Genomic DNA, 72,089 nt, shown 5'->3' on the forward strand with positions numbered 1-72,089 from the left:
CGTGGGGTCCAGGATCTCGCGAATTGGTTTTCTGTTTTCTAAATAGAAAATGATGATTATATGAGGGAGGGGGCACTTCTTCATAAGCAACAGTCATAACCCGAGAATTTGTATTCCTTATAGCTCGTAACCTTTCTCATGTCAAATGACGAGGAGCTGTATATTATTTGAACTTTACAGAACGTGGGTAACAACCCGTCCACAGACTAGGTCCATTCCATCCAGTGGTCGACCCCAAGGACGCATTCATCAATTTTAATTAACATGCTGTTCATTCAAAATAGGAGTTTTTTCGAATAAATTAATATTTTTATATATTAGCATAGTGTGCTTATTTAGGCACTGGTTAGGTTAGGTATTTAGGTTCTATTGGCGATTATTTGTATTTTTAGTACGTGTGTAAAGCATTTCCATCCGTCCGCGACTCAAGTTCATTCCATTAAGCGGTCGACCCCATATACGCATTCATAATTTTTTACATACTATTCATTGAAAACGGAAATTTTCTGAAATATAAATTAATATTATAATTTATGAGCATAGTGTGCATATATATATTCATAGGTTAGGTGTTTAGGTTCTGTTGGCGATTTATTTGTATTTGTAGTACGTGGGTGAAGCATTTACAGCGTTGTATTTCGAACAAAATTCGTTAGTGAACCACTTATTCCGGAAGCGTTCGAGCGAAGTGTTCGAATAAAAATCACACATATATATATATATATATATATATATATATGTCGTACCTAGTAGCCAGAACGCACTTCTCAGCCTACTATGCATGGCCCGATTTGCCTAATAAGCCAAGTTTTCCTGAAGTAATATATTTTCTCTAATTTTTTTCTTATGAAATGATAATCTACCCATTTCATTCTATATGAGGTCAATTTTTTTTTATTGGAGTTAAAATTAACGTAGATATATGACCGAACCTAACCAACCCTACCTAACCTAACCTAACCTATCTTTATAGGTTAGGTTAAGTTAGGTAGCCGAAAAAGTTAGGTTAGGTAAGGTTAGGTAGGTTAGGTAGTCGAAAAACAAATAATTCATGAAAACTTGGCTTATTAGGCAAATCGGGCCTTGTATAGTAGGCTGAGAAGTGCGTTCTGGCTACTAGGTACGACATATATATATATATATATATATATATATATATATATATATATATTTATAATTAAATCAGTTGAATCATGCATGGAGCAGCGTCATGCCGAGGCCAATTAGCGTAATAGGTGGAGGGGCTTACCTGATGACTACCTGTATAGTAGAACCCTCCCACACATTATAATCAGCGCCCGCAGCATACTGCCTCATGCTCGGCTGGTCGGTATTGCCTTGCTAGCCATAATTCTGCCATGATAATAATCATCAGAATTGTCTGGCTATCAATATCATCAGAAATGCCCTCATTGTAATCATCAGTATCATCAGCTTAACTTTAGATGGGATGGCGAAAAACTTAAATTGGTTAAGCTGTGTCCTCTTTGCAAAGAACGTCGCTTTTCACTCGTATGCGTTACATACGGCCAAAAATTGTCGTACTAGAAAATGGAAGCTGCTGGCGAAAGTGACGTACTGTTCCGTTTTCTGTTTTGGGGCCTCTGGTAGGTTAGGAGAAGACATTTTAAATTGACCGTTTTCCTGACGTTGGGAAATCTTAGGAGGACGGACTGGTGTTACAGCCAGTAATCTAGCCTTCAGGTCTCGCTTCATGCAGGTCAGCGTTCAATCCCCGACCGTCCACAAGTGGTTGGGCACCATTCCTTTCCCCCCTCCCCCGTCCCATCCCTAATCCTTATCCCGACCCCTTCCCAGTGCTATATAGCCGTAATGGCTTGGCGCTTTCCCCTGATAATTCCCTCCCTCCCTCCCTAATCCCTCCCTTTCGTAACCATCATCTTGCAGGGGGCCCATCATCTTGCAGGGGGCCCATCATCTTGCAGGGGGCCCATCATCTTGCAGGGGGCCCATCATCTTGCAGGGGGCCCATCATCTTGCAGGGGGCCCATCATCTTGCAGGGGGCCCATCATCTTGCAGGGGGCCCATCATCTTGCAGGGGGCCCATCATCTCGCGCGTCTCGCAGCCTCCCAGAGTGTGCCACAGTGGTGACTCTGGCCTTCCAATACCCCCGAGTGTGGCCCCTGTGTTAGTATGTGAGAGCGTCCTGCACAATATGGGAGCATCGTGCAGCTTCCTGCAACATTCCTCATCTTACCAGACGTAACTCGGGTTCCCTCCTCCTCCTCCTTCTCCTTCTCCTCCTTCTCCTCCTCCTTCTCCTTCTCCTCCTCCTCCTCCTCCTCCTTCTCCACCTCCTCTTCCTTCACCCTCCCTTCTTCAAGCAGCACCTTACAGCTTTCACAGCCTCGCCAGTAATGCTACAGCATCGTTCGTCAATTCTTACGCCTCATAGCATTTTTTGACATTGTCCAGAGTCCTTGGGTGTTCTGCAGAGTCCTTGGGTGTTCTGCAGAGTCCTTGGGTGTTCTGCAGAGTCCTTGGGTGTTCTGCAAAGTCCTTGGGTGTTCTGCAGAGTCCTTTTACCCAGAGTCTCTTCTACTTACTTCACTATTCATTTCATTCCTTTCGTTTTCTCTTATACGTTTGTGGCAGTGATATGTGTTCTAGAGTTCTCTCTAGGGTTTCGGGTAGCTGGTCAAGTTACGGCGCCTTGTAGTCTTAGCACCTAGGTAGTCAAGTACCTAGGTTACAAGGTGTTGAACGAGAGAGGTTGCCTTAGGATCTCTGGGAGTGCTCTAGAATAGTTAGCAAACTGGGGACGGGATAACGGACTAGAGAGAGCTGTTTCCCCCGGCCTCGTTAGTTAACTGGGGGGTGGAATAATGGACAAGATAGAGCTATTTCCCCCCACCCCCCGTTACAGGGACACTAAAAAGCCCCGAAATCATCTCAAGATAACATCTCAAGATAGCGTCACGGCAGGTTATCTTATCTTGAGGTTATCTTGAGATGATTACGGGACTTAAGGTCCCCGCGGCCCGGTCCTCGACCGTGCCTCTTTTTTGTTACACACCCCTATGAAGTAGCTCGTAGCGGCTGTCTAACTCCTAGGTACCTATTTACTGCTAGGTGAACAGGAGCATCAGGGTGAAAGAAACTCTGCCCATTTGTTTTCGCCTTCACCGGGGATAAAACCCGGAACCTTAGGACTACGAATCCCGGGCGCTGTCCACTCAGCTGTCAGGCCCCCTTATAAAACAACAAACACACACTAAACCCCACACTTAGATAATACGAGGGAAAATACGGTCTGCCTTTCTTACAAGACGTGAGGCGTGGACCAGGTGACTTCCTGAGGTGCTGCAGTAGGCATCACAGAGGGACCACTAAGGAGGTACTGCTTGTTGCCCAGACCACACACTAGAAAGTGAACGGACGACAACGTTTCAGTCCGTCCTGAACCATTCTCAAGTCGATTGTGGACCATTCTCAAGTCGATTGTGGACCATTCTCAAGTCGATTATGGACCATTCTCAAGTCGATTGTGGACCATTCTCAAGTCGATTGTGGACCATTCTCAAGTCGAAATAAGCAGAGGTACTGCTTATTTTTTCTACTGCTGAGGGGACTAGTGAAGAATGCGGGCGGGGGGGGGGGGTGACCGGAGCGTCATATGGTCGAAAGCGATTCAGTTTGCACCCTCTGGACCAGGACTCAGTAAGCATAAACACAACACCTAGGAAACCTCTACATCATTGCTCAGTCATGGCGGCTTTGTTTACATTTATAAGCTTACAGCGTTCGAGCTTCGAACTTCGAAGCAGCACAACTTCCGAATGCTGCTCCGAAGCAACAAACTACTTAATAAATGTCAATAAAGACGCCATGGTTGAATAAAGATGCACAGGTTTCGTTGGCGGTTGCTTGAATGCTTGATGAGTCGTGGCCCAGGTCTCGTGCTGCTGCTCAACAAGGGACAGCAACGGTATTCATCGTTACCTCCGAGTTTGATGAGTGAGCGAGTAAACGATCCATTATTACTTAATAACCTCTCACGCTACTTAAAATAAATTACACGCAACTGAAAATTGCTCAGCATCAATGGGAGCTGGTTGCTGAGCACCAGACTGAGCAAGATAATGTGGAAGTTGGAGCTGGTTGCTGAGCACCAGACTGAGCAAGACAATGTGGAAGTTGGAGCTGGTTGCTGAGCACCAGACTGAGTAAGACAATGTGGAAGTTGGAGCTGGTTGCTGAGCACTAGACTGAGCAAGACAATGTGGAAGTTGGAGCTGGTTGCTGAGCACCAGACTGAGCAAGACAATGTGGAAGTTGGAGCTGGTTGCTGAGCACCAGACTGAGCAAGACAATGTGGAAGTTGGAGCTGGTTGCTGAGCACCAGACTGAGCAAGACAATGTGGAAGTTGGAGCTGGTTGCTGAGCACCAGACTGAGCAGGACAATGTGGAAGTTAGCACTGGTTGCTGAGCACCAGACTGAGCAAGACAATGTGGAAGTCAGTATGCTCACATCCCAGGTTCCTGCCACACGGCGACGGGTCCTGTGCGGCACAAACGTCTCCGTCAGTCACAGCCTGGTCATTATACTTCGATAAATTCCATTCTGAGTCACTGATCACATCCTTCCTCTTCCCATTTCTCTTCTTCTTGCTTTTGATCCCTTCGGTCGCATTCTCATTTTGTTTCTTAATTTTCTCCTTTCGTTATCTCATTCTACTCCAGACTCAAGATAACAGAATTACACCCATGGTGTAATGGGTGTAATTTAATCGTTAAAATCGTTAAAAATGATAATGTTAAAATGTTTAAAACACATTTTAACGATACAAAAATCCAATATGTATTTATTTAAACAAAAAAACTTTGAACCTACCTCAGCTCAGTTTAAATTCCGGCGGACGGAAACTTGTCTACGACCGGTTTATAGACATCCAGAACACGTACCATACTAGAGTTAAACAAGGGATGCTGTCGTTGGGGCGGTCCTGGCAGAGGGGAAACTATCGCTGCGGGTCCGGCTTGTGCCATGAACCCTCTGTAATAGCCGCAAGCGATTTTGTATTTTGTATTTTTTTCGTAAGTACAGATTCGTGTAAGCGACTTGTGACAAGCATTTGCATGCATAGAACTTTTCCCTTCCCATGTCTTATGTTAAGTCTTTACCCTACTATAGTTTTCTCTGTAGCGCGATCAGCCGGTTGCTGCTGGGTGAACATAGGCGATACACCCTGGCAAAGTAGGGACACACACCCCGGCACAGTAGGGACACACCTTGGCACAGTAGGGACACACCTTGGCACAGTAGGAAGTAACATCCCAAAGTGGGTGACTGGAGGCTGGAGGACGCCTCCAAACTACTAATACCCGCCCACACTCTTGCCTACGACCCACCCATCTTCCTCATCTCCCATCACAACACGGTGATGCCTCCTCGTCCTGTCCTACAGCGTCGGGGGAGATGGTCTCGTCTCCATCCAGACGTGATATCCTTCGCTGTGGGATTTTTTGTCGGTTCTTCATCTCTGGACAGAGTTTATGTAGTTGGAGAGGAAGCCTCGGACCTGGCTTCCACACCACATTACACCCGCAAGATAACCAAGTAGAGGACCCTTCACCAACAGCTGGCCTCCCCCGCCTCTCTCTCTCTCTCTCTCTCTCTCTCTCTCTCTCTCTCTCTCTCTCTCTCTCTCTCTCTCTCTCTCTCTCTCTCTCTCTCTCTCTCTCTCTCTCTCTCTCTCTCTCTCTCTCTCTTTTCCTTCCTTCCTGTCTTCCCATAACTGAGAGAGCGGGCGCCGGTTCCCAAGATGAAGTGAGCAGCTTCTTGTGTAGTATCTTGATGTATAGAGCCGATTACAGGGAGTTTACAGGCCGTGAGAGCGTTGTGCAGGAGGCGAGGTAAAATGTGGGATGGAGCCCCTAGGCATCAGGGTCGGGTGGGGCTCCAGCTGCCTCCAACACCCGCCAAGTGGAGAGCGAATATTTTTAATGTGGATTATCTGGCCATAGAGAGTTTGGTCGGGTTTCCATCAGGTGCAGTGGAAGACCTCAGAGATCCTCTGGCGATGATGATGAAGTGTTATTTTCTTGTGCTTGGTGGGTATGTAATCGTCGAGCGGTATTCAGTTTTTGGCGCCCCCAGACAAATGTTCTCTTGAAGATATTGGTCAGCCTGAATTAACCTTTCCCCCTCTAGTAAGGTGATTCTAATTACTGATCTGACGCTTAAGGAATGTCCCTCACATTCTTAAGTACTCACTTAGGGTGTCTGTGGACGAGCTCAGCTCAAAACCCCTCATCTTCCGACCGTTCGTAGCTTAAAGCCTTATGCACATTCCCCACTTTCTTATTATATATGTCTGATATCTCTCCTCTCTGATATCTCTCCGCTCTGATATCTCTCCGCTCTGATATCTCTCCGCTCTGATATCTCTCCGCTCTGATATCTCTCCGCTCTGATATCTCTCCGCTCTGATATCTCTCCGCTCTGATATCTCTCCGCTCTGATATCTCTCCGCTCTGATATCTCTCCGCTCTGATATCTCTCCGCTCTGATATCTCTCCGCTCTGATATCTCTCCGCTCTGATATCTCTCCGCTCTGATATCTCTCCGCTCTGATATCTCTCCGCTCTGATATCTCTCCGCTCTGATATCTCTCCGCTCTCACTGTAACATTCTTCTTCCTTCCAAAGAGGTACTCTTTCACGCGCCTTAAGATTCTTTACGATTTATCAACCAGCTTCGCAAACTAGGAGGTGGAACCTCTTATGCGAAACTGTGTCAGATACTTCCCGACAGTGAATGAATATGCAATCCTCATATTTTTCTTTTACTAGGTTACCTGGAACATACCTGGGGAGGGTTTCGGGAGTTCTTCTACGCCCCGAGCCCGGCCTGAGGCCAGGTTGATATTTCTCAATATATTGTATAACTCCAATAAGGTTGTCAAGGATTATTTCACTCTTAAATTCGTGGTGTTTTTAGACACCATTCAGGTACTTTGAGACAACATTCAGGTACTTTGAGACAACATTCAGGTACTTTGAGACAACATTCAGGTACTTTGAGACAACATTTAGGTACTTTGAGACAACATTCAGGTGCTTTGAGACAACATTCAGGTACTTTGAGACAACATTCAGGTGCTTTGAGACAACATTCAGGTACTTTGAGACAACATTCAGGTACTTTGAGACAACATTCAGGTACTTTGAGACAACATTCAGGTACTTTGAGACAACATTCAGGTACTTTCAGACAACATTCAGGTGCTTTGAGACAACATTCAGGTACTTTGAGACAACATTCAGGTACTTTGAGACAACATTCAGGTACTTTGAGACAACATTCAGGTACTGAGTGTGCTGCTGGCCTGCCTTTGCTCAGTTCCACCAGTAACATGCAGGAGACGCATGTTAGTGATACTGGTCTGAAGTTTGGTGGGACTTGTCTTCCTTCTTCACTGTATTTACCTGCGTTTATCCGAGGGCCACCATCGTCTAGGGGCCAGATTCACGAAGCAGTTAGAAAAGTACTTATGAACGTGTACATCTTTCCTCAATCTTTAACGGCTTTGGTAACAATTATTAAGCAGTTTACAAGCATGAAAACTTGCCAATCAACTGTTGTTGTTGGTATAAACAGCCTCCTGGTGCTTCAGAGCTCATTAACTGTTTAATAAATGTAAACAAAGCTGCCAAAGATTGAATAAACATGTACAGGTGCTTGCGTAACTGCTTCGTGAATCTGGCCCCTGGTTGCCTCGATGGGGATAGGAAGCCGGTGGCTTGTCAAAGGCCCGCCCATTTTTACTGATGGTGCCACGTGAAAGCTCTTAGGGTTTCCAGAGAGGTATTAAGTACAATAACAAGAAGAATACGCAGTGCTCCTTTAGTATTGAAGGAGATGTTTCGTCTGGTCCCTCTGCTCCTGCCACACCGGTTCCTGTTTTCTTTCTTCTCCGGGGGTCACTATTACAATGTCTTTCCTGCGGGGGCGTCAAGTCCTTGTCTTTAGTGATATTTCAAGTTCCAGCTTGAATATTTCATGTAAGATTTTGTTGAGTAGTTTTTCTTGTGCTTACTTATCATTCTCCTTATATATATATATATATATATATATATATATATATATATATATATATATATATATATATATATATATATATATATATATATACATATACACATATATATATATACACACATATATATACATATATATATACCTATATATATACATATATATATATACCTATATATATACATATATATATACCTATATATATACATATATATATACATATATATATACATATATATATACACATATATATACATATATATATATATATATATATATATATATATATATATATATATATATATATATATATATATATATATATATACATATATTGGCCTACTGTACAAGGCCCGATTTGCCTAATAAGCCGAGTGATTTTCTTTATTTTCCCCCAAAAAATTCCAATTTGTTCAGTTTAAATATTATTATTATTATATTATATTAGGAACATAATTTATTGACTTAGTAATGTTAATTTAGGTTAGGTTAAGATAGGTTAGGTTAGGTACGTTAGGTAAGGTTCGGTCATTTATCTACGTTAATTTTAAGTCAAATTAAAAAAATAACTAGTACATAATGAAATGGATACCTTTATCATTTCATAAGAAAAAATTTAGAAAAATATATAAATTCAGGAAAACTTGGTTTATTAGGCTAATCGGGCCTTGCATAGTAGGCCGAGTACCGCATTCTGGCTAATAGGTACAACATTATATATATATATATATATATATATATATATATATATATATATATATATATATATATATATATAGAATAATAATAATAATAATAATACACACACGTTAGGTTGGCAGTAGAACCAAAATAATTGGAGAACTCAGCTGCTTGAGTATTGAGCAACTTCACATCTTGGGCGTCATGGTGGAGACTAAATTACTCTCTATTGTTGGCCAGAGCCGCCTGCTGCTGACAGTGTGGAGTGTGTCAACACCCCCTGCTGCCTCCCCCTCCCTCACCCCCTTACCTCAACCCCTTCCCTCACCCCCTTCCCTCACCCCCTTCCCTCACCCCCTTACCTCAACCCCTTCCCTCACCCCCTTCCCTCACCCCCTTCCCTCACCCCCTTCCCTCACCCCCTTCCCTCACCCCCTTCCCTCACCCCCTTCCCTCACCCCCTTCCCTCACCCCCTTACCTCAACCCCCTCCCTCACCCCCTTCCCTTCCTACACCTCCCTCACCCACTGCCGCCTCCCCTTCTTTCTTCTTCACCCACTGATCACCCTTTTCTCTATACCTCCCGATTCCCCCAACCCCCTCCTGTCACTTCTCTCCCCCTCTTCTTCCTCCCCCCCCCCTCCCACTCCTTTCTTCCTTCTGTCACACCTCTTTCCCTCTACCTACTTCCGTTCCCTCCCCTTACCTGCCGTCACCCTCTCTTCCTTCAACTTCCTTCACTCCATCACAGCCAGGGAGCTGTTGCATCCAAATTAATAACAACTTGTCATCTGATATCTGAATTGGTCTTTGATGAGGAAGTTGATGGTTCCCTGAGCCTCCAATAGAGAACTTTAAGGCATTTTGCCTTAAAAAATTTCCTCAATTTCCGATTTTAAATATTATTTAAATGTTTACTCGGATGTGAATTATAGAAATGACTTAAGGCAAACTATCTCCATTGACCATCGTTATTTAATATTCTGTCAGTGTGGAGAAAGGACAATTTTGAGCACATTATAATAGAAGAAGACTTTGTTTAAACATATATTTTTAATGTAAGGAAACTTCAGTCTTTCAGTAACTCAGGTTTTTTTCAATGCAATAAATTACTCAGTATTCATATCGAATTATATCCTGGCTGAAGCTGCAGTTGCGTCCACTGTCCCTTACAGCCTCAGAGTATCATACACATGTATGATGACAGTTGAGAGGCGAGACCAAAGAGCCAGAGTTCAACCCCCGCAAGCACAAATAGGTGAGTACAAATCGGTGAGTCCATGTTATGGGATGACTCCGCTGGATACATGCTCATGACACTCTCTCTCTCTCTCTCTCTCTCTCTCTCTCTCTCTCTCTCTCTCTCTCTCTCTCTCTCTCTCTCTCTCTCTCTCTCTCTCTCTCTCTCTCTCAGTCTGTCTCGCCACCACCGCACACCACACAATGTTTACCCAAAACAATCCCTGACCCCCCGCTGCCCGACCATACCCGGTCCTGTTCCCTTCAGCGCCAATATCTCGCATTGTCTTGTTATCATTTCCCAGAATAACAGGAAAAAATACTGTATAAAGATTTCGCTTCAATCGAGACTTCATTATTGTACAGGTAGCAAATTAAATACACACACACACACACATACACAGATACACACACATCGGGGCGTCGGTGGCTGTGTGGATAACAAACTGGACACGTAATCCTGTGGCCCGGGTTCGATTCCCGCCGCCGGCGAGAAACAATGGGCAGAGTTTCTTTCACCCTGATGCCCCTGTTACCTAGCAGTAAATAGGTACCTAGGAGCTAGACAGCTGTTACGGGCTGTTTTCTGGGGGGTGAAAAAAATAGTAGTTAGTAACAGTTGATTGACAGTTGAGAGGCCGAAAGAGCAGAGCTCAACCCCCGCAAGCACAACTAGGTGAATACAACTAGGTGAACACATACACACACAAACACACCAGATGCCCCTGTTCACATAGCAGTAAGTAGATAGGTACCTGGGAGTTAGACAGCTGTAAGGACTGCTGCATGGGGATGTGTGTGTGTGTGTGTGTGTGTGTGTGTGTGTGTGTGTGTGTGTGTGTGTGTGTGTGTGTGTGAGAGAGAGAGAAATTTGTAGTAGATATGACGGAGAAAAAATAGATCGGGAGTCAGAGATGAATTGCGAGGGATGAGGTACGACAAGAGACTGAAGAAACTAAATCTGACGACGCTAGATTAAGGAGAGTTTGGGCCGGCCGACCACGGCGACGGATGGTGGGTCTCGCAGCGTTTCTCCGGTGGACATTTCCGATCCCTTCGAGGGTTTTCAGGACCCGTTGTCTCTTGGCACGCATTCCCGTCACGACGATCTCCCGGTCTTGAAGGGGAAGCCCGAGGGTATCTTTCTGGAAAGTAAACATCATAGTAAGGCTAATAGATTGGAGGCGAAACGTCGCCTGCGTCCTGCGGTGTCCTGCGGGTGTCTCCACGCCCTCCACTCACCCCCGGTCGGACGAGTTTTACGTACGATGATGAACGTACCTTACGGTACTTACGTACCGTAAGGTACGTTCATCATCGCCTTTGATGCCGATAAGCCCGCTGATCGGAGTGTTTTTGGAAATAGTAGGGCACGCAGTCTTTTCTATCAAGCCGTTCCCGAGTTCTTGAAGATCAAGGTGCATGATTTCAGGCCGAATAAACGTAGGAACTAGATCGCTCGTGGACCACGCTTCCTCCGGGGACTTGATGCTTTCGGACGTTACTAATATATGTGGTTACAAGGTTCGTTGTTAAACGCCTCTGGGTGACCATTTGGTACGATGTGTGGTCCGGCATGTTGTTGACGTTAGTGCGGACGACATCAAGGCGCAACTGCAGGATGCTGACATTCCTATCTTTAGTGTCAAGAAAAATATACGTAGAAATGATGTCGACCTAATAGTACCTCCTCCATTACCACTTGATAAACCCCTGATATAACTGTTGATAAACCCCCGTTTCATTACCACTGTTGATAAGTCCCCATTTTAATAAGATATATTACATTTTTTTTTTTTTACGGGGTATAGGCCCCTAAAGCATGGTATTTTTACTTGTCAACTTACGCCATAAATGAGAAGTATTCGTCCCAAGCTCTACTTACTTCCTAACTTCCACAGTAAAGGAGAAGTATTGGTGTCGGGCGGGATTACTCGCCAGGATGCGTGTGTAAATGTTGTGTCCTGTGCGTTAGGAAGCCTCAGCTGAGCATTGTCCAGGCCAAGTGACGCTCTTATGAGTGAAAGTTCTGGGAATATGAAGCGGAATTCTAACTGTGCGTGGTAACTGTTGTTTGCTGAGGGTGTTTGGGTGCGGGTTTGTTAGTCTGCAGGTTTGTTAGTCGGAGAGTCTGTTAGTCTGCGGGTTGGTTAGTCTATAATTTGTGGGCGCGCTAATGTGAGAGTCAGTAATCTTGCCTAATATTCGATGAGATAAAAGGAATAAACTCTCATATTAAGATGTTTAAGAACCCTCATTTTTGCCCCTTGAGACCAAGAATGTGGAGACAGTTACTCCAGTGTGTAAAGAATGTTGGCTTGATGTTAGCGTTCCAGCCACGTCTTAGGAGGAGGAGGAGGAGCGTCTTGGAATGTCAGTCTGGAGCATAATTCTTGCATTCTTTACCTTCAATAAACGTAAAGTTGGGAAGTCCAACGGCCAGCAGTATGTCGCGTCCCTCCTCTCCTCTCCCTATGGTCCCCTTTACTGATTCCACTCACCTGGGCTATGGGAGACTCGAACCGCCGGCCCCATGCGTGTGAAGCCGAAGCTCTACTTCCGTTGTTGTTGTTGTTTTTAGATTCAGCTACTCGGAACAAAAGTTCCAAGTAGCACGGGCTATGGTGAGCCCGTTGTGAACTTACCTGGCACAGGAACAGGGAGGGTGTAACTCTTGCTCTACTTCCCTTTACTGACGTTTATCACCCAACAGTGTACATCACCTCTCCCCCCCCCCCTCCAATCTCTCCCTGCTCCCAATCTCTCCCTGCCCCCAATATCTCCCTGCCCCCAATCTCTCCCTGCCCCCAATCTCTCCCTGCCCCCAATCTCTCCCTGCCCCCAATCTCTCCCTGCCCCCAATCTCTCCCTGCCCCAATCTCTCCCTGCCCCCAATATCTCCCTGCCCCCAATCTCTCCCTGCCCCCAATCTCTCCCTGCCCCCAATCTCTCCCTGCCCCCAATCTCTCCCTACCTACCTCACTTATATCACCTGATGTAGTTTTTTTTTTTTGTTCAACCCATCCTCCTGTTTAGATAGTAGTTTTTGTAACTATATGCACCATAGTACAAATATTGACATACTAAGCAATTAGATCTTAGAACTTTGTACTGCCATTTTATAAGAGTCCAAAATAATGAAACTAAAAAAACAAACTTAAATATAGCACATATATGTACTATATTAGTCCTCAGATAGTGTGCATTAGGCCTAGGAAGGCTTGGTTAGTTTAGTTTACTTTGTCTTTGCAACATAAGTTGAAAACTCTTTTTCCGGATTGTTCAAATTCAATAGTACCGATTTCTACTTTCTAATTGCTTTTGTACGTCGGTATATGTACTATGGACCTCATCCTTCTAATAAGTACTTTCAAAACAGGAGAATGGGCTGGCAAATTAAGATAATGTTCTTTGATCAGAATGGGAAGGGGGATCGAGATTGCACTAAGTATAGGATAGGTATGATCACTGACTATCTAATGTTCGTGCGAGGATTGACGCTGATTCCAGATTGTAACACGACACACGACCGCTCTGGCGTTTGTGTACAGAGAAAGAGAGAGAGAGAGAGAGAGAGAGAGAGAGAGAGAGAGAGAGAGAGAGAGAGAGAGAGAGAGAGGGAGAGAGACAGAGACAGAGACAGACAGAGACAGACAGACAGACAGAGACAGACAGACAGACAGAGACAGACAGACAGAGACAGACAGAGACAGACAGAGACAGACAGACAGAGACAGACAGACAGAGACAGACAGACAGAGACAGACAGACAGACAGACAGAGACAGACAGACAGAGACAGACAGACAGAGACAGACAGACAGAGACAGACAGACAGACAGACAGACAGGCAGGCGTCCCGCGGGGCCTCTGGTTGGCCCTTGGAGCCATGTCGCTTCTTTTAGGATTATTTTCTCCCGGTTGACAGCAATTAGTTTGAGATAAAGTTTATTTATAGGATTAAGCTAATAGTGATTTGAAGATGATTAAGTATTTATATATAATTAGATATTCCTTTATGAAGGGAATGTGACTTCACGGAGTCGACGTGACTTTGCTGTTTCAACGATCTATTGTGGGCAGCCGCCGGTAGCTGGCGTTCTTATGATGAACCCATGTGGTTAGGCTATTTATAGTACTGGTAAGGGACACACGTGGTCTATTGTCCATGAGGCCTATGTGCTATACCCACATGCATGATTAATATTGATATTGATAAGACTGATACAGCCCGCTTATCTTGCCAGCTGGCGTGGCAAGCCAGATGGATAATACATTCTTGGGCTTCAACAGCAAGATGGTCTTTAATTTGTTATTTGTTTGGGCCAGCAGAAGGGAATAGCCAAGTGCAGAATTGATCACGTTGGGTTTGTCCTGGAGAAGTGGGTTAGGCGCCTGACAGCTGGGTGGACAGCGCTTCGGATTCGTAGTCCTGAGGTTCCGGGTTCGATCCCCGGTGGAGGCGGAGACAAATGGGCAAAATGTTTCTTTCACCCAGATGCCCCCTGTTACCTAGCAGTAAATAGGTACCTGGGAGTTAGATAGCTGCTACGGGCTGCTTCCTGGGGGTGGAGGCCTGGTCGAGGACCGGGCCGCGGGGACACTAAAGCCCCAAAATCATCTCAAGATAAGGAGGGTGGAGGGCGGAGGAAACTAGGGGAAGTAGGGGTGGGATTTCAGGTCAGGGGTCAATCAGTGAGTGCAGGAGCTCAGGTCAGGGGTCACTCAGGAGCTCAGAGGTCAATGTATCTCGACCGCGAAAACGACAGAGACTTCAAGCATTCTTACTGACTTCCGCGATCACCAAATAAAGCATCTTTCGGAAAATAGTGCCTGTTACCCCTCGTGTGGTCGGAACAATAGTGGAATTACTCCTTTTTGGGGGGAGGAGGGGGGGGGGTGAAGAGGCCCACGATGGGGTGGAATTATCCCCTTGGGTGGGGGGGGGGAAGAAGTTCTAAGCCATAATACAATAGAGTTATCTCTCGATACCACCCATTTTCTTTGAATTTGTTGCAATATCAATCTATGTAACTGCAAATCGTTGCTTCGTTAAATGATTGCATCATTGTTTCTTGATGGGAGGTTGTGTGTCATTGTTCTTGCATCATACCTGCCGGAGGGTGTGGGAGGACCTACGACACACCTGCCGGAGGGTGTGGGCGGACCTACATCATACCTGCCGGAGGGTGTGGGCGGACCTACATCATACCTGCCGGAGGGTGTGGGAGGACCTACATCATACCTGCTGGAGGGTGTGGGAGGACCTACGACACACCTGCCGGAGGGTGTGGGAGGACCTACACCACACCTGCCGGAGGGTGTGGGAGGACCTACACCATACCTGCCGGAGGGTGTGGGAGGACCTACACCACACCTGCCGGAGGGTGTGGGAGGACCTACACCACACCTGCCGGAGGGTGTGGGAGGACCTACACCATACCTGACGTAGGACCGGAGGTTTCCTATTTCCTTCCTGGTGTAGGACAGGGAGACACCCTGCACGCCTGATGTAGGACAGGGGGACACCCTGCACGCCAGGGTGTAGGACAGAGGGACACCCTGCACGCCTGATGTAGGACAGAGGGACACCCTGCACGCCTGGTGTAGGACAGGGAGACACCCTGCACGCCTGGTGTAGGACAGGGAGACACCCTGCACGCCTGGTGTAGGACAGGGGGACACCCTGCACGCCTGGTGTAGGACAGGGGGACACCCTGCACGCCTGGTGTAGGACAGGGGGACACCCTGCACGCCTGGTGTAGGACAAGGGGACACCCTGCACGCCAGGGTGTAGGACAGGGGGACACCCTGCACGCCAGGGTGTAGGACAGAGGGACACCCTGCACGCCTGGTGTAGGACAGAGGGACACTCTGCACGCCTGGTGTAGGACAGGGGGACACCCTGCTCGCCAGGGTGTAGGACAGAGGGACACCCTGCACGCCTGGTGTAGGACAGGGGGACACCCTGCACGCCTGGTGTAGGACAGGGGGACACCCTGCACGCCAGGGTGTAGGACAGGGGTACACCCTGCACGCCTGGTGTAGGACAGGGGGACACCCTGCACGCCAGGGTGTAGGACAGGGGGACACCCTGCACGCCTGGTGTAGGACAGGGGGACACCCTGCACGCCTGGTGTAGGACAGGGGGGGGACACCCTGCACGCCTGGTGTAGGACAGGGAGACACCCTGCACGTCAGGGTGTTCAGTAAGACACATTATCTAAGATCACCGCAAAGATTGCAAGAGTGCCATCCACCTTAATATTCAGATCATGCACCAATTTGCACCAATTAAACAAACTAAAAACATCACAGCGCTGCATAAAAACGTATCCACAAGAAAAAAACCTCCTCCCTCATAAATATTCCCGGCGGTGTCTAGGGAGAATATCAAGTATTAATGCCAGACTAGTGAGGACCACACACACACCTGCACACACACACACCTGCACGGATATTAACTGGCCACGTGCTGGTGTGGACGCGGGTTCTAAGGGCGATGTGGCCCACGTGCTGGTGTGGACGCGGGTTCTAAGGGCGATGTGGCCCACGTGCTGGTGTGGACGCGGGTTCTAAGGGTGATGTGGCCCACGTGCTGGTGTGGACGCGGGTTCTAAGGGCGATGTGGCCCACGAGCTGGCGAGGACGCGGGTTCTAAGGGCGATGTGGTCCACGTGCTGGTGTGGACGCGGGTTCTAAGGGCGATGTGGCCCACGAGCTGGCGAGGACGCGGGTTCTAAGGGCGATGTGGTCCACGTGCTGGTGTGGACGCGGGTTCTAAGGGCGATGTGGCCCACGTGCTGGTGTGGACGCGGGTTCTAAGGGTGATGTGGTCCACGTGCTGTTGTGGACGTGATACTCAGAGTGACTTGATGTCTGGGGATCAGCCATGTGTCTAGACACACGCCCCCTCATCCTGTCACTCTGATGTGTCTAGACAACAGACACGATCGACACGGGGTTAGGGAGGGAAAGACCAGATACACCAGGGCTTGTAGAGCGCGAGATACAGACAGGCTTGTGGTCAGTGTCACAATAAACACGGGCTTCAGGACACAGACACGGGCTTCAGGACACAGACACGGGCTGGCGACGCGACACATCGAACACATACAGACTAGGAACAGCAATACGAACAAGCCCGCTATAAGCCCCAATGGTGCTTTTTATAGAATTAATCTCGGGTATGTTGGCAGCGTGCGTGCTGTCCGGTAATTAAAATCTCATTAGGTGACCGACGCCACCCAGCGGGCTTCGGAGGACCTCTGTAATACAAAAAAAAATTACTGCAGCGCATCAGTGGCTCTTGGTTTCGCCTTCAGCAATAGGTTAAAAAGGCAATTGTAATGCGATTTTTCGCTTATGTTTGTTCTCTTAATCAAGGACTATAATTTGTATATGGAGAGAGGGAGACAGAATGGGAGTAGAAATTAACTGATATGAAATGCGGAAATTTAAAACTAAATTGTTCGAATTTTTTCATTGGCTTGTTAACCCGGAAATTAACTAATACAGGTCACTTTCGTAAGTTTTTTGTTGTTCCAAATTAATTGTTGGTATACGTCAACAATTAGCTAATGGGAGCATTTCCTTTTTTTTTTTTATATATTTTATTTCCGTGCTTTTTGTTTGCTAAGTTCTGAATAACAGTAGTTCATTCCACATTGGCCCTGGACAATTGCCAATGCGTGCCAGCAACGTAGGTCAGACAAAGGTTCCCGCAAGGCAACGTCGACAACATTGCCTGCATGTTGGTCCTCGTTTACAACTTGTGAATTGGTGGGAGATATCTTACTGAAGCACTTAGGTTTCACTGAAGCAAATAGTCAGATATTCTTGTAGTTTCTTCTTCCGACTAAATTCCCTAAATAATTCAGAGAGAATTAGTTGGAGAGTAATTCATAACCCGTGGGTTCGTTCCCCAATAATATGGGGAATAATAACTCTCAAACAGACCCACTACAAATATTAGTTAACAATTTCCAGGGAATTCTTAAACAAATTTTCATGTGAATACAGTTTCCAGGACATATAAAGCACGTCTTCTAGCACTGGAAGCCCCTCATGTTGGGGATTTCCTGTTAGCTGTCCCAAATTGTTATCTGGACACACGTTTCGACCATCAGTCCCTCAGTATTGGTCTTGCCCTTTGCCTTGCTGCCCCTGTCACCCCGAGCACAGGTGTATCCACGGTAATACCCCAGCAGACCAACAGGACCTCGGTGATCACGTCTCTGGTCGAGGCAGCCACTGACACCGTTTAGAGAAGTTTGGCGACAGTAGAGTATCCAGTACAATGGAAACCCTAAAAGTGGGAGACCTAACGGAAATCAGAAACGTCTTGATAGGATCCTCCTGTGAACGTGAAGGAAGAGTGAACAGGTTGTCTTGCACTCTTGCCAGTTGTCAATTCCCTAGCTGTCATGAGCGTGTGTCTGGGAACACCCAGCGCATAGATTCGAATCCTCATCACAGCTCCTGTGGAGTTATTATTATTATTATTATTATTATTATTATCATCTATAAAGGAAATGCCTGCAGACCTCCCACCTCGGAGGAGCTGGAGGTGGTTTATGGACAGTAATTTCCACTTATGTATATTGTAAACTGCCACAAATGTATAATATATAAATATATAATAATCAGTAGCACTGGTGGGGGCTCGAACCTCTGCTTGTGCCATATAAAGTATTCTTCTGCCAACCAAAAGTGTAACAGTGTATTTCGTAATTCCTAAACACTGTAGCAATAATGTTATCAAATATTAAATTCCAATGATCAAAACGTTGGCCAATAGCATTTCCTATCTGGTAACGTGTTGACCGAAGTATATTATTCACTAAATAATTGTTTTACTTCTCGACTACATACGTTAAATTCAACACCCAGAAAAATATGCTCACCCTTTCCCAACGTGATCAATACTTTTTTCTTCCATGAGAAGAGGAATCGTTAAATCCAGAGTTGAGTAGAAAACGCAAATTGAAATGGACTGGAGGTAATAAGTTGACGTTGGCTAGGCAGTAGACGGATATTGGGGGATCAATTTTGTAGAGAACTGCTACACAGGGATTGCTTTCATGCCACCAGTCTATCTGTGGGTATTGTGTGTCCTACACATGTCTATCCTTTGGACACGGGTGTCCTGGAGCTGTCTGTCCATGGAGGAAGCGTGTGCTGCCTCTGTGCTTGCTCGGAGAAGGGTCTCTGTGCTTGTCTGTCAGTCAAGTGAGAAGCAGCAAGGGATTACACCCTCGAGTGTACTTAGGGACGCATGCCAGTATCTTCCGAGGATGTTTATACTGCCACCCTCCCACGGAGGTGTGCCGTACCCTCCCACGGGGGGTGCCGTACCCTCCCACGGGGGGTGCCATACCCTCCCACGGAGGTGTGCCATACCCTCCCACGGGGGGTGCCATACCCTTCCACGGGAGAGCGTGCCCCACCGTCCAAGACAGCCAGACAACGGTAATATAACATTAAACCCAATTTCATGGAAGTTACCTCGATTCATAACTTCAAGAGTAAGTTTTAAAGAGTATTTGAGCGCCAGTAAATATATAAATTACCAGTTCCATTGGCCGAAAAGACGGAACCCAAGAGCTATATCTCGCCCCCATGTCAGTACAGTTAAGTATATACACAGATACAGGTTCGTGCTCCCTCTATTGAGTCTCCTCTCTAAGAGCCTCTTATAATATTTAATGCTACGTAATAAATTATATTACATATGTTTTAAAGAGTACATGGAAACTAAGAGGCAGACAGACAGAGGCAGAGGCAGACAGACAGAGAGAGGCAGACAGAGAGAGAGAGAGAGCAAAAGTTCCTCATTAACTCTACACATGAGTCAAAGGCTTTCACAGCACTGCCTTTGTCATAGTGTCTGCGATAATTGCCGTTCATACTCTCTTTTACATTGCAAAAATATGCAGTTTCTAGTCTGCCTCGCGCCAGAGTCGGGAGCTGCTGGCTGGCCTCACCACGTTAAATATTGCCTCTGGACCTTTGTCTCTGTTGATTGTCTCAGAGTCTCACCGGACTCACTCTGCAAGCTTGTAGGACGGAGAGAGAGAGAGAGAGAGGGAGGGAGAGGGAGGGAGAGAGAGAGAGAGAGAGAGAGAGAGAGAGAGAGAGAGAGAGAGAGAGAGAGAGAGAGAGAGAGAGAGAGAATGAGAGTTTTGTTAAAAATATTTCCTGACTTACAACGTCGCATTTTCGGCGACTGTACCCCGGTATTCAGACAAAGGACTTCCAGTAGATGTTGTATACTGGGACCTCTCTAAAGATTTTCATAAGGCATTACGTGAATGGCAAGGAAATTACATTCGCGTGGAATAAATGGTGGACTGGATAACAAATGATTAAAGCAAAGGGTCGTTCTAAATGGAAATTAATCTAACTGGAAAAATTTAGTGAGTGGGGGGATGTCCCATTTTGGGGGACAATCCTTTTTTGTCAAATGCATCAATGACATAGGTGAGAATATTGCAAGCCACATCATCAAAATTGCATATGACACTTAGATCTTTGATAAAGCAGGAAGTGAAAATTATATTGAAGTCTTACAGGGAAATCTAAACGAGCTCTACAAGTTGTTGGAAGACTTACAGATGCTCTTTAACGTGCCATACCCTCCCACGGGGACGGGAGGGTGACCTGAAAAATGACCTGACCTGACCTGAAAAATACATGACCTTGCATGTGGGGCATAGCAAAGCTGGATAAATTCATCAGGTATGGTGGGAAGTGACCTTTGACTAGCTGCCGGCTTCCTGTCTTTGTTGAGGCCACTAGAAAGATGCTGACCCTCAGGTAAATCCAGACTTTATTTTTTGTTTACGTAGTAACCACGACAAAAACGTTCCTACGACTTTGTGGTTACATTGTGCGTTTTCTGGGCCAGCCTGTGATTGACAGAAACGTTTGTTTGTTGCAAACGTTACCACAAACGTCTGTTGTTATCTATATTTTCCACGTAAATGTACCCAGATAACACGGTAACTTGCACGGCCACTTGAAGAGGCTATTGAGACGTTTCTACTCTTGACGTGTAAATAAAATGAGCTTGAGCAATATTTTCTTCACAGAGGACCATTGACAGTAATTGGGTGCCACCTGGCGCCACTGACCAGGACTTCCATAGAACTATGGCTTCGCTACCTCCCACTGACCTCATATACAGTTTAAGTGTGGGTACGAGGCTTCATGGAGGGTTCAAGTGTGGGTATGAGGCTTCACGGAGGGTTCAAGTGTGGGTACGAGGCTTCACGGAGGGTTCAAGTGTGGGTAAGAGACTTCATGGAGGGTTCAAGTGTGTGTGCGAGGCTTAATTGAGGGTTCAAGTGTGGGTACGAGTCTTCATGGAGGGTTAAAGTGTAGGATTCATAGAAGATTCAAGTTTATTCGGACTGTGAGTCCTCAGTATTATCTCTGAACGTTCATTGGTCATTTCCCAACAAACTCAGAACAAAAGTATATTTTATAAAAGTATGTTTTATAATCGTTTTTCCACAAAAGTATGTGTTATAGTTTTTAACGATATTAACCCATTAACAACGTCCAAATATCAGTGTGTTAGCGTTGTGTTTTCAAGGAATTAATACCAATAAGATGCATTCACAGACACACTAATTTGATGTTCTAACATATTTCAGCTCTGAAATTCAGTCATATGATAATATAAAGGTTTTTTTGTAACGTTGTTCAGCCCTGGTTAATAGGCAGCATTTTACGATTCGCTGGGCCAGGCGTCGGACCCAAATTTGGGGAGAGATTTTCTCTGGCTTTGGCAGCTAAAAAAGCTTTTCATATTCTCCGTGTTGAGTTGCGACTCAATATCCCGCGTCAAAGATTTTTTGGAAGGTCAAATTAAAGTCAAGATTTACTTAATGGGTATATTACTGTGAGCTTGTGAGTGGGTGTTGGCGTGCGGGCGGGCGGATGTGTACTCACCTATATGTACTCACCTATATGTGCTTGCAGGATCGAGCATTGACTCTTGGATCCCGCCTTTCGAGCATCGGTTGTTTACAGCAATGACTCCTGTCCCATTTCCCTATCATACCTGGTTTTAAAATTATGAATAGTATTTGCTTCCACAACCTGTTCCTGAAGTGCATTCCATTTCCCCACTACTCTCACGCTAAAAGAAAACTTCCTTACATCTCTGTGACTCATCTGAGTTTCAAGCTTCCATCCATGTCCTCTCGTTCTGTTACTATTCCGTGTGAACATTTCGTCTATGTCCACTCTGTCAATTCCTCTGAGTATCTTATACGTTCCTATCATGTCCCCCCTCTCCCTTCTTCTTTCTAGTGTCGTAAGGCACAGTTCCCTCAGGCGCTCTTCATACCCCATCCCTCGTAGCTCTGGGACGAGTCTCGTTGCAAACCTCTGAACCTTTTCCAGTTTCATTATATGCTTCTTCAGATGGGGACTCCATGATGAGGCGGCATACTCTAAGACTGGCCTTACGTAGGCAGTGTAAAAGTGTGTGTGCGTGTGTGTGTGTGTGTGTGTGTGTGTGTGTGTGTGTGTGTGTGTGCGTGTGTGTGTGTGTGTGTGTGTGTGTGTGTGTGTGTGTGGATTTGTTAGTGTGTGGAGGAGATAGACGCGTGTGTGTGGATAGATAGACGCGTGTGTGTGGATATGTTAGTGCGTGGATAGATAGACGCGTGTGTGTGGATAGATAGACGCGTGTGTGTGGATATGTTAGTGTGTGGATAGATAGACGCTTGTGTGTGGATATGTTAGTGTGTGGATAGATAGACGCGTGTGTGTGGATATGTTAGTGTGTGGATAGATAGACGCGTGTGTGTGGATATGTTAGTGTGTGGATAGATAGACGCGTGTGTGTGGATATGTTAGTGTGTGGATAGATAGACGCGTGTGTGTGGATAGATAGACGCGTGTGTGTGGATATGTTAGTGTGTGGATAGATAGACGCATGTGTGTGGATATGTTAGTGTGTGGATAGATAGACGCGCGCGTGTGTGTGTGTGTGTGTGTGTGTGTGTGTGTGTGTGTGTGTGTGTGTGTGGACTTGGGTGCGAAGATGGATGTTTTGGTATAAGTATTTCTGTCCAACCACTTGAACTGTCGGGAATTAAACGCCGAACTCCACGAAGCTAGACCGTAGCTCTACCGTCCAGTCCAAGCGGTTGGGCACTATTCCTTTCCTCCCTTTGTATCCCAAATGCATATCCTCAGCTTTCCCAAATGCTATACAGTGGTAATAGTGTGTCGTTCTCTCCTGATAATTGTCCTTCGCTTGTAAGTGAAGACTTTCCTTCGCTGGACTTATCTCGGTGTCTATATTAAGTCCGACATTGTAGATGTTCCATAATGCTTCTCATTGGTCTCTCAAGTTCCCTGCAAGTCTCTGAAGTTCCTTTCAAGTCTCTCAAGTTCCCTGCAATTCTCTGAAGTTCCTTGCAAGTCTCTCAAGTTCCCTGCCAGTCTCTCAAGTTTCCTTGCAAGTCTCTCAAGTTCCCTGCAAGTCTCTCAAGTTCCCTGCCAGTCTCTCAAGTTCCCTGCCAGTCTCTCAAGTTCCCTGCAAGTCTCTCAAGTTCCCTGCCAGTCTCTCAAGTTCTCTGCAAGTCTCTCAAGTTCTCTGCAAGTCTCTCAAGTTCTCTGCAAGTCTCTCAAGTTCTCTGCAAGTCTCTCAAGTTCTCTGCAAGTCTCTCAAGTTCCCTGTAAGGAAAACTTGTCAATCTAGTTTTCAGAGGTTATGTCTTCATGTTTTCTTGTATATAGCGACCATACTTCTGTGAGTCATGACCCTATCCATGGAGGACAGAAGAAAATGTATATATGCTAATTAGCCTTGTAAATGTCTGGCCACGTCTGTGGTAGGAAAGAAATCCTCTTTGCGGATTGTGAAAAAAAAATCCTCTTTGCGAAAATGAGCTGAAAAATTACAGCTGTCCGTCGTATCTTACTCGTCCGGTGGTTTTCGTCTTGAGTCATGTAGCCTCGTAGCCTGGTGGATAGTGCGCAGGACTCGTAATTCTGTGGCGCGGGTTCGATTCCCGCACGAGGCAGAAACAAATGGGCAAAGTTTCTTTCACCCTGAATACCCCTGTTACCTAGCAGTAAATAGGTACCTGGGAGTTAGTCAGCTGTCACGGGCTGCTTCCTGGGGGTGGAGGCCTGGTCGAGGACCGGGCCGCGGGGACACTAAAAAAGCCCCGAAATCATCTCAAGATAACCTCAAGTCATGATAATTTCGATCAGAGCTTAGGTATGGCTACAGCCTGCAGGAACAGTGCAGTACCTAGGGTGGTCAGATACAAGGGTGAATACCTTTCGGGTACTTTCATTTGGTACTTCACACACACACACATCTCCTTGTTTGCCATTAATTCTCCCTTTTTTTTTTTTTGCTCTCAAATTATATGTCACTCACAAATGTATTTTTTCTGATGTTGCTGAGCAGAAACTCGGGATTCATCTTTTGAATTCTTAGCAGTATTAACTTATTTCTTCACATTCTCCTATATTCCTGTTTATCTGATTCGCATTTGACTGCTGTCGTTATTATTCTTATCTATTTTGCTATGTATTTATTAGCCTTTCGCTATTCTCCCCTCAATGCGCTGCTTTTCAAACCATTGGTTCGTGTTGTGTTCTTGTCCTCCAAACATGGGAACGAGACGTAAGAATACCTTACAGTTTTGTGTATTTTCTGGATGTGGATTCTATTATATAATGGGCCATTTTGATTTTGAACTCTCTGTTACGAACCTATAAATATTTGAACTATTCATTTCCCTGATAATAATGGCTCACTAATCTTAAGTAATACCAGACATTTGTAAGAATGATTGGATTAATATTTGTTTACTTAAAGTAGTATGGGCATAATTAGTTGTCTAATTAATCTGGCCCCACTGGGCTCAGATTAAATATATTGACAAATAAATATGAATATTGATAAACGCAAGAGGCCTACACGAGGCTGCTCCTATTCATATCCACCTGAATATTTCATATCCACCTGAATATTTCATATCCACCTGAATATTTCGTATCCACCTGAATATTTCGTATCCACCTGAATATTTCATATCCACCTGAATATTTCGTATCCACCTGAATATTTCGTATCCACCTGAATATTTCATATCCACCTGAATATTTCGTATCCACCTGAATATTTCGTATCCACCTGAATATTTCGTATCCACCTGAATTTTTCGTATCCACCTGAATATTTCATATCCACCTGAATATTTCGTATCCACCTGAATATGAAATATCCACCTGAATAATTACCATTCGTAGATAAGTCTAACCCACACTTCAAACAATGAAACTCTCTCATGTCTACTTTGACTGAGGGAGGGCAACTTTTCCCCAGCTTAACCCTTCTCCACATTGGTATGGAAATTAGTGCAATGTTGCACGCATAGCTAGCTCATTACCTTTCCCGGTGGGCCCTCATTAGTGTTGGATGGCCCCGGATTGCTCTCATAATTACGAATGCAAATGTCACTGGAGCAATTAAGGTTAGATAGAGAAGCCGTAGTGTACCAGTTGATCACACAGCTCTGGGAAGCCGTGAGGTTTAGGGTGAAATAGTTAGGGGGGCGGATAATACTGTGTGTGGAGAAGGGGGGGGAGGAGTGGAGACGGGGGGGAGGAAGGTGTGGAGACGGAGGAAAGCTAACCTAGCCAGTGATGGGTGGAGGTACTGTGTGTGTGTGGAGGTAACTTGTAATGGGTGGAGGGAGAGTGGGTGGAGGAGGCAGCAGTGATGGGTGGCTTCCCTCGCCTTACTGACACAGACAAGTTAGTGAACAAAATGGAACTGGAGGAAGAGAGTGAGGAAGAGAGTGAGGAAGAGAGTGAGGAAGAGAGTGAGGAAGAGAGAGAGAATAACTATTTCTATTTCAATTTCAATTTCAACCATCACAACCGAGTCCCCGGACACAAACTCGTCATGGGTGTTCACCCTCACTATGCTGACTCTCATCTACTTGTTATTTGCTTTGGTTGATCTTCAGCTTTTAACTCCCGCCTCTCAACCTTCATTCCAATAGTATATAACCCTGAGTATCTCGTATGTCGTGGTCATCTTTCTAGATGACCATCTTTGAACGAAATGCTATGCGTATTAGTGGTTTTAGGTATTGTATGTACTAGCTCTATATATTAATCCATTATGTTTGTAAATCAATTATGTACTTTTCCTGAATAAAAAGTTATTTATTATATTTATTTATTTATTATTAGATTAAAAAATTAACATACATAGTGTATGGATTATGAATAACCTCGAATAATGTATGAGGTCCTTAGCTTCGCTAGCATCGTCTGTGTTGCTGTTCTTCAATATGTTTGTCCCAAGGGGAAGGCGAAGTGTTTTTTTGCATCCCTCGATAATCCTTTTCTGTGAATTCATTTTAAGTTCCCACATGGTACCCCGTGTTCGGCTAACTTTCCTAGAAGAACGGCCACTCACGCCAAAACGACCATCCCTGGCAGAGCGGACGCCTGCGACAGAGGTGCCGCCACTGGCAGAGCGGACGCTTGCGACAGAGGTGCCGCCCCTGGCAGAGCGGACGCCTGCGACAGAAGTGCCGCCCCTGGCAGAGCGGACGCCTGCGACAGAGGTGCCGCCCCTGGCAGAGCGGACGCCTGCGACAGAGGTGCCGCCACTGGCAGAGCGGACGCCTGCGACAGAGGTGCCGCCACTGGCAAAACAGTTCCCCACTACAAAGGGGGACCACCCCTGGCAAAGCGGACGACTCAGGCAAGGCATCGATTTTCACTTACACTCATATAACTCCCTTGTCAGTAAATTGGGAAGAGCCGAGCGAAGTGGCGCTCCTAAGTGAAGTCTCTGCCGTCTTCTGTAATCAGTCAAAATGTGTGTCAGAAGTTGGGAGTTATTGCTGTAATTGGCGCTGTCCAATTATACCACTTTGAAAGTGGGTTCCCTGATTTTCTTGGTTATGCCCGTGTGTGCACACGTGATAACTAACTGCTAGTAGTTTTATGCCTCTTAATACAGGCTTTTATAGTAGTAAAGTACTTTTTATTGTTTATATATAGCATTGTCTGGGTGAGTGTGTTTGTGAGGGAGTTTACATGTGCACAAGTGGGTGTGTTTGAGTGCTAATGTGTTACATTGAGGGGAAACTCGAGCCCGTCAGAGATGTAATTGAACATATGTTGGTTAAATATGAACATGAGTGTGTGTAGTGAACTTTGTTCACAACTATCTAGTACCGAGTTCGATAATTTAATATCATTCAATAATTTAACCAGGAGAAATCTTTGATGAATACTTGAATGAAATTTTAAAGTTGAATCGATGGCCACTGCTTCTGTTGCTTCTGTTACCGCTGGCGCTTTTGCTACTTTAACTGTTGTTGCTTCTGTTACTGCTGGCGCTTTTGCTACTTCAACTGTTGTTGCTTCTGTTACCGCTGGCGCTTTTGCTACTTCAACTGTTGCTGCTTCTGTTACCGCTGGAGCTTTTGCTACTTCAACTGTTGCTGCTTCTGTTACCGCTGGCGCTTTTGCTACTTCAACTGTTGCTGCTTCTGTTACCGCTGGCGCTTTTGCTACTTCAACTGTTGCTGCTTCTGTTACCGCTGGCGCTTTTGCTACTTCAACTGTTGCTGCTTCTGTTACCGCTGGAGCTTTTGCTACTTCAACTGTTGCTGCTTCTAATACCGCTGGCGCTTTTGCTACTTCAACTGTTGTTGCTTCTGTTACCGCTGGCGCTTTTGCTACTTCAACTGTTGTTGCTTCTGTTACCGCTGGAGCTTTTGCTACTTCAACTGTTGTTGCTTCTGTTACCGCTGGAGCTTTTGCTACTTCAACTGTTGCTGCTTCTGTTACTGCTGGAGCTTTTGCTACTTCAACTGTTGCTGCTTCTGTTACCGCTGGAGCTTTTGCTACTTCAACTGTTGCTGCTTCTGTTACCGCTGGAGCTTTTGCTACTTCAACTGTTGCTGCTTCTGTTACCGCTGGAGCTTTTGCTACTTCAACTGTTGCTGCTTCTGTTACCGCTGGCGCTTTTGCTACTTCAACTGTTGCTGCTTCTGTTACCGCTGGAGCTTTTGCTACTTCAACTGTTGCTGCTTCTGTTACCGCTGGAGCTTTTGCTACTTCAACTGTTGCTGCTTCTGTTACCGCTGGAGCTTTTGCTACTTCAACTGTTGCTGCTTCTGTTACTGCTGGAGCTTTTGCTACTTCAACTGTTGCTGCTTCTGTTACCGCTGGCGCTTTTGCTACTTCAACTGTTGCTGCTTCTGTTACCGCTGGCGCTTTTGCTACGTCTGTTGCCCATAGTTCTGATTGATATTAACAATAAATTATCTTCCAGGGACACACTCTCCAAAAGACTAATAACTGAGACCTGAGAGCAGTGTACACAGGGCACTACATCGACCAGAGGACCCCACCTAAACCCAGAGTTCATTCAGGCTTCAGTTCTCAAGCGTTTCATTCAAAAGCGTAAAAAAATAATGGCTCGTGGATATAAAAGCACCGGATCTTTTTCTTCTATGAATTTGCGACAGAAATCTTTGGAACAAATAGTTTTAATTCTCTAGATTTATGTTTTCTGGTCGTGTTTAATGCAAAATATCATTACATGGGTTTTACCTTAATTTCTAGCAGATTAATGGGATAATTATTATTTTTTAATAGTTGTTCCCCCTATAATGAGATACTGTCACCATCTACTCTCATAGGGATATCCCTGCTGCTATTTGAGTAGTTCTGGGCTGGTCTTTAGGGTTAAAGGAAGAGTTTGGGAGTGAGTTAGTGTGGTAAGTTGAGTATTAGAGGGAAGCAATGAGACAACTAACCTCCTCCAGTCTTATATTACTGTGGCCAGAGATTGCCGGTATACTGAAGGTCATGTATGGTCAGTCTATATGGCTGTATATACAGAAACATACGTTCGTAATGTAATTGTGTCTTAATAGGTGTATGTGTGTGTGTATATTTACTACTTGTGTTTATTATTTGTGCTTGCAGGATCGAGTTTAGGATCTAAATAGAAGCTGCTTCATATTGGTCAATAGAACCTCTGCCGCTTCGTTTATTCTTGTGTTTACATGTTTCTCCACCCGTCTTATCCTCTTCCCTTCCTCTTCCTTTATTCGTGGCCTCCTGGAGACGGAGGTGTTTCTCTAGTGAGTTAAATGAACAAATCCACAAGGGCCGTGACGTGGGTTCGAATCTACGTCCGAGAGGATCCCAGACGCTGCCTTAATCATTTCTTCATTTGATGCATCACGCTGTTGTAATTTCTGCGTGTAGTGAGTTTAAATTTCTGCAGGTAATTAAGTACCAGTAAGGCTTAGGCACCATTAAGAACAAACACCAATAAACACAACCAAACACCAGCAAACACAACCAACAGAAACAAGGCACAAGCAACCTTTGATGTTTCTACTGCAAAGATTCGAAAAAAATGGAATTTTTGTAACAATATATGAGAAAATGTTTAATATAAATGTTTCATTTTTATGATGAAAATGAAGATGCAAAAAAATTGTAGTATCAAAGAAGGTTATTAATTACTCGTGGCACAGAGGACATTTTTATATACCAATATACCAGCAGGATTCAAAGAGGAAACGCCTTTGTGTACTCTCTTAAAATATAATTTTTATATTTCCAGTAATTTACTCGTAAAGAAATCAAGTCATCACGTTAATGTGATTTCACTGGTGCAAGTAACAGTAGTATAAGGCGTCACTAAGGAGAGTAACAGTAGTATAAGGCGTCACTAAGGAGAGTAACAGTAGTATAAGGCGTCACTAAGGAGAGTAACAGTAGTATAAGGCGTCACTAAGGAGAGTAACAGTAGTATAAGGCGTCACTAAGTAGAGTAACAGTGGTATAAGGCGTCACTAAGGAGAGTAACAGTAGTATAAGGCGTCACTAAGGAGAGTAACAGTAGTATAAGGAGTCACTAAGTAGAGTAACAGTAGTATAAGGCGTCACTAAGGAGAGTAACAGTAGTATAAGGCATCACTAAGGAGAGTAACAGTGGTATAAGGCATCACTAAGGAGAGTAACAGTAGTATAAGGCGTCACTAAGGAGAGTAACAGTAGTATAAGGCGTCACTAAGGAGAGTAACAGTAGTATAAGGCGTCACTAAGTAGAGTAACAGTAGTATAAGGCGTCACTAAGGAGAGTAACAGTAGTATAAGGCGTCACTAAGTAGAGTAACAGTGGTATAAGGCGTCACTAAGGAGAGTAACAGTAGTATAAGGCGTCACTAAGGAGAGTAACAGTAGTATAAGGAGTCACTAAGTAGAGTAACAGTAGTATAAGGCGTCACTAAGGAGAGTAACAGTAGTATAAGGCATCACTAAGGAGAGTAACAGTGGTATAAGGCATCACTAAGGAGAGTAACAGTAGTATAAGGCGTCACTAAGGAGAGTAACAGTAGTATAAGGCGTCACTAAGGAGAGTAACAGTAGTATAAGGCGTCACTAAGTAGAGTAACAGTAGTATAAGGCGTCACTAAGGAGAGTAACAGTAGTATAAGGCGTCACTAAGGAGAGTAACAGTAGTATAAGGCGTCACTAAGGAGAGTAACAGTAGTATAAGGCGTCACTAAGGAGAGTAACAGTAGTATAAGGTGTCACTAAGGAGAGTAACAGTAGTATAAGGCGTCACTAAGTAGAGTAACAGTGGTATAAGGCGTCACTAAGGAGAGTAACAGTAGTATAAGGCGTCACTACGGAGAGTAACAGTGGTATAAGGCGTCACTAAGGAGAGTAACAGTAGTATAAGGCGTCACTAAGGAGAGTAACAGTGGTATAAGGCATCACTAAGGAGAGTAACAGTGGTATAAGGAGTCACTAAGAAGAGTAACAGTAGTATAAGGCGTCACTAACGAGAGTAACAGTGGTATAAGGTGTCACTAAGGAGAGTAACAGTAGTATAAGGCGTCACTAACGAGAGTAACAGTGGTATAAGGTGTCACTAAGGAGAGTAACAGTAGTATAAGGCGTCACTAACGAGAGTAACAGTGGTATAAGGTGTCACTAAGGAGAGTAACAGTAGTATAAGGCGTCACTAAGTAGAGTAACAGTAGTATAAGGCGTCACTAAGAAGAGAAGGCCTCGTTATAACAAGCTATCACCACCCAATGGTATTTGTCCTTGGCCCTGAGTGATATCCTTATCTTCTCCGAACGCCACCTTAAAATTCTTATCAAGTGCATAGTGATTAGTCAAATGTTTCTCGAGAACCGATTATGCATGTATATATATGATATTACACACACACACACATTATATACATGATATATATATATGTATTTTATATAGATTATGCATGTATATATATGATATATTACACACACACATTATATATATATATATATATATATATATATATATATATATATATATATATATATATATATATATGTATATATATATATATATATATATATATATATATATATATATATATATGTATATATATATATATATATATATATATATATATATATATATATATATATATATATATATATATAATATATTGTGTGTGTGTGTGTGTGTGTACTTACCTAATTGTACTTACCTAATTGTGCTTGCGGGGGTTGAGCTCTGGCTCTTTGGTCCCGCCTCTCAACCGTCAATCAACTGGTGTACAGATTCCTGAGCCTACTGGGCTCTATCATATCTACATTTGAAACTGTGAATGGAGTCAGCCTCCACCACATCACTTCCTAATGCATTCCATTTGCTAACTACTCTGACACTGAAAAAGTTCTTTCTAACGTCTCTGTGGCTCATTTGGGTACTCAGCTTCTGTGTGTTCTGTGTACTGTGTGTTCTGTGTGTTCTGTGTACTGTGTGTGTATGTGTGTGTGTGTGTGTGTGTGTGTGTGTGTGTGTGTGTGTGTGCGCGCGCATGCATGGTGCATGTGTGTGTGTGTGTGCGCGCGCATGCATGGTGCATGTGTGTGTGGTGGCGCGCCACAGTTGTTGCCAGGGTGACCTTGATAATCAGTGAGTGGACACTAACACCCCACATCACTTAAGGCAGCGCCTCGCTCTATCAACGGGCCACTGTGAGCGACCTGGTGTAGAGTGCCCCAGTGGCTCAGTCCTGCTGTGCTCTACGTCGACAAAAGCGGCCATTTTAGCCACTCAGCGTCTGGACTTCCCAGCGACTAACACCGCAGGCGTCAAGCTACGACTCTTAACCCAGCTACGGAGCCAAGCGGAGAGCTCATCGTCATGCAGGAAGGTAAGCTACGCGTTATATGATACAAACTTCGCTGGAATTATAATTCTGGTCATACTTATGTACACGGCTTCTTCAATCTGTCCTCGTAACCAACGTTACAAATGCAACCTATTTAAGATTGATTGATTGATGAAGATTAAGCCACCCAAAAGGTGGCACGGGCATGAATAGCCCGTAAGTGGTGGCCCTTAGAGTCGGTATATATATATATATATATATATATATATATATATATATATATATATATATATATATATATATATATATATATATATATATATATATATATATACGTTTTCTATGCATCGGACACGATAGTTTAGGTTCGTTGGTTGGATTCGTTCGTTTCTTGGTTAGGTTAGGTTTGTTTTTTTTACTGAGTGGCACATCAAGAGAACGCGGCGCAGGTGTCAGAATAGAACACCTTGTGAACGCCTGGACCTGCAGGTGCTTCGTCACATGTACTTCTCTCACCTGTGTAATATTATGTAATTATTTTCCAGACGTACGAAAGTTTGATTTTTTTCTGTTTATTAAATAATTTACAATATAAAATTCATATATTACAAAGGAAAATACTACATTATGTATAGTTTATATAATTTTCAGTTTTAGTGAGATAAATGGTATTAGTGAGATAAATGGTATTAGTGAGATAAATGGTATTAGTGAGATAAATGTGTATCAATGAACATACCTAAATCGTCTTTTAACTGATCAATCAAAAATGGATCTAAATTATACAAACCGTTGCTAAATTTCAAATTACTTGATGATTTTGTAATATGTATTATAGCAGATTCATTAATGTTGCTATTTAAAATTATCTTAAAATTCGTAATTGAAGAAGCCATCTCCCAATCAATATGATGAGAACTTTCAGACAAATGTACGAAGCACTAGAGAAGTGACCGTGTCTTACAGAGTATTTATATTTTCGCAACATAAATGAACACCAATAGTCCAAGAAGAGGAGGATGGAAACTTGAGACTCAAATGAGTCATAGGTAAGAAAGTTGTCTTTTAGCATATGAGTTGAGGGAAAATGGAATGCGCTAAAAGAGCAGGTTGGAGAAACACACTCAATTATAATTTTAAAAGTCGGAGTTATTGCATTAAACAACCGGAGAATGGAAAAGCAGGGTCCAAGAGCTTATGCTTGAACCTACAGACACATCTAGGTGAGTACACACACACACACACACACACACACACACACACACACACACACACACACACACACACACACACACACACACACTGGCTGGAGGAGATTGAAGTGAGTGAGCGCACAATATATGAAACGCCTCACAGGACTCCATTCCATTACTTGGAGAGAGCGGCAGTGATGGCGGGCAATCTTGGGATCGTCTTCACAACTTGCCTTGAGGGAGACTCAAGATAGTATTACGAACAAGATAAATATCTGAGACAGCTTTACTCGTAAGTGTGGAAATAGTGGGAGAGAAAGAGAGGACTGAAAACATAGAAAAAGTGATAGAGAGAAGAGACTACTAGCATTAAAGCTTCAAACACTAAGTATCTCAGCTTTAGTGTTACAGACAAGTGATTACCTTCAAGAACGGTGTAGAAGACGACTCTCTGAAAGCCTCTCAATTGGTGCCAGCGTATCACAGGGTAGTGCTTGGTCCCTTCTTGTAACGTGTCTACTTCAACGATGGACTAAAGCCTGAAGCTCTAGTGTAAGCTGGTGGCTGCACTCTACCTTCACCTGCAGAGAGGAAAGTCTCTGTAGATAACCGTGAGTTATCAGTCACAACACGCAACAATATCCCAGTGTTGAAGGTGATGGCACGGAATATTTGAGGCTCGGAAAATAAAAACGATGATAACAAGGCAAAAATTTGGCAACATTGCAACTGGACTGACATATGAATGATTGGCAAGAGTCTACAGCTCTCTGATAAAGTTGACGTATTAGGCATGAAGTGTGATGCTTTAATGACCACGTAGAGACACCTTCTGAACAGAACAAGTACGGTGATACAGAAATATTCAGCAGGGGAGGCAAAGACTCATATAAAGAACTAGCTCTGTCACATCTTGGCAATGAATTTATCAGCATTCTGGACGAGGTGAGAGAGCCGTGGGAGAAGACCTGAGATGTTGATTGATTGATTGATTGATGAAGATTAAGCCACCCAACAGGTGGCATGGGCATGATGGTGGCATGGGCCGTGATGGCCTTACTGTTATGTATAAGGCCAATGTTCTCAGGGTTTCCCACCTGACCAAACTTCCTGGAATTCATAATTGGAAGCCACAACAAAAGGCGCTCAGCCACTAGCAACTTTATGTTGCCTAAACATAGAACATTACTCCATCAGTTTGAATGACATTCACTCCAAAAAATCTACCACTTACGGGCTACTCATGCCCGTGCCACCTCTTGGGTGGCTTAATCTTCGTGAATCATCAGTTGTATTCATTCCTAGGGTGACTTTCATTTGGAACTTAAGCATCATTCCTAATACGAGAGACATGGATATGCACGAAATAAATGTAATCGACCATATGACCATTTTGGTACACAGTCGGAGCCAGCTTCATCCTGTTCCTAACATAATTGTACGTTAATACTAGAGAAAGTTGGTTCTTATTCGATACTAATAATTAGTCTCTTAAATAAATGAGTGTAGAGGATCAGTGTTCTGATGAACTGATGTAGGATAACAGCTCTTAACTTGTTGGCTCATTAAGAACATGAGACTGGAAGGGAGAGTGAGAGAGAGGGGGGAGGGGAAGGGAGAGTGTGTATTTACTATTTGTGTCTGCAGAATCGAACTATTAGCGTTTGGATCCCGCCTTTCTAACCAATTTATTTTTCCTCTACTATACATACTACATATATTTCTCTCTAACACACACCCAATCCCCAGGAAGCAGCCCGTAGCAGCTGTCTAACTCCCAGGAACCTATTTACTGTTAGGTGAACATCAGGGTGAAAGAAACTCTGTCCATTTTCTCCGCCTCCGCCGGGAATCGAACCCGGGCCATTAGGACTACGACACCCAAGCGCTGTCTACTCAGACACGGAGCCTCATGTGGGTGTGTGACTGTGTTGGGTTGTGTGTTTACTCACCTGGTTATACCTACCTAGTTGTACTTGCGGGAGGTTGAGCTGCTTTTTGGTCACGTCTTTCAACTCTCAATCAATTAACTGGTGTACAGGTTCCTAAGCCATTTGGGCTCTATCAGATCTACATTTGAAACTGTGTATGGAGTCACCCTCCACCACACCACTGCCTAATGCATTCCACCTGTTAACTGCTCTGACACTGAAAAAGTTCTTTCTAACATCTCTGTGGCTCATTTGGGTACTCAGTTTCCACCTGTGTCCCCTTGTTCGCGTACCACCCGTGCAAAATAGTTTGTTTTTACGTACTCTGTCAATTCCTCTGTGAATGTTATAGGTGGTGTTCATGTCTTCCCTAGCTCTTTTGTTTTCCAGTGTCGTGAGGTTTAGTTCCAATAACCTTTCCTCGTCGTATCTGGGAAGCGTTCAGTGGTAAGAAGAACTTAAAAGGAAGAATGTCCAGGATTACTACTTTTGTTTTCAGAGATGTTCCTGCGCGGGCCCTAATCCTCTGGCTGCCCCGCGAAGTGTTACTCATTTTAGTCTAAGTTAAGCGGTGGATGAGTGCTGTTGCCTCGTGTGCTGGCTTCAGTAGGATTATGCCCAATGTCTTAAGCAACTTCTACATTATTAAATCTGAGTGGCAACTTTACTTGAAAATGACGGACCAAGTCATAACAAGATACAAAGAGGCTGAGCGAGGATGCAGCAACCATTTACGGTGCGACATACGAAACCTCTACATCTTTTCCTAATCATGGCGGCTTTGTTTATATTTTAATGAAGAGTTTACGAGTTTTGAAGCATTACGATGTTGTTTATAACGACAATAACCTTGTTGACTACAATCGACTTGATAATGATCCAGGAAGGACCGAAACGTCGTCGTCCCTTCACTTTCTAGTGTGTGGTTTGGTCAACATTTTTCAGACACGTTATTGTGACTTTTATGTGCAATAATAACCTTTGGGTTATGAAGACTGGAGCTCGTAAACTGTTTAAAATATATATATATATATAAACAGAGCCGCCATCATTATGGAAAGATCAATAGATTTCGTATGTCGTAAAATAAATGCTTGGTGAATCTTGACCTTAATCAGCAGACACTCCACGTTGTCAATACATCACCAAGCCATTAACGTAATTTTTATTGTAATTAACATGCATTGTTATGAGATATTTTTCACTACTGTCATTAATGAGGCACATGTGTGTGTGTGTGTGTGTGTGTGCCCGTCAGAGCTGGAGTCAGATGTGGCAGTGGTTGGAGCAGGCGTTCACGGGTCGTGCGCGGCGCTGCACCTGGCCAGGGCGGGACGGCGCACCATACTTCTCGAGCAGGTACTGCGCAGCCCCACAATAAGTTACAGCCCCGCTCCTGTGCCAGGTAAGGCCACTACGGGCTCACCATAGCCCGTGCTACTTTGAACTGTTTGTTCCCAGTAGCTAAATCTATAACAACAACAACAACGCGCAGCCCTCCGCTCTCACCACCAAAGATCACAGTGATGAAGGTTAAGCCACCCAAGAGGTGGCACGGGCATGAATAGCCCGTAATCAAAGATCACATTCACTCCAAAAAAATCTACCACTTATTCATGCCGGTATCACCTCTTGGGTGACTTAATTCTTCATCAACCAACCAATCAATGTCCCCCTGCTCAATTGGCCGGAAATAGATGGAGTAGCAATGGGTCCAGCTCGTGGCGTTTTCCTGTGTAATTTCGAGAATTTTCATTATTTTCCTATTTTCATTTATTTGTTTAAATGAAAATAGGCAGCCGCACTAGTTCGCTCTCATTAACCAGACCTACGTCGACCAGTTCCCTTGTAGCAAAACATGAATTTCTTCTCGGTAACCTTCCTAGTGACCACTCGCCCCTTGCCCTCAGTTCCCAGTGCCTCACACCAGAGGCAGCAGTCACGGCCAGAGCCGGATCACTCGTACAGCGAACGACGGCATTCCGGCCCTGGAGCCCATCATGAGGGACGCCCTCACCCAGTGGCAGCGCCTCCAGGAGCAGGCCGGAGACACCCTCTTCAGGTACTGACTCTGCATATATTTGTCATTGACTTTCTGGATCACGTTAAACTGAATGGTATATCTATATATATATTTTTTTAGTTACTTGGCCTATATAATGTAATTTATTATGTCTGCTTGCGCTTATTGCAGACCTGCACCAATGTTGGCGATGAGCCGCGGGGATCAGCGGCCAATCTTGGAGAAGTGTGCCCAGTCGGTGGAGGAAGCTGGGTACACACCCGTCTGGTTGCCTCCAGCCACCGTCCTTAGCAAGTTTGGGTTAGTGGCTGAGTGGTGGACCATGTGTGTGGTTGCTGCGGTGCTGCTCGAGTACCAGCAAACACAGTCAAAGATCATGTGGTTGGGAAAAAAGATCAACACACCCAATCATAGCCTAAACCCAAACTTTGCATTTTTTTTCTATATAATCAGTTCGTCGAAGATTTAGACTAATAATATCTTTAATTCCTCCGGCAGGATAACAATCCCAAATGATAGTCTAGCCGTTGTTGACACTTCTGCCGGGGTCCTCATGGCTGACAAGTGTGTAGCAGCAATCCAGGTGTGTGTGTCGGGCTTTATGTTGTCGTAATTATGCATTTATTAAAGTAAACCTCAAAGCCAGTATAACTAATAATCTTTATGATGATCCATATAGTTTTTTTATTCCATTATGATTACTTTGCTGCAACTAGGTCTTGGTTATTATCTCCCTCAGCGGCTGTTTCGCGAGGCAGGGGGGCGGATGGTGGACAACTGGCCGGTGGAGGGTGTTGAGGTGGGTCCCGACGGCTCGGTGAAGATCACGGGGCGTCGGGGCACGGTGCGGGCGGGCACTGTGGTCTTGTGCCCCGGGCCCTGGGCAGGACCACTCCTGGCCAAGCTGGGGGTTCATATTCCTCTCAGGTCAGCGCTAATGTCAACACAATAATGTTTAATCCTTTTTAAGCAGGTTTATACTTTTCCTCCCCCCCCCCCCCTTCCCCCTCTCTCTCTCTCTCTCTCTCTCTCTCTCTCTCTCTCTCTCTCTCTCTCTCTCTCTCTCTCTCTCTCTCTCTCTCTCTCTCTCTCTCTCTCTCTCTCTCTCTCTCTCTCTTTCTCTCTCTCTCTATGCCTCTTACATTCGCTTCACATGCACTTTTCACTCACCTTTTATATCTCGATTTCTCTATATTTGTCCACATTTATATATGATTTTTCTTACAATATTAAATGTTACATATTAATCTTGCTTGCTTCATGCGAGGCACCTCAGAACCCAAAACCTGACAAAAGCTAAACAAAAGGACTATGAAAGTTTAGGCTCCTTGATGTATTTTTGATCAAAAGACTTGACATATAGGTGGATGGATGACGGGATCAATCCTTTCGATGCTTTTATGCTTCGAAGAGCATGTTGCTGTGGAGGATAATAATAATATGGATCTTTGTATCCATATTGTTTAGATCTTTGTATTAAGATTGTAAGTCCAAGATTCTATAAATTAGATAGCTTTATAACTGGTAAGATTTATGATAGGTATAAAATTGTGTAAGGAATAATTGTATGTGTATTACATTCCAAGAAATAGGTAATAGCCATTTAATTGTTTATGGATCCTTATCTACTCAAGTGTAGTGGGGTATATAATCCCAAACCCCCGTCTTCTCTGTCCACGGGAGACATCTCCCGTCACGCAGGGTGCAGTCGCACCTCCACAGATCTCCAGTATCAGCTCTTGATACTGGTAATGGCTCAAAAGGGCCACCACTTACCATGGGCACTTATTCATGCCCGTGCCATCTTTTGGGTGGCTTAATCTTTATCATCAATCTTCTCTGTCTGGATTCCCTGGTAATGTGTTGAAATACGAAAACGTTCCTTCAGCAAAGTAAAACGATTATGCGACTGGGCACTGTAATGTATTGGGAAAACTTGAAAACTTACGGCTGATTGATTTGATATAACAAAATTTGAATTATTGTTTACTTTTTACTGATGTTAAAAATTGCTACTTTAAATCGTGTGGGTGTATATGGTAGCGAGAATTACACTTAAAAGTTAATAAAAAGTATCTACGCTATCAACAACGTAGATAGCAACCATTAAGCAAAAATTCCGTCACTAAAAACATACATTCAATCTTACATGATTGTCAGTAATCACTCTTAGAATATTCTTTGATATTTGATTATTTGAAAGGTTTTCATGATACTTAAAAGGCATGATATAAAATGAATGATGTTCCCAAAAATTTCGGTTGACACGCGATAAAAAATTTCATCGAAGATTTGGCGATTTTGGCGCGCTCACTTGAACATGGTTGCCCTTCCCTGACCTAGACTATAATATGTACGGTGTTTGTTTACCGTGATAGTCATGACAATATCATTACAAAGGTTGCCTATCAGTGTTGGCAGTCATGGAACTATGATTTTGACAGAGTGGAGAAGATCTCCGTGTTCTACTGGCGCATCGACGACCCCACCTACACCACCACCTCCTTCATAGACTACCACGACCCCAAGGGACACTTCTACGGACTACCGGAGCTCGAGTACCCGGGTCTTGTTAAGGTCAGTGCTTACATCGTGTCCTACGGGCTCACCATAGCCCGTGATACTTGGAACTTTTTGTTCCAAGTAGCGAATCTTTAACGACAACAACATCGCGTCAACATTGATAATAATAATATTATTAATTATAATTATTAATAATATTATATTATATTAATATTATATTAATAATAATATTATATTAATAATATTAATTATTAATAATAATATACACCAAATAACAACAACAAAAATATTCTGGTGTTTACATTTATACTTTGTTTTCAATGTAATTTAAATACTTAATGCTACAAAATTTTGAATTGTTTGACAGGTATTGAAAAAACATGTTTCTCGAAGTTACGAGTATTTTTCTTATAGGGTATTGATTATATGTATACATCACGAGCACATATATGACAAAAATCATTGTACATCATGACCTCAGCTCAGCATCATCGACAGGTACATGGGGCTAGAGGTACACACGTCCACAGAACAATTCAAAATTGTACAAAATTGTAAAATTGTACAAAGTTGTACAAGATTGTAAAATTGTACAAATTGTAAAATTGTACAAAAGTGTACAGGGGACTTGGAATGGGAAGAGCATGTCAGGGACACGTTCAGACCCCCACGACAACTTTTGGAACTGTTTACACAGCTTAATATTTAAAAAAACAAACATGTAAACAAAAATTCTTATACTTTTCTAAGATAGATGTAGCCCTCGACCTGCGTGACTAGGTGAGGCTTTAACCCTCTCTCATAATAGGATTAGGCTTTAAGCCTTCACTCAAGGTGACTGGGTCTGACTTTGGTCATCTTCCTGTGCCACAGCTAGGAAATGCTCTGCCTGTCGGCTGCCTGAGACGCCATGGCCGTGTCGATATTTTGCCAGGAAGGAAGAGTACCAGATCAGATAGCACTTTCATCCTGCCGCGTTCGTCACAAGTCATAGAACATGCAAAGTCATACACACTGAGCATTTTCATGTATATTTTCCCTAGTGCCTTCAACGACTTCTGCTAACCCAACCACTCGGGCTGGACGGTAGAGTGACGGTCTCGCTTCATGCAGGTCGGCGTTTAATCCCCGACCATCCAAGTGGTTGGGGCACCATTCCTTTCCCCCCACCCGTCCCATCCTAAATCCTTATCCTGACCCCTTCCCAGTGCTATATAGTCGTAATGGCTTGGCACTCTCTTCTGATAGTTCTGTTGTCTACTTCCCTGCCCGTCCCTCCTTCCCACAGGTGGTGTACCACGGGGGCCCAGAGGTCAAGCCGGAGGAACGTGACGAAGGGGATAACAGGGATATAAAGGAGGCGACGAAGACCTACGTCAAGGAGAGGTTCCCCTTCCTCCACCCGCACCCTGCCATCGAGGAGACCTGCATGTACACAGTACGTCCCCAGATCATAACAATATATTCAATAGACTCGTGTATAAATATATTGTAGGGATATTCATTGGATCATACATATACAAATGTCAGTTATGCATACTGGACTGGGTTATATATCTATATCTCTAAGAGGGAACAGATATACTGTGTGTATATATATATATATATATATATATATATATATATATATATATATATATATATATATATATATATATATATATATATATAATCCAAGTAGCATTGTGTCAGGGGACTATAGTATGCCAAAGAGCATAGTGAAACTCACGGTGGCTGGGGGTGAGAAACTGTGTTGGGCAATTGAACACCAAACCCAGCCATAAAGCACTCTGGGAGCTCTATTTGAGCTGAATATTATCAGTGGGAATCCTGCATTGCAACGTTACATAACACTCACAATGAAGATTTAGCGAGACTCCTTAATGGTGATTGTCAACTGCTGTAGGGGGGGGACCAGACTGTATTGTGTTGCTATGGTGGTAGTTGTGGTTATTGTGGTATTGGTAGGGGGGGGGGGTTATTGTGGTGTGTTGCTAGGGGTGGTAGTTGTGGTTGTAGTGGTGTGTGTTGCTATGGCGGTGGATATAGTGTTTCAGTGGTTACAGTGATAGTGGGGAGTGATGGTGGGTGTGTCAGTAGTGATAGTGAAGGTGGATATTTCTGCTACAGTAGGGTGATGCTCCTGACTCATCTCCCCAGCGTTAACGTTTTATAATATCCAACACAAACTCTAATCCCAGAAACTCCGGGAAACTTAACGATTCGTTTAGAGATTCACGCGAGTCTCTCTACGGCGGGTGACCTCATAAACGTAGCGTGAGACGACATGGGACCTCATAAACGTAGCGTGGGACGACATGTGACCTCATAAACGTAGAGTGAGACGACATGTGACCTCATATACGTAGCGTGAGACGACATGTGACCTCATAAACGTAGCGTGAGACGACATGTGACCTCATAAATGGGACATAGGGGAGCCTTCCGGTAAATTTGCCTAAGATCTATGAAGTGAAAGTTAATTTGATGAGGATTTTAGAGCTAAGGAATAATTAGGAGAGAGAGACGAGGAATTATTTAGCAAGACCATTAGGGGTTAAGAAATTATTTCGCATTGATCTGAGGGGAGAGGGAATACTTGGCAAGTCCACAGCATCATTTTATCGTTGTGGACTTGATAAATGTATTAATGTATAATATCATGTAAGAGAGAATTGACGCAAACTGACACACATTGTCATAGGGGCTCACACAAACTGACATTCATATTGCTATAGGGCTGACGCAATCAGGCACTGTTAGGACTCGCTCATACAGGCATCGTCAGAGGGCTGACGCAAACAGGCATAGTTAGGTGGCTGACTCAAACTGGCATTGTCCGAGAGATTACACAAACTGGCACTGTTCAGGTGGCTGACACCCTTTTCTTTTCTGGTCACCTGATGAGGTAAGGGTGGCAGTGGGTGGGTGAGGGCGTGGAGGAGGACATGGGGGGGGGGAGAGCGTGGGTGAGAGCGTGTTGCAGGTGGGTTCAGTTACTGACAGTGTGGTGCTTGACGTGTTCGCGTGTACCTGTGTAGTCGACTTCGGAAGTCTGGGTGGCTGATTTGGTATCTCGTGACCTCATCATTGAAGGAGGGGGGGGTCATTGCTGGTTGGGGGAGAAGGGGGGTGCTTTATTTTCCCATGCCTCGGTTCCTCATCTATTTTACCGTACAAGTTTCCGTTTCCAATTTTCTATTCCTGTATTCTCTTCCTTTGCAAATGCTCCTTGTTTGGGAAAGACGCCAGAGAAGCTTCTTGGGATCTTCTTGCTATTGTATTGTTAGTTTACACTAGTGGAACCCTCTTGACGATCTCCTGCTAAACTTTAATTGAAATTGGTCGTATTTTGTTCTATTTTGTGCCTGGTAATAGGAGCTAAATCTTGACAAAATCATGTGATTTATGTTGAGCTTCATCTGAATGGATCCTGTAGCATAGGGATCTACGTCCTCAGTTCATAAACGATGTACCCGAGAAGGGCAGAAACGGTTGAGCACGTTTCCTTTCACCTACAAGGAAAAATAGGGAGATGGGAGTTAGAAAACTGTTGTGGTTTGCTTCCAGGAGGTCAGTGGCTGGCCCACGAGGTTCCTTCCTCTTCCACGGGTCTGTTCCACCCACTTAGAATTTTAGGCTCTCAAGATGTACCATTTATTTCTTGTTTATGTTGTCCTGTCATGAGGGGCTGAGGGATACTTGTGTAATGCTTCCTTCAGCACACTTGGCTTGTCTGTGTCGCGTTCTTCTCTGACGTCCCCAGTGTCTTGAAGTATCTCAAGTCACCAATCAACTCTTCTTTCTCACCTTGGCACTCTACTTTGGCGATTTCACACGACTTCACATGTTTCACATCGATTTCATTTGGTTTCACATAGTTTCACTTGATTTCACATAATTTCATTTGTTTTCACATGGTTTTCACATAGTTTCACTTGGTTTCACATTGTTTCACATAGTTTCACTTGGTTATTACATATGATTACATATTGCTTTACATGGTTTCATAACTTTTCATATCTTTTCATATGATTTTGTATGGTTTAACATAGTTTCTTATTTTTTCGCTAACTTCCCTCCCCACTACGTTCACATCCCTGTATCGTTTGTTTCCTTAAAAGTAACTCTGTATTTTCACGTAGATTTTTTCAAGTTCCCTACATCCGTTCCTTCCTGTCATTCTCATTCTTCTACATTCTGTGATATTTATCAGACCTTAAGGTCTTTCTTGTTTTGTTGTCAAGGTGTTTTTGTTTAATTTATTTGTTTCACAAGTTAGTGTCTTTGATGCGCTAAAAGGCAGATCGGAATGCCTAGTTGCAAAAAGTTAATTCTTTGTTTTATATGTTTCTAAGGATTGAATTCCTTTTGCTTGTCCACTTTATCTCGTTTCTTGTTACCTCATCTCGTGTTCCTGTTTCTTCCCCCCCCCCCCCCCTCTCTCTCTCTCTCTCTCTCTCTCTCTCTCTCTCTCTCTCTCTCTCTCTCTCTCTCTCTCTCTCTCTCTCTCTCTCTCTCTCTCTCTCTCTCTCTCTCTCTCTCTCTCTCTCTCTCCTCTCTCTCTCTCTCTCCTCTCTCTCTCTCTCTCTCTCTCTCTCTCTCTCTCTCTCTCTCTCTCTCTCTCTCTCTCTCTCTCTCTCTCTCTCTCTCTCTCTCTCTCTCTCTCTCTCTCTCTCTCGTTACTTCATTTATTTAGATGTATGAGAGTGGCACAACTGGCTGACCCACATAATACCAACATGTGTAAAATGCAAACTAACGAAATGTCTCATATTCTGCGTGTCTTCTGCAGTGGACGCCGGATAAGCAGTTCGTGGTGGATCGCCATCCAGTGTACAAGAACGTCATCTTTGCATGCGGCTTCTCAGGTGAGTTGTGTGTTCGTGCTCCTCGCATGTCGCTGCTTTTACTGTTCTTAGTGTAGCCAGTTCCAGTTGTTTTGGCGGATCTTATGGAGGAAAGTTTGTCTTGGTGTGTCTCCAGCTTCCACCCGGGTGTGTTTCCCGGGTGTGTTGTCACTTTGAACTTTGTCTCTTTATCCATCCTGTTTATTCCTCTTAATATATCGCACGTTTTTATCATATCTCCACTGATTTGCCATTTTTTTTACAACGTAGTGATTGTGTTCACTCAAAATTTTACTCAAGGTCATACACGGCAGTTCTGAGACAAGTCTTGTTGCTTATCTCTACATTTTCTAATGTTATTTTAGAATGTTTAAGGTCTGGACTCATGCTCAAGGATTAGTCTTACCACAGTTTGTGTATAGTTCTGAAAGTCTATTTATCTAGGGTTCCTAAAGTCATCGTGGTGTTGGATACTTTGGTGTCCGTTGTATACGATGTTTGATTATTGCGTTCTTCGGGCAGCTGGTTTGGTGTTTATACTCCCAGTCCCACATGCTTCTCTGTCACTGTCTTCGGGAAGTGGCAGCCTCCTTGCCTGGCACTGTCGAGTGTGGGCTCCTGACGCAACACTCTTATCCACTTTATCTCGTTTCTTGCTGCCTTATCTCGTGTTCCTGTTTCTTCTCTCTCTCTCTCTCTCTCTCTCTCTCTCTCTCTCTCTCTCTCTCTCTCTCTCTCTCTCTCTGTTTCTCTGCAGAGAGAGTGTGATCTCTGCTTCCTCTGTGGCTCAATCTTCCCGAGAAATTATCTCTTTCTTTTGTTTTCTTACGCCGACAGAGTATCAGGATTTAATTATATTCATTGTGTGTTGTACTAATTTGTTGTTCGATGTCAATTTGTTTCTGTTTTCTTATTCAATGTTTATACCTGACTGTCAATTTCTTGCCTTCATTTCCCTACATATTTGTTTGATTGTTTCTTGTTTTCTGAATACTTACACATTGGGTGGTTCCAGTTCCTCCTTACACTTTTCTAACCCTTAAGTAACTTTCTCACTTATGCTGTTCACGAAGTATTTCCTTGTATATCATTACCTAGCCCCTCATGATGGGCAGCATATAGGTTCGCTGATTTCCTCTACAGAAAACTAGATTTTCTTTTGAGTTAACATTCTCGGTGCTTGATACATAGTATCCTTTTAAGTACAAATATTACGACTATCAGACTTATCTTGTGAGGAAGACGTCCAGCTGAAGCAGACTGCGAGACGAGCACCAAAGTAGTCTCTGACACACTTGCACGTTACTGAGTTTTCACAGCATTATTTGGAAGACATTTATGCCACGGTAAGGATCACGGGTCAGAGCTATATATATATATATATATATATATATATATATATATATATATATATATATATATATATATATATATATATATATATATATATATATGTACTACCAGTTGCTAGTAAGGGCAGTCATAATGGTAGGGGTGATGTTAGCAGTAATAGCAGCGGCATTAGTGTGAGAATCTAGCTAGTAACTAGTGATGACAGTCATAGCGTTAGTTGTAGTAATTATAGTATTAGTAGCAGTAGTACTAGTGTAAGGAACTAACTACTTACTAGTGGTGTTTGGTGGTAGTGGTAGCAGCAGCTATGGTAGTTCACAGTGTGGGGGTTCATTATCTATACTTTGAGATTTATATTCACGCTAGTTAATACTGTATAATGTATTCATTAATGTTTATTCCGGTTGGTAGTACTCACCTAGTTGTGTTTGCGGGGGTTGAGCTCTGGCTCTTTGGTCCCGGCTCTCAACTGTCAATCAACTGGTATACAGATAGTGTGTGTGTGTGTGCAGAGGTGGTAGAGACTGAGGAGAGAGCCTTCACCTTTCTCACCATATATACCAGGTATGGCCCCAAACCTTTCTAGAGATTTGAGAAAAACTTCTGCAGCAGAAAAGTGTAGCAGGCATTCCATCTTCTTCTTTTTTCCGCACCCTCCCTCCTTCCTTCTCATTCTCTCTCTCTCTCTTTCTCTCCCTTCCTCCCTCTTTCGCTATTTTTGGCTGGCTTCCCCCGCCATGCCTGCCAGTCACCCCCCCCCAGCACGCAATACCTTGCTCTATCAAGCTGGCCGCCCACCCCCTCCCCCACGCCCACCCCCACCCTCACGCCCACCCCCACCCTCACGCCCACCCCCACCCTAAGGCCTACCCCAACCCCCTCCCTCTCAGCCTCCTCCGGGAAATCCATTTACGGTAACTCTCCTGCTATGTCTCCCTCTCTCACCTCCCCAGGTGTGTCTCCCTCTCTCACTCCCCCCCCCCCATCCTCCCTCAAGATGTTTGAATTCTATGTTTACTCACTGTGTACTCTAAAGAGCCTCCCCCCCCCGCCCCCCCTCCATCCCCCGAACTCATTCCATGATCCGTGTTCACTATAACAGCTGATCTTGCACTCTTGGTTAACTCAGTCTCCCTAGAGACATTGATGAAGGAACTTCAGGCGTCCGTTTGTACTCTATATTTGGCTTCCATCTGATGCTCCTCTTCGGGTACTCTAAGATTTACTCCTTCGTGCTCTTGTACTTCAGACTCTACTTCCTTATCGCTTGGTACTCCAGGACTTGTTTACTCACCTTCTTGTACTCTTAAGACCTCATTATTCCTCTCCCAGTACTCTAGGACCTCTTCCCCACCCCCTTCTCCTTGTATTCCAAGACCTCTTCTCTCCTTTACTTGTACTCCAATACCTGCTTTCTTTTCAACTTCTTCCAACTCTTCTTCAGAATGGTGGCGTTCACTAGTTTATGTAAATTAATATAATGTGAGCAGCACGACTCCAGTCCGCTCGATACTCGCCGGGACAGAACTGGGGTCTGTCCCGGCGAGTACATACACACATATCTGTGTACAAATACACAGAGTCAGTGTTTGAGTGTTTGAACAGATATGTATACGCTTCTTTCTCTGTCACTTTACGGGCTATTCATGCCCGTGCCACCTTTTGGGTGGTTCCAGCAAGATACAGCTCCGCTCATGTGCCAGGTAAGTCCACTTCGGGCTCACCATTGTCCGTGCTACTTGGAACGTTTTGTTCCGAGTAGCTGAATCTAAAACAACAATCTTGGGGTGGCTTAATCTTCATCAGTCAATCAATCAGTCACTCACTCTCCTCCTTCACCCTCAGGCTCGGGTTTCAAGATCGCCCCAACCATCGGCCAGGAGCTGTGTCGTCTAGTACTGGAGGAGCCCACTGTCTTTGACCTCTCGGCCTTCTCAGCCTCAAGGTTCTCTACCGGGAGCAAGTAGCAACTTAGACATGCGATGTTGCATCTCCTGAGATGTCAAGCAGGAACTCTCACCTTATTTTATATTCCTCCCTGTAACTGAGAGGTGACAGGAAGAGTGGGAAGCCAGAAGGAGAATGTTAAGGGAAACTGGGAGAGGGAGACTACAGTCGTGACTGTAATTTGTAATTAAGAATGACAGTGTAATGTGGTTAAATTTTTTTATTCCATTCCTTTGGTGGCTTGACAGGTTGTTGTCCTGGTCTTTTGTGTATATACTATACGCACTCAGTAACTAACTCACTAACTAGTAACTAACTCACTAACTAGTAACTAACTCACTAACTAGTAACTAACACGCACCAGCATACTCCTGTAATGTTGTAAAAGCTTCGGGAAATGAGTTAAACAATATAATAATAAACATGAAGATATTTCAGATGATTCTACCACATAATAAACACAAAAGGTTAACATGGGCGCCCGTACGCCTGCCGTGATAGTACCTGCAGCTGCTGTGCACGGAATGTATAACTTATGCACTCTTGTAATCCACGAAAAAGTCCACTTTTGAGCCTACTGGAAATTCTATGACGCAAAACAAGAACCTCCCCTCCTCTCCCTTTCTTTCTTGCTCTCCCTTTCCCCTCCTCTCCCTTTCTTTCTTGCTCTCCCTTCTCCACTCCTTGTCCTTCTCTTCCCACATCCACCTCCTTCTACCCCCTCTCTCTTCCCCCACATCCACCTCCCTCTTCACCCCACATCCACCTCCCTCTTCCCCCTCTCTCTTCCCCCCACATCCACCTCCCTCTTCCCCCTCTCTCTTCCCCCACATCCACCTCCCTCTTCCCCCCACATCCACCTCCCTCTACCCCCTCTCTCTTCCCACTGCCCCCCCCCACTTTACCATGCTTGTTGCATATGTGAGATTCGTGAAGTTAGCAGATAATGAAGAGCTCTCTCCATTACACCACAGTTGCCAAGAGCTCGCTAGGGCATCTTTAGGGTCTTATTCCGCCCCGTCTTCAGTGCTGAGTTTGAGGGAATATATAACCCGAGCGGCAATCATGGCCGGATCTCGGCTAGGAAATGTATTCAGCTGTTGAGGGAAGACAATGCTACCCCTGGGGGCCACCCTGTCCTCGGACGGGGAGGTGAGGGCACCCTTAGGGGGTGTGGGCGCCCTTAGGGGAGGTATTAACCTGAGGCGCCATATGTTTGTCTGCTTCAGGAAATAGTGGCGTGAGGCGTGTGTCGGGAGCTGCCATACTGTGTAAGACTGATTGCCTCCTCCTCCTCCAGTGTGTGTGTGTGTGTGTGTGTGTGTGTGTGTGTGTGTGTGTGTGTGTGTGTGTGTGTGTGTGTGTGTGTGTGTGTGTGTGTGTGTGTGTGTGTGCGTGTGTATGTGTGTGTGTGTGTGTGTGTGTGTGTGTGTGTATGTGTGTGTGTGTGTGTGTGTATACTCGTCTAGTTGTGCTTGCGGGGGTTGAGCTTCGGCTCTTTGGTCCCGCCTCTCAACCGTCAACCAACTGGTATACAGATTCCTGAGCCTACTGGGCTCTATCATTTCTACATTTGAAACTGTGTATGGAGTCAGTCTCCACCACGTCACTGCCTAATTGAATTTCATATGTTAACTACTCTGACACTGAAAAAAACGTCCCTGTAGCCCATTTGGGTACTCAGTCTCCACCTGTGTCCCCTTCTCGCGTACCACCTGTGTTAAACAGTTTATCTTTATCTACCCTATCAGTTCCACTGAGAATTTTGTAGGTAGTGATCATATCTCCCCTAACTCGTGTCTTCCAGTGTCATGAGGTTCAGTTCCAGCAATCTTTCCTCATAGCTCATTTCTCTCAGCTCGGGGACTTAGCCTAGTGGCATACCTCTGAACCTTTTCTAACGTCGCTTTGTGTTTGAATAGATGTGCACAAATTCCACAAGGAATTGTGTGCATATCTCAAGGAGTGTGCACATCTCAAGCACAAATTCTCAAGGAATTTATGGAATTTGTGGAAATTTATCAAATTATTACTCGCCTTCTCGGAGGTTAACTGGGGAAGACTCAAGGTGGTTGACGCGTCTTCCCAAATGGGTTGTTATTATGGTAATGATGGCAGCCCAATTTTCTCGTGAATTACAATTCGTGATGATGAATGGGAATTCTTGCAAAACTTTGGGTGTTGAAGAATGTTGTGACTTTTAGAAGTTTTAATTGATCTGGCAATGCAATATTCCTTGAGGGATCTGATACCTGAGGTTATCCTCGAGGGTTTATCCAACACCTGAAGGTTTATCCAAACGCCTAAGGTTATCCTCGAGGGTTTATCCAACACCACACAGCACCACACAGCACGACGCAGCACCACACAGCACGACGCAGCACCACACAGCACGACGCAGCACCACGCAGCACCACACAGCACCACACAGCACGACGCAGCACCACGCAGCACCACACATCACCACACTGCACCACACAGCACCACACTACACCACACTGCACCACGCAGCACCACACTGCACCACACAGCACCACAAACACAACACAGCACCACACAGCACCACACAGCACCACACAACACCACACTGCACCACGCAGCACCACACATCACCACACTGCACCACACAGCACCACACTACACCACACTGCACCACACAGCACCACACAACACCACACAACACCACACAACACCACACTGCACCACCTCACAACCATCTCTCACCAGCAAACAATGAACCATCATCCTGGCAATGTTCAACACAATGTTTACAAGACTCGAAACAGAAGTAAATATTTACATTACAAAAAAGTGTAATCTACTTTTCTCCGGCAGAGTTATGAAGGGAGGTATTAGCACATCAGCAGCTGGTAATTGACAGACAAACACACCATGAGTGAAGTGAAGCTTATGCCCCAAGCTGTAGCAACAGTAAGCGTTATTTGGTTTCGTGTTTTTGATTGGTGCAATGCGAAGGATTTGTTTGTGTGTGTTTTTGTTTATATATTTCAGTAGGTGGTGAGGAGAATGTTGGGGTACTGTGTTTGTACGGCGGGCGCCTCCCTCTGGTGCCCGTCGCTTACTTCAGGGTGAGGGGCTAGCCTAGCCCGTGAGCCTCGTCGTGTTTCGTCACTTTCTTTCGATTTGCCACTCCTTTAAAAATGTGTTTTGTCTAACCAGAAACGTGCGACCCCATGGGTTGCTTGGGGTCGCTTATCATCTTATATTAACTAATGTATACTTATCCTATAATGTATGCTATATACTTGTATGTATAATGTATACTTGGGTTGCTTATCATCTTATGTTAACATTTTCAATATTTATAGTGCTTTGATTTTAACTAATTCGGCGCGTTTTCAACAGGCAGCTGTCTTTGTCTCGTCGTTGTCTCTACTTAACTAAAAACACTTTCTAGAGTTTGCAGGACTGAACTTCTGGTCATGGTGCTGTATTTCCAGCTGTCGGTCGTCTAAGGCAATGACTACCGACCCCTTTTGTCTCGTGGCTGCTGTTAAAACTATGGATAGAAGTAGCCTCTACTATTTTATTTCTAGTTTAAACCTTTCTTTACTCAACACTGAAGAAATGTTTCCTCACATCCCTGAGGCTCATCTACTTATCTAGCTACCAATTATATCTTCTTGTTACTGCTGAGGCTATACACGCAGTCTCCTCGGCGTAGTGGTAAGACGCCATGATAAACCTTCCGCGAGCGCTTTGTCCTGGGTTCGTATCCTGGCCGGGGAGGATTTACTGGGCGCAAATCCTTAACTGTAGTTTCTGTTTAACTCAGAGTAAATGTACCCAACAGTAAAATGGGTACTTGGTTGTAAAAACGATTCTTCGCGGGGGGGGAGGCCGTATTCCAGGGAACATAGATTAAGGACTTGCTCGAAACGCTACGCGTACTAGTGGCTGTACAAGAATGTAAGAACACTTGTATAAATAAAAAAAAAAATACATTCTGTCTATTTTATCGATTCCTCTGATTATTTTATATGTTTGGACTGTGTCCAATCCATTTCTCTCTCCTTCTAGTGTTTTTAAGTTTAACTCCTTTAGTAGCCTTAGTAGCTCAATCCCTTCAGTTATGAGGCTAGTAGTGAAACAAACTTCTGCTATTCTCAATTTATGTTCTGCGCTTTTCCGTGATGGTGTGTGCTCTAGCTCTGGTCGCTCCAGTGCCGAGTAGAGTATTAAGACCGAATCGAGTTTAGAGTACTGAAGGCTGTCCTGGTGTTCACCTGTTTACCACATGCTGTTCATATGATTCTATTTACGTGTCTCTATTGATGTGTACCTCCGGAGATAACGTCATTGTTATGTCTATTCCAAAATGTCTGCTTGTTGTCACTTAACAGTTAACTTGACAACTTAACAGTTGTCACTTAACATAAAAATATAAGAAGGAACATGCAGAAAGGTTATTTGCTCAGGTGAAGCAGCTCCTATTTATATCCACTCAAACTCGTTTATTTATGTCTAACCTACGCTCGAAACAGTCCATCGATCACACGTTTATTATGTAACCCAGTAATACGTTCCATAAATAACCCCTTCCCCCTTATTTTTAAACTAGTATTTACCCAGGTCTTTCCAGTCTAAATCTATCTTGTTTACATGTCATTTATATCAGAAAAAACGCAAGAGTTTAAGTTTTGAGCTACGTCATTAACATATACTGTACAAGGAAGAGCATGGGTCCCAGCACACACCCTTGTGGGACTCCTCGCACCACACTATTCTCACGGCTCATCTGCTCTCACACTTTCTTATCAATTTGTTACTGTATGACCCAAATAAGTATTCTAATGATTACTCTCGCCTGCATCTCACTGGTCAGTAGAGCGACGGTCTCGCTTCATGGATGTCGGCGTTCAATCCCCGACCGTCCAAGACGTTGGGCACCATTCCTCCTCCCTCCCCCAGCGGGAGTTTACGTGTCCTCTCGGGCCATGTGTGATCAGCGGGAGTAATGTGACCAGAGTAGCCTCGCAGGAGTGAAAACGACGATATTTTTCACGATTTGGAGGCTTCACTTTCCGTCTCTTTACGTAAGCTGGGTGTAAGTCCATTATCTTGCGACATTAAAAGTGTTTCACTAAAAGATCCACGTCGGAAAAAAAGGAATCCAATTAGAGTTTTTTTTCGTTTGCGGGATTTGCTTTCGGGCGGGATCCGCTTCACAATTTTTTCCCTTTATTTCCGCGTGATGAACTTTGCGCTTTGATTTTTGTTGCTTGAAATCGATATTTCGGAATGTTAAACCTTTATATATAAGTCTCACCTAAATATATATGATATCTATTCTAGTTTTGTTTCTTTAGGTAGGGGATTCTATGTTAGAGCAGCAAACTCATTAATAGGTCTCAGAAAGGCTGTACACAGTGCTCGGAAGTGGTCATTGTTTAGGTTGCTGAAGGATAACAGGACGTTTGCCAGTATGGCATATGCTGCCCTCGTTATCCTGCTGAAGTGTGCCTCTGGTGTGTCCAGGTATGTCCACTCCTGAGTCTTTCTTTTTTTCCAGAAATTGGAAGTTGCCTTCCCTTCATCCTGTACTGTATATGAGGTCTTCTCGCCCCGACTCTTATCCTCATAAAATTGCATTTGTCATCTTTGGATATTGTCTAGTTCATTTTGTAATGTTATTTCAGTCTTCCTCAGTTCTGATTTGCCACATTAGTTCAACATCGTTAGCAAACATGGATAAGAATGAGCTTACTTTCTCATTTAGATAGTTTACATATATTGGGAACAGGGTGAGCCCCAGTACCGACCTTCGAGGCACTCCAATCATTTCTGCTTTACATTCTGATAGCTCTCCTCTTATTATAACTATTTGCCTTCTTCCTGAAAGGTTATTCCAGTGAGAATAAACTTCATCCATTTAAGTACTTTTTTTGCAATACACCAGCCTGTTTTTCCAGTTTGCATAAGTCTCGGGCGCGCGCCTGTGTGTGTGTGTGTGTGTGTGTGTGTGTGTGTGTGTGTGTGTGTGTGTGTGTGTGTGTGTGAGAGCTGGATGGTATTGTGCCGACCGTCCTCTGGGAGTGAGGCTGCCAAGTAAAGAGTTTGGATATATAAATTCCCCAGCCTGCCGAAGGATTTAAAGCCTAGGTTTAAAAGCCAAACTAACTGCATTTATTATTCAGATTAATGCTCCATTAATATTCCCCCATCGTAGGTGTACTGCAATAAAATATCTAGTTTTATCGCGAAAATCCATACTAAAACATTTTTCTCCGGTGAAATATATAATTGCATAACATTGAAGAAAGTTTTAAAGGGACACTATACATAAACTGTAAGATAATGCAAAAATTAAATTTTTTCACGTAGTTATACGTCATTTTTATGGAACCAAATGAGAACACACCCGCCCTCATAACTCATCCTCTGTTATGACTAGGCTTGTGAGAACACACCCGCCCCCATAACTCATCTTCTGTTATAACTAGGCTTGTGAGAACACACCCGCCCTTATAACTCATCCTCTGTTATGACTAGGCTTGTGAGAACACACCCACCCTCATAACTCATCCTCTGTTAGGACTAGGCTTGTGAGAACACACCCGCCCTCATAACTCATCCTGTTAGGACTAGGCTTGTGAGAACACACCCGCCCTCATAACTCATCCTGTTAGGACTAGGCTTGTGAGAACACACCCGCCCTCATAACTCATCCTCTGTTATGACTAGGCTTGTGAGAACACACCCGCCCTCATAACTCATCCTGTTATGACTAGGCTTGTGAGAACACACCCGCCCTCATAACTCATCCTGTTATGACTAGGCTTGTGAGAACATACCCGCCCTCATAACTCATCCTGTTATGACTAGGCTTGTGAGAACACACACCCCCTCATAACTCATCCTGTTATGACTAGGCTTGTGAGAACATACCTGCCCTCATAACTCATCCTCTGTTGTGACGAGTCTTGTGAGAACTCGCTCGCCCTCATCCACTTGTTTACTTCAGTCATGTCACCCTAACTCTTCGCCTTTCTAGAGAATGTAAATTAAGCATTTTAACAGATTGGTCGATTCCGTTCAAAATATGACGTAATAGGTAAGAGCGCGGATCGCCCGTGATGCCAGCACCCTGGCGAGTGTGTAGAAGCGGTTTGACCTTGCAAATAACTTAGACCTGGAAGAAGTAGCGTCCAGTTAAGTGCAATTTAAATTTATTCTCCTTTGAGAACTGTAGTTATTTTCTCCACCAAATTTAAAGACGATTTATTTCAGGTCTTGGTCCTCCTGGCGAGAGGTGTTAACTCGTAAGTCTTTTTGCTATTCTCAAGAATACCATCAGATAACATCAGAAAGGCAAGGACAAAGGAGTTTTACCATGATATTAAACGACTTCTCTAACAATTGTTGCAACACCGACTACCGAACATTTTCTGGCGTCACACTGTGTCAAGGCGAAAGTTCTGGCTCTTAACTGCATTAAGTGTAACGAAGTGTAATTCCATTACTCAGTGTGATGGCACCTCGCACTTACCTCCGTACGTGTCGGCCGTCCATACTGTCACAGTCAGCCCCCACCACTACCACCAGGGGGCTGTCCACGGACAGGGCTTGTGTGTGTGTGCTGGGAGGAGACGGGCAGGGCTTATGTGTGCTGGGAGACGGGCAGGGCTTGTGTGTGCTGGGAGGAGACGGGCAGGGCTTGTGTGTGCTGGGAGACGGGCAGGGCTTGTGTGTGCTGGGAGGAGACGGGCAGGGCTTGTGTGTGCTGGGAGACGGGCAGTACTTGTGTGTGCTGGGAGGAGACGGGCAGGGCTTGTGTGTGCTGGGAGGAGACGGGCAGGGCTTGTGTGTGCTGGGAGACGGGCAGTACTTATGTGTGCTGGGAGGAGACGGGGAGGGCTTTTGTGTGTGCTGGGAGGAGACGGGCAGTGCTTGTGTGTGCTGGGAGGAGACGGGCAGTGCTTGTGTGTGCTGGGAGGAGACGGGCAGTGCTTGTGTGTGCTGGGAGGAGACGGGCAGTGCTTGTGTGTGCTGGGAGGAGACGGGCAGTGCTTGTGTGTGCTGGGAGGAGACGGGCAGTGCTTGTGTGTGCTGGGAGGAGACGGGCAATACTTGTGTGTGCTGGGAGGGGACGGGCAATATTTGTGTGTGCTGGGAGGGGACGGGCAGTGCTTGTGTGTGTGCTGGGAGGAGACGGACAAGGCTTGTGTGTGCTGGGAGGAGACGGACAAGGCTTGTGTGTGCTGGGAGGAGACGGACAGGGCTTGTGTGTGCTGGGAGGAGACGGACAGGGCTTGTGTGTGCTGGGAGGAGACGGACAAGGCTTGTGTGTGCTGGGAGGAGACGGACAGGGCTTGTGTGTGCTGGGAGGAGACGGACAGGGCTTGTGTGTGCTGGGAGGAGACGGACAGGGCTTGTGTGTAAAGACAGTGTGGGTGTGTGGTGTGGGGAAGATGGGAAGGATGTGTGGTAGAAACTTGGACACTGGATAGACCCGGGCACCGCCGAGTACCCCATCAAGTTAAGATATATGAACAGGATACATTAACCAGGAGATCTGAGGACCAAAGGGAATCAGAGAGCTAGTGAGATCACAAGACCCGGAGGACCTAAAGAAACCAGAGGAACGATAAGAGCCAAACAAATCAAATATGCTATAGGAACCATAGGGAGCCAGGTGAGGCAGGTGAGGCAGGGAAGCCAGTTGAGGCAGTGAAACAATTAAGGCAGGGAAGCCAGCCTCACAATACCTGACTCCGCCAGCACCCTTCGCTAAAGGAATAATTTTATCTGTTATGCATGAGATGCGCCGTAAAAGAGGCAGTGTTCGTTAATTGACAGTTACCGTCAGAATGGAGGGTCGCGCTACGCAAAACTGACAGAATAGTTTTTGCAGCCCTGGTGGTGCTTTGATGTAAGTGCTCGTTGACGGAAGTGGTCGTTGATGGAGGCGCTCTTTGCTAGAGGTGGTCGTTGATGGAGGTACTTACCTCTCGGAACATACTTATCAATGCTACGTGGAAATGAGGTGTAGCTCTCAATGCCCCGTCTCAAGTTTTGGATAGAGGTATATAGCTGCCTGAACCTCTCAGCCTATTGGCCCAAAGACCAGACAGCTGTAACGGACCTTAGAAGAGCTTTAAGAGTCCCTGAATCTTACAGTAATTACCCTGAAGCCATCAACACTGCCACTCTTCGTCTGGTAATGAAAGGTGTCCAGTAGCTGGAGACCCTCATAAATACTGTCCAGCATGTTGTTGTTGTTTAAGATTCAGCTACTGGGAACTAAAAGTTCCAAGTAGCACGGGCTATGGTGAGCCCGTGATGGACTTACCTGGCACAGGAGCGGGGCTGAAACTTGCATGACTGTCCAGCAGTTGGACACCCTCATAAATACTGTCAAGCAGTGTCCTCTCCCTCGATAGCAGCCACATAGTAAGGACTGACAATTAAAATGCGAGCACAGCACACAGTATATCCTTTCACGACCAAAGATCACATCACTCCAAAAAAATCATCCACTTTCGGGCTATTCATGCCCGTGCCACCTCTTGGGTGGCTTAATCTACATCAATCAATCAGCGTACTTAATTTGTTGACCATCTATACAGGGTCTGAGTATTTCCTTACATTTCTTCGACTAATTTGCGTTTCCAGTTTCCACTTGTGTCCTCTTTTTATTGTTTTTTTTCGAGGTTTTTCTTTTTTGATTTCGCATGTCAAGAAATATTTTGGGATTTTCTTTATCTATTTTAGGTTTCTGTTCTAATTATATTTCTTCAGTCTGATATGATTGCTTCAGTCTGTTCTATTTCTTCAATCTACCTGTTTAAATTATTTTTTCACTGTACAGATAGTGGTGTCTGCGTAAGCATTTCCGTTATTTTGTTTCTTCTATAGTGCCGTCTGCGTTCTCTTTCTGTCTTTCCGCAAAGGCCCATGTTTCAGACAGCCTTTATAGGCTTCGGCAGTCAGGCGTTCTATTTCTTGCGTGGGATTTTTATTATTTAGAACACCTCCCTATTGAATATTTATAAGTTCTATGTTAATTTGTTCCCAGTCCATCCTTTTATTATTAAAATTTAATTTATTGAGTAACCAGTCTCCGTGGTGTAGTGGTTAAGACACTCGCCTGGCGTTTCGCGAGGACTTTATCCTGGGGTCGTATCCTGGCCGGGGAGGATTTGCTGGGCGCAAATCCTTACCTGTAGCCTCTGTTTAACTCAACAGTAAAATGGGTATCTGGTTGTTAAACGATTTTTCGCGGGGTCGTATTCCAGGGAACACAGGATTAAGGACCTGCCCGAAACGCAACGCGTACTATTGGCTGTACAAGAATGTAAGAACTCTTGTATATATAAATATATAAATAATAATAAATAAAACACCTCTCGTTTGATAATTTTTAAGATCAATTATGGGTACTAATGTTAGTTTGCACTTCAATGAACTTGTGATATGAGTATGTGGTATCTGAGATTCTAATGTCCCTGATTATTTTTCATTGTATGTGAAGATCAGATCTAGAATATTTTCAGCCGTAGTTGGCTGTGTTATCTGCTGGTTGAGCGACAATTTTCTTAAGTATATTATGGCATTTTGGTGGATGAGAGCAAGCGCATTCTAACCCCGTTCTCTTTCCAGAAGATTTGTCTGGAAATGCCGTTTGCATATCTACTTTCTTGTCCGTCTCTCTATATTAATGTCTGTCCCGCTCGGGCTGTTTGCTACACTGTTCAGTTTGCTGTCAGAGTTAGTTTAGTTTAGTTCATTTATTATGCACCCCATACCCATCTTGTGAGCGGTAGTGGAAAGGGTTACAGAGGCACATAATGGGCTCAGGGACTGAACCCCACAATTCATTTAGCTAAGCAAGTTACAATCTTGATGAGCTAGTTACAAAATTCAATATAAGTCGTCACATCAACAATGGGTTCAAGATCGACCTCAAGTACAGGTTCTAAATTAAGCAACTGACATATGTGGAGAGCTAGTGTCAAAATTTATATGTTTGTCCTGCACCCCCCCCCCCCATCCAGTGGGCAGCGGTGGATGGGTTACAATCACTCAGTTACTACCTACAGTTAGCAAACTGGGGATATTTGGCTAAAATTTCTGGTAGAGACTTCCCTTTCATGAACTTGTATTTCTTGTGTAGTTTCATCCTTGTCAACAGAACCTAAACACCTAACCTACGTCTAACTATGCACAACATTGTAATGCATGTTAATATTAATTTATATTTGAGAAAAATGCAAAATGTAAATACACAGTACGTTAAGATTTATGAACGCGTCTCGGGGTGACCAGCTGGTGGACGGGGACGGCCTGATGGACGGGGACGGCCTGATGGACGGGGACGGCCTGATGGACGGGGACGGCCTGATGGACGGGGACGGCCTGATGGACGGGGACGGCCTGATGGACGGGGACGGCCTGATGGACGGTGTTGGTGTGGACGGGCTCACACCCGTCCACACCAACACCGTCACTCGCGGTCTTTTTATGCATCCCATCGGCTGAACAGTTCCCCTTTAACGGTGACATAAAAATGTAACAAAGTTGTGGCTGGGTGTGTACAATCTGGTGATAAATGTCCGGTGGGCTGCAATATTGGCTGGTGCCCGCCCGTCGCCAGGTGCTGCCCCCTGGACGTGTGGCTGACTGACTGGGGTAGGAGGGACAGAGAGAGCCACAGGCGATGGAAGGGAGGTAGAAAGGAGGGATGGTGAGAGGGAGAGGGATTCGAAGGGAGGAGCAAGATGAGACTGGATAGGAATGGTGTGAGGAAGTAGGTAAGGGAGGGATAGTAGGAGGAGGACTCGGTAAGCATATATTTACCTGTCAGTGACTGGGGCAGTGAGGTCTAACTCCTGGTGCCCCGCCTGGGGCATCGTTAATTATACCTGGCGCGTTAATTACCTCTCTCGACAATAGCGTTTTATTAACGAGGTAGTTTACCCTCATCCGCTAATACGATGATCAACATTGAGCGTCACAATCCAAGTATGCCATAAGAGCATGATATTGTTGAATTGGAAGCTTAGAGTGGATTACGGGCTATTCATGCCCGTGCCACCTCTTGGGTACCTTAATCTTTATATTTCATCAAGCCAAGAGTTGTTATAACTAACAGTTGTAGATGTAACTCGTAGTCACGCCTCATACTGGCCTCATTGTCAACATATATGCATTGTTTCCGTGTGTTGTGGTCCTCTATTGAGCTTGACGAGTAGATCTTCTACACATTTCTACTACCACTCTACTACTACTTCTATACTTCTACACCTGCCCGAAACGCTGTGCGTACTAGAGGCTTTACAAGAATGTAAACACATCATGCTATATACTCTCATAAACTCAATGTAACTTCTTGTATATATATAAATAAATAAATAACATTACGATCAAGCTTTCTGTTCAGCTGAAGTCTTATACAAGTTTTCTGTTCCAAGACTCAGAGCCCAACGATTATCTGAACTGAACCGTATTTAGTCATTTTGCACTCCGTATATTTAGGACTTCTTGAAGCTGTTTTAGCATCTAGATATTTCAATAATATTGTTGCTCATTTCGTTATTTAAGATCGATAACGTATATAATAATAATAATTCATTGTGTTAGGGACAGGAAGCCAGAATGTATTCATGTGGCAGTACACCACACTGCCACTGTGCAGTACACAGTACACCACACTGCCACTGTGCAGTGCACAGTACACCACACTGTCACTGTGCAGTGCACAGTACACCACACTGCCACTGTGCAGTGCACAGTACACCAGACTCACCATTTCAAAGTCCCGTTTTCTTCAACAGGAACCGGCGGGAGGGGAGACTCATGCATGCTGACTGTGTGTTCTCCCCCCCCCCCTTCCCCACACCAATCCCCCCTAATTACACACTTCATCTCGGCGTGTGCTTTCGCTGATATCAATAACCTTTTAGAAATTATTAAAATCCAGAGCAACACATTAATTCAAATCCAGTCGAGTACCAAATGTTTTAAACGAATCATTTCCCGTCGACAGAGTTCTGAAGGAGCCTCATTTCCCTTGAATAAAAGTTAATTCAGAAATTTTGAGAATTATGCTAATGGCTTTTATACTACTATAATTTAGTCGCACTGATATTGGTTCGTGGAAGAGAGTTCAACACGTCTGCATCTGCGCAATTTTGCTCTCATTTGTTTCAGTAGGAATTTAATTCGATCTACAGTATTTAGAATTTTCGTTACTGATCTGAAATTCTTTATCTGCGAAGGACACGTTTTGGGAACAAAATTATATTGTGAGAACTTCAGATATATTTGATATATTTACGATATTATTCTACAAAATATTATTGTAAAGTATTATTGGGAGCAAGGATCCCACATACGAGATGGGAGCAGGGATCTCAAATCAGTACAAGAGTTCTTACATTCTTGTAAAGCCACTAGCACGGATTCGGGCAGGCCCTTAATCTTGATTTTCCCGGGAATACGACCGGCTAAATCGTTTAACAACCAGGTACCCATTCACTGTTGGGTGAACAGAGGCGTACAGTTAAGGATTGGCGTCTAGTCAATCCTCCTCGGCCAGGAAACGAACCAGGGTCATATCGCGGGCAAAGCACGGAGCGAGTGTCTTACCGCTGCGCTTTCAATTTTTCTCATATGGTGGGATCCTTTACCACACAACCCGGCCTTCGTCTGGGCCCACGTTACCAGGAGGTGCTGTTCCTCCCGTCATGGCTGTTTATGTCAGGGGTGAAAAACTCTACAGACATCCCTCTGGGTTTTCATCAAGAGTTAAGTCAATTAGGACGCCTTGGGTACGAAGTTCTTCCCTAATTATGTGTCGGGCCTCATCCCAAACACGAACGTGTTGCTGGAAAAAATGTTTATGCGGGCTTTGGTGACGGTTGCTCAGTCTGTCGACTAAGTTTGGTGTTCAGGTGTGTGTATCATATTTGGTTTTAGTTTTCGAGATTAGTCATGCATATAGTATGATACTCACTCTGCTGACTTCTCTCTCTCTCTCTCTCTCTCTCTCTCTCTCTCTCTCTCTCTCTCTCTCTCTCTCTCTCTCTCTCTCTCTCTCTCTCTCTCTCTCGCTCTCGCTCTTCTTTTTAAACTAAGACTAGGGCTCTTAAGGGCTGTCAAATGACGTACATAGTGAAACTGCAAGCATGAGCTGTTATACTACCTCAGCTCATTTGAAGCCTCCTCCAAGAGAAAGGCTAGAACCCGAGCATGTATAAATTAGATTAGCATTTAAGCTCCAATATTGCACATCAGTTCAGAGGAAGATAAAAGTTGGCTCCCATGAAGAACCCCTTATAAGGTGGGTTGGAGAATTGCCAGCTTTAGCCTTGTTGGATAATTGTTTCACGTAAATTTCTGTACGTAACCAGGGAGCCAGGGAGTGCTGTGGTAGAGCCAGCGAGGGCTGTGGTGGAGCCAGCGAGTGCTGTGGTGGAGCCAAGGAGTGCTGTGGTGGAGCCAGGGAGTGCTGTGGTAGAGCCAGCGAGGACTGTGGTGGAGCCAGCGAGGGCTGTGGTAGAGCCAGCGAGGGCTGTTGTAGAGCCAGGGAGTGCTGTGGTGGAGCCAGCGAGGGCTGTGGTGGAGCCAGCGAGTGCTGTGGTGGAGCCAGCGAGTGCTGTGGTGAAGCCAGCGAGTGCTGTGGTGGAGCCAGCGAGTGCTGTGGTGGAGCCAGCGAGTGCTGTGGTGGAGCCAGCGAGTGCTTCAAGCGAGATAACCCAATGTTTGTAAATGTGGGGGAAGGCAAAGTTAGTTTTCCAGGCAATCACCTTCCTGTATTTTCTTGCCCCTTTTCCCGCTCGTCCTCAACCCCCACCCCGCCCATCCTGGTACTACCGCCACCACACACTCTTCCTCCCCCACCAAGCCACCCACTCCAACTATCCCCCCCACAAGCCTTAAACCCAAGACCCCTTCTTCCTCCACCACTAACCATCGCATCAAATACATCTTATAGTTCTAAATTATATCAAACCAATATCAGATTCCTGGAGCTGTAGTTTCTCCTCCCTTCCCCTCTCTGATGCTTCCATCATTCGTATCAATATTTCTGCCTTTTCTCCGCCCTGTTTATTTGGCGGTTTTTCTCTCTCTTATTTCCTTCTTATCGGCCAAGTTTCTGCTCCATAAAACATAATTGACATCATAACTGCAACAAACAACTTCGCTTTCAATTCCTCAAACAATATTTTTTGGGGTCGCAATCGATCGTGGGATATTTTTTCGCTATTCTCTTGTCAGGCTATTGTCGCCTGCCACATCAAGCTATCGGCACCTCCCACGTCAGGCTATCGGCGCCTCCCACGTCAGGCTATCGGCGCCTCCCACGTCAGGCTATCGGCACCTGCCACATCAGGCTATCGGCACCTCTCACGTCAGGCTATCGGCACCTCTCACGTCAGGCTATCGGCACCTCCCACATCATGCTATCGGCACCTGCCACATCAGGCTATCGGCACCTGCCACATCAGGCTATCGGCACCTCTCACGTCAGGCTATCGGCACCTCTCACGTCAGGCTATCGGCACCTACCACATCAGGCTATCGGCACCTCCCACATCATGCTATCGGCACCTCCCACATCATGCTATCGGCACCTGCCACATCAGGCTATCGGCACCTGCCACATCAGGCTAGCGGCACCTGGCACATCAGGCTATCGGCACCTGCCACATCAGGCTAGCGGCACCTGGCACATCAGGCTATCGGCACCTCCCACATCAGGCTAGCGGCACCTCCCACATCATGCTATCGGCACCTCCCACATCATGCTATCGGCACCTGCCACATCAGGCTATCGGCACCTGCCACATCAGGCTAGCGGCACCTGGCACATCAGGCTATCGGCACCTGCCACATCAGGCTAGCGGCACCTGGCACATCAGGCTATCGGCACCTGCCACATCAGGCTGTCGGCACATCCTATGTCAGGCTATCAGTACTTGTCTCGTCAGACTAGTTTACTTGACCTCTGATAGCATTCTTTCTAGTTTTCCTGATATCAGAGGATGAAGTTTAATGTTCGTCTCGCATGAACATTATCTAGATCCCTGTTCTTCAAGCTGTGGTCAGAGGGGAGCTTTCCTCCGTCGTTACGTCTAAGAGTCCCAGGGACCTTTGCTGTGCCCTTGGTGATGGCAGGGTGATTGGAAGGAGCCTGTGGGACCCTTGTTGTGCCCTTGGTAAGGTCGTAGTGTGGGAGGAGGCGCCTGTGGGACCATTACTCTACTCTTGGTAACATAAATGTTTTGGGGAGGCCTCAGCTGTGGATGCTCTTCCCAGCCTTCCTTGCTGATGTTCTAGTGTTGGGACGAAAATTGACCTCGGTGGGTGTCCCTTTCACCTTCTTTAAGTGTTGGGGGGAAGATGACTGGCTATTGTGGGTGTTCCTTGTCCATCTTCATTGTGGGGGTAACAAGGAGGAGACTCACAGTGGATTTCTTACCCTTTTCCCCCGGAGTTATGGCGGTGAAGACAAGGGAAGGAATACCAATTGGGACCAAAATTTCTCCCATCACCATGGAGATATTGAGCTTCATTGGTAACCTTCGCCTCGCTCCTTCACAATAAACAGGTTGTGGTGTGGAGAGGCCACTCCAGACCGACAACCAGAGCGCAACTCCATAGTCTCCTGAGACTGCTGGATGCCTACTAGTGTGGAGGAGCAAGCACTGAAGCTAGAAGGTGTCCATAGCCTTGTGACAAGGACTAGTAATGGGAACGAGAGGAGCTCTTCTCACTAGTATATACCTGGAAATTTATTCACTAAATATAACTTGCTGACTTCCAAAATCTAATTTTGAAACAAATTCACCTCATGTCCTCATGTGTAAGTTGCTTAGCTTAGGGACTATTTGTGGCCGTTCTCGACCCCATTGTTGATATATATTTATATATTTATATATACAAGAGTTGTTTCATTCTTGTACAGCCACTAGTACGCGTAGCGTTTCGGGCAGGTCCTTAATCCTATGGTCCCTGGAATACGATTCCCACGAAGAATCGTTTTTACAACCAAGTACCCATTTTACTGTTGAGTTAAACAGAGGCTTCAGTTAAGGATTTGCACCCAGTAATCCTCCCCGGCCAAGATACGAACCCAGGACAAAGCGCTCGCGGAACGCCAGGCGAGCGTCTTACCACTACTCCACGGAGACTAATAAATATACATTTAACTGTGTAACTGGTTTATTAAGACTTCTCTAAATGAATTTTAGGGTTCAGTTCCTGAGTCTATTATGTGCCTCTGTAACCCTTTCCACTACCGCCCACAGGATGGGATGTATAAATGAACTAAATTAAACTTTAATAGTAATAATTAAGTTTATTGAAGAACTACAGCTTATATAATGCATTTTGAATGTTGCATTAAAGGCTAAACACGAGCTACAGCATCACTTACAGCTGGCTGAGACTTCTTCCCACTCTTACCGTGTACATCAGGCAGTTCACACAACCCGGATGTAATCATTACAATTGGTGGAGAGGTATTATCATATGGAAATGGTTTTAACATGATGACTGTAGCCAGACAAGCAAGTTAAATTATCCAGATGTTTCCCGGAAATCTTGTGAATCTGCAATACAGCATATAGCTTTCTGTAGCGTGTCTGTATTACCAATACACCTGTCAAGGAATCTCCAGTAAGAAATATTCTGTAATTGGAAAACAACATTTGGATTGAATAGTCGTATGCGAACAGGAGGTTGTTACTGAATAATACTGTTGTGCGGAACCAGGTGATTGTAGTTTGATAAGATCACACGCTGGCTTTGTGAGACACTACAGTCATTCTAAATTGTTTGACACCTGTCAACGACGACTCCGGGGGAGGGGGGGAAGAGCCTGTCAAAAGCGACTTGGTATAGTCTGGGACCGGCCTGTCAACATCACCGTCAACAGATCTTCCAGGGAGGTGAGGAACTAACAGGTGGTGAGCAGTACACAAAGGGACAAAATGTGTCATTCTTGACGGGGTGGTCTTGGCGAGGTCTGGTCTTGGCGAGGGTGTGGTCTTGGCGAGGGTGTGGTCTTGGCGAGGTCTGGTCTTGGCGAGGTCTGGTCTACGCGGGCTCCTGCACCAGGTGACCCAGACTAAGGCAGAGACCGAGCCAGTGACCGCCCCCCTCTAGCCATAGAGCTCAGAGCAGCGAGTGACGGTCACTGTCTGGATGAGGAGAGAGGTGTGGCTGATGTACTCATCTTCAGTGCGGGTGTGAGTGACGGTGTGGTACTGCTGGTGGTAGGAGGTGAGAGTACTGGTGGAGTACTGGGGCACACGCTCAGTCTGGGTCACGAACCTGTGGCGCGGAGATAAGACTGGGTTACTTTAGCCACTGGTACTGGGTGGTGGTGGGGTTACTCACTGGTACTGGGTGGTGGTGGGGACTACTCACTGGTACTGGGTGGTGGTGGGGACTACTCACTGGTACTGGGTGGTGGTGGGGACTACTCACTGGTACTGGGTGGTGGTGGGGACTACTCACTGGTACTGGGTGGTGGTGGGGACTACTCACTGGTACTGGGTGGTGGTGGGGACTACTCACTGGTACTGGGTGGTGGTGAGGACTACTCACTGGTACTGGGTGGTGGTGGGGACTACTCACTGGTACTGGGTGGTGGTGGGGACTACTCACTGGTACTGGGTGGTGGTGGGGACTACTCACTGGTACTGGGTGGTGATGGGGACTACTCACTGGTACTGGGTGGTGGTGGGGACTACTCACTGGTACTGGGTGGTGGTGAGGACTACTCACTGGTACTGGGTGGTGGTGGGGACTACTCACTGGTACTGGGTGGTGGTGGGGACTACTCACTGGTACTGGGTGGTGGTGGGGACTACTCACTGGTACTGGGTGGTAGTGGGGACTACTCACTGGTACTGGGTGGTGGTGGGGACTACTCACTGGTACTGGGTGGTGGTGGGGACTACTCACTGGTACTGGGTGGTGGTGGGGACTACTCACTGGTACTGGGTGGTGGTGAGGACTTCTCACTGGTACTGGGTGGTGGTGGGGACTACTCACTGGTACTGGGTGGTGGTGGGGACTACTCACTGGTACTGGGTGGTGGTGGGGACTACTCACTGGTACTGGGTGGTGGTGAGGACTACTCACTGGTACTGGGTGGTGGTGGGGACTACTCACTGGTACTGGGTGGTGGTGAGGACTTGTGTGCGTCGCTGCAGGCGAGTGGAGATGACGGTGGTGGTCACGGTATCTAAGGCCGTGACCTGCCTCGTCCTGGTGACATATACGGTAGGCACCTCCGTATCTGTCACCGTCAGGGACTCCGTGACGGTCACGTACTTGGTCTCCGTCAGGAGCCGTACCTGGGACACGTACCTGGTTCCTGTCAACACCTGAGAAGGGCAGAACCAGTCACACTTCTCAGTGGGAATTTATATATGATTATTATTGATTATATATGTCTATGGGGTAGGACTATTAGTAATGTATCTTTAGATACTATCCTTGAAATATGTTATATGATATAAGAGCGAGGATAGGACCTGTGTGGTGGCTAGGAGGCGCGCCGGAGGATAGGACGTGAGGGTCTGGGTTTGTGTCACAGTCTCCTGCTTCAGCCGCCACTCCGTCACCTCCTGTAAAACCAAAGAATGGGGCAATGGTTACTGAGGCAATGAGGCAAAGGTAACTGGGGCAATGGGGCAAAGGTTACTGGGGCAATGGGGTTCAGGAACTGATCCCATTGTCACAAAATTCGTTTATCTAAACCTAGTTACAACAGTATAAGACTGATGTAACCTGCTCATTAATGTAAGTTAATCAACACTACCTTCACAGTCTATCAAACTAAAACCACCGTGACCTTTTTAAGGGCCTTACACAGTTTAGTTCATTTATTATGCACCCCATACCCACCCTGTGGGCAGAAGTGGAAGGGTTACAGAGGCACATAATGGGCTCAGGGACTGAACCCCACAATTCATTTAGCGAAGCAAGTTACAAACTTAATGAGCTAGTTACAAAATTCAATGCACATCGTCACAATACAATGGGCTCGAGACCGACCACAAGTACAGTCTCTAAATTAAGCAACTGACATATGTGGAGAGCAAGTGTCACAATTGATGTTTGTCTTGCACACCGCCCCCCATCCAGTGGGCAGCGGTGGATAGGTTACAATCACTTAGTTACTACCTACAGTTAGCAAACTGTGGACGATTGGCTAATAATTCTGGTAGCAGATAATTTTTAATGAAATATTTGCACATCTCTTGAACATTTCTTATAGAATTGTCTCTGAATTCGCGTTTCTTTTCGGGGCCTAACGAATAAGGGTTTACGAATAATTTAGTTAACACAGTTTACATTTGGTCAGATCTACATCAGCCGGTAATGAAAATTTCCTCAGGAGTTAGATTTGGTGTTACGTCCACTGCCAGGTCTCTTTATCGAGGCGCCTCAGGAAGGTAGTACTTTCCCTTCATTGTGAACTGTTCCCCCTTGGTCTCCTGTCCGCTATTCCTATTTCCATCACTTTACACTTGCTAGTGTTGAACTCCAGTAGCCATTTCACTGACCATCTCTGCGACTTGTTCAACTCCTCTTTGAAAATCCTATATAACCTGTCATAACTCGTCAATTTATTTCGCGTCATCCGCGAACATCGACATATAAGACTCAACTCCTGTAGACATGTCATTTACGTATATTAGAAATAGAATTGGTTCCAGCACCGATCCCTGAGGTACTCCACTCGTTGCTGTTTGTCATTCCGACTTCTCGCCACTTACTGTCACTCTGGCTCCTGCCTGTTAGATAATTCCTTACACATGTTAGGAGTGTTCCGGTTACTCTTGCCCGCCTCTCAAGTTTGTTTGGTAATCTCCTATGCGGCACTTTATCAAAGGCTTTTAGGCAGTCCAGAAATATGCAATATGCCTATCCTTCCCTGTCCTACCTTATTCTTGTTATTTTATTATAGAATTCCAGAAGGTTTGTTAGGCATGTTTTCCCTGCCATGTTGGTGTGTGTGTTTACATACATAATTCTAATTACACACCTAACTTACCTATGTAAGTGTGCACACGGTCAGAAAGGTGTGGGGGACGAGGTACCTGGTAGACGGTAGTAGGCACGTGGAGGATGGAGGTGGTGTAGGAGGTGGAGGGGAAGGTCCTGGTAGAGGTGAGGGTCACATGTCTAGTGCTGAGGGGACACGAGGCTCCCAGCTGTCCTCTGCCTCCCTCGGCGCCTGACACCGCACCGGGACTCACATGGTACCCAGCCGTCACGCCCATACACGCCGCCGCCACCACTAACACGATGCTTGAACACATCCTGAACAAAGATAAACATCTATAAATATATATATATAGAATTATATAACTGAAAACTCCACACCCCAGAAGGATTCGAACCTTTGTAGGGTCCACAAAGTGAGGTGATTCGATGAAATATCTATGCCCAAGTTTACTACCAAGTGCTGTCGGGATGTTGGGAAAATAGCCTCGGCTACCAATGTCTTTTGAATAGTCACGGTGGTCGAGTAGTTAAGAATCAGGTACGCCATGTGCATAGTGTTCCTGGCTATTTGGGTTCGAATCCGTCTGGGGTGTGGAGTTTTCAGTTGCATATACGCTTGGGGACCATTCAAGCTTGTTCGCATATAGAAAAATCGTTCCTTCGTGGTCTAACACTAAGACAGGAATTTCCTTAAGTACTTTTCGTATTTAATAATACTTCTGAAGGTGTATTATTAAGTACTAATATTGGGGGAGTGGGTAGCACAAGGTACAGCGCAAGTTTGAAGCACAAGGTAGGAAACTATGAGACTGAAATTAAGTACTTTTTGGTTTTATTTTTGAATAAGGCGTAAGTTGGAACATTTGTTAGTTCATTAAGGAGTGAATTCCTGGGGTGTTTCCTGGGGTATGCTCTTAATGTCTCTCATAAACACAGCAGTAATTACAAGAACAAAACCCATATACAAAATAGTTTACCTTAAACCTTGGCCACATAAACTTACTCATTACAGAAATGTACAGCACATACTCCAACATACAAGATGACAAGAACACAACCCCAACATATAATGGGGAGAAAAGAACACAACCCCACCACATACTGAGGTGACAAGATCACAACCCCAACATATAATGAGGTGACAAGAACACAACAACAAAGAATGTTACAAGATTACAACCACAACATAGAATAAGGAGACAAGAACTTAGAATGCTGAGCCTTACATCTGAATGACGTATGATAGATAAAGGCACAAACAAAAGTCTTGATCCTGACAACTGACAAAAAGCGCCACTGTTTATTGTTTATTCTCCTGACGCTATGACGAGTAGGTCTACCTGGTCGAACATTGTTCACTTGGGCAATATGAACAAACCATTCCTGCTCAGTGTTCACCTTGACGCTGTGAACAAGCAGTGATATGTGTTCACCCAGACACTGAACAAAATCTATATAACGTTTACAGGCTACAATAACTCGCGTAGGAATATTCTTAAATGTAGGTATTAAAAATCTTAAAATTCAGCTATTTACAAAACCAATACAAAAAAACCTTCCCAGCCCCAATAACACCTTAGAGTGTCCATACCCGAGGAGTGACCTTGTGACCTCTTGTCCCGAGTGAGCTGCACTGACCCGGAGTGGCTTCAGTGGGGACCTTTTATCGCCAATCTCCTCCGTACTTTCACCAGCGTCCTCGTTACCATAGCCAGGACAGCTCTTGGGCCACATAGCTACCTCCAGGAGGCTGCAGCAGCTCCTAGTCTTCGTTATTCTTGAGGGAGTTAGTCTTCAGAGGGAGCTATGGGGGAAACTCTACTGTTGGAGGGCATTCTTGGGGCACTTTATTATTACGTTGGCATAGTGGGGTGCCCGGGCCTTCATACCCGGAAGACAGTGAGCGATCATTAGCCCTGCCCGAGCCATCCCGTTATTTTATCCTGAGCCTCGCATTCCATCTTCCCCTTGCTCGCCCCTTAGTCAGACAACACCCATTGTTGTTTCCTTGCTCGCCCCTTAGCTAGGTATCAGACATGTTCCCCTGCTTGTCCCTAATTAAAGCTAGATGTACACCAACACACTCTACACCTTTACAGCTCCCGCAGTCCACTTACCCCTCACACCAATCACTTATCCTTTGTTATAATAATAATAATAATAATAATAATAATAATAATTTTTATTCAGATAAAAATACATACATTCAAAATGAGTTACAAGCAGAATGTTGGATTTCTAGATAGAGAAATATCTAAAAAATCAACAGTATATATGCATAAAATATTTAGGCTTATATACTAGGCCTAAAGTCAATTTATTCTCTCTCTCTCTCTCTCTCTCTCTCTCTCTCTCTCTCTCTCTCTCTCTCTCTCTCTCTCTCTTTCTCTCTCTCTCTCTCTCTGTCTGTTTGCTCTGTTTGTAACTTAGACTAGGGTTCATTAAGGTGTCAAATGACGTATCTAGTGAAACTGCAAGCAAGAGCTGTTATCCTACCTCATCTCAGTTTAAACCTATTCCTAGAGATCCTTTTATTTCATAACCCTATTATATGCATCGTTATGAATAAACTTTATTCATTAAGTAATAATCGTATAAGGAACAGGAAGAGCCTGTAGCCAACTGTGTGCCAGAGCCTTCATGTGATCAGGTGACCTGATCTCCCATGTATCAACCTGTTGAGCGAGCAAGTTTCAGATGCGCGTCAGCCTCGGAATGAATGATCGCTGATGGAGTGATTTTCTTGAGAAAAGCACTTACAGCATAAAACTGTTGAAGATTGAGAGCCTAATGCTAAGGGTGGCAATTACTGGTAGTCCACGGAGTTGGGCCAGGTGCGGAACTTTGAGAATGTTGGTTCACCAACGTGTGTGTGTGTGTCTCTCTCTCTCTCTCTATAGAGAGAGAGAGAGAGAGAGAGAGAGAGAGAGAGAGAGAGAGAGAGAGAGAGAGAGAGAATCTGTCTATTTATATCTATCTATATGGGAATACTGCAGGGCCCCACCTCATTATGTGGTGGGGGCCATTATGTATCTAGTGGCCTCCATGAGGACAGAAAGCCGGCGACTTGTCAAAGCCCCC

At 44.9% G+C, this 72,089-nt stretch overlaps 4 protein-coding genes across 5 annotated transcripts; 2 read left to right on the plus strand and 2 right to left on the minus strand.

Annotated features, from left to right (window-relative positions):
* Positions 1–15,040: 15,040 nt before the first annotated feature.
* LOC123772540 (protein FAM83H-like) lies at positions 15,041–15,436 on the plus strand. Its single transcript, XM_045765780.2, has one exon. It carries the CDS (start codon positions 15,041–15,043, stop codon positions 15,434–15,436), a length of 396 nt encoding a protein of 131 aa, XP_045621736.2.
* An 11,675-nt stretch (positions 15,437–27,111) lies between these two features.
* On the minus strand, positions 27,112–28,698 carry LOC138365659 (ice-structuring glycoprotein-like). Its single transcript, XM_069326145.1, has 2 exons — positions 28,680–28,698; positions 27,112–28,283 (listed from the first exon to the last, which is right to left on the minus strand). Exons 1-2 carry the CDS (start codon positions 28,696–28,698, stop codon positions 27,112–27,114), a joined length of 1,191 nt encoding a protein of 396 aa, XP_069182246.1.
* A 3,251-nt stretch (positions 28,699–31,949) lies between these two features.
* Positions 31,950–48,223, plus strand: LOC123772393 (peroxisomal sarcosine oxidase). 2 transcript variants are annotated; one of them, XM_069325847.1, is made up of 10 exons: positions 32,094–32,236; positions 36,577–36,677; positions 37,229–37,380; positions 37,513–37,641; positions 37,840–37,924; positions 38,081–38,268; positions 39,786–39,918; positions 41,153–41,302; positions 44,660–44,735; positions 47,913–48,223. In XM_069325847.1, the coding sequence occupies exons 1-10, from the start codon at positions 32,227–32,229 to the stop codon at positions 48,032–48,034; spliced, it is 1,146 nt and encodes a 381-aa protein (XP_069181948.1). In that variant the 5' UTR covers positions 32,094–32,226; the 3' UTR covers positions 48,035–48,223. The 2 variants fall into 2 exon arrangements, with proteins under 2 accessions (XP_069181949.1, XP_069181948.1); XM_069325848.1 differs by lacking the exon at positions 36,577–36,677 and having other exon boundaries at positions 31,950–32,236.
* Positions 48,224–66,145: 17,922 nt separating this feature from the next.
* Positions 66,146–70,742, minus strand: LOC123772542 (uncharacterized). Its single transcript, XM_069326146.1, has 4 exons — positions 70,647–70,742; positions 67,529–67,621; positions 67,164–67,378; positions 66,146–66,317 (listed from the first exon to the last, which is right to left on the minus strand). The coding sequence occupies exons 1-4, from the start codon at positions 70,740–70,742 to the stop codon at positions 66,146–66,148; spliced, it is 576 nt and encodes a 191-aa protein (XP_069182247.1).
* Positions 70,743–72,089: the final 1,347 nt, after the last annotated feature.

This window comes from Procambarus clarkii, chromosome 17, assembly GCF_040958095.1.
Source record: "Procambarus clarkii isolate CNS0578487 chromosome 17, FALCON_Pclarkii_2.0, whole genome shotgun sequence".
NCBI lineage: Eukaryota > Metazoa > Arthropoda > Malacostraca > Decapoda > Cambaridae > Procambarus > Procambarus clarkii.

Coding starts and splice junctions, on each gene's coding strand:
- LOC123772540 (XM_045765780.2), top strand. CDS start 15,041: ATGATTGCATCATTGTTTCTTGATGGGAGGTTGTGTGTCATTGTTCTT.
- LOC123772393 (XM_069325847.1), top strand. Junction 36,678..37,228: donor GCACCATACTTCTCGAGCAG/GTACTGCGCAGC, acceptor CCTTGCCCTCAG/TTCCCAGTGCCTCACACCAG. Junction 44,736..47,912: donor CTTTGCATGCGGCTTCTCAG/GTGAGTTGTGTG, acceptor CTTCACCCTCAG/GCTCGGGTTTCAAGATCGCC.
- LOC123772542 (XM_069326146.1), bottom strand. CDS start 70,742: ATGTGGCCCAAGAGCTGTCCTGGCTATGGTAACGAGGACGCTGGTGAA. Junction 67,622..70,646: donor CCCCACTGAAGCCACTCCGG/GTCAGTGCAGCT, acceptor TTGGTTTTACAG/GAGGTGACGGAGTGGCGGCT. Junction 66,318..67,163: donor CTCACCACCACCCAGTACCA/GTGAGTAGTCCC, acceptor TCCGCGCCACAG/GTTCGTGACCCAGACTGAGC.